This window comes from Aplidium turbinatum, chromosome 6, assembly GCF_918807975.1.
Source record: "Aplidium turbinatum chromosome 6, kaAplTurb1.1, whole genome shotgun sequence".
Classification (NCBI taxonomy): domain Eukaryota; kingdom Metazoa; phylum Chordata; class Ascidiacea; order Aplousobranchia; family Polyclinidae; genus Aplidium; species Aplidium turbinatum.
Window position 1 is genome coordinate 15,018,166 of NC_137477.1, and position 72,089 is coordinate 15,090,254.

Here is a 72,089-nt window from a genome sequence, read left to right on the forward strand (position 1 = left end):
CTTGATGCTTATGGCCTTTGAACATTCTGTATCGAAATGTATCGATTTAGACTTGTTTGTGAGACGGTTTGCATTTAAACATCTGCGACTGCAATAGACTAGCTCACGGGTGTAGGCGGAATGTATGTTTATAGGCGGAATGTAATCATATATATCAAAATCCTCGGCACTAACTTCTTCGAGCCAGTTAAAGTTTTTGCTCATAACAAGTACCGCTATTTATACAAGTCAACAATTGCTATGTTATGTTGGTCATTGTAATATGGTTGCCGTGATTTAACTAGCGGATAAAATAAGAGACCAGTGTTAGTCTTAACACTAATCTAATATATTGCAATTTTTGTGGATACCGGTATTTGAGAGGTTAAAATTCCAAAATCATTTAATTTTTTTCGCCTCCCCCCCCTAACAAAAAGTTGGCCCTCCTTGCTCTGCGGTCTGGCTACGGCCCTGCGACTGGTAAAACGTAGGTGTTGAAAATTTTTGATTTCAGTTTGATTGAGAATCTATTAGATGCTAAAATCTTTTTGTTCTTTTCAAATGCTGCCCAGCCTAAGCCAATTCGGTGTTGCACTGCAGTCTATCCATCGTTGGTCACGGATAGTCGGTGGCCAAGATACATATATGAATTCAGGTACTTGTTCTATTTGTTTTCCGTAGAGTGAGTTGTTAGTTTTGTCGGTTGTCATACATTTTGTCTTGGACACATTTATTTGAAGGCCGAATTTAGCAGCATTTTTTGACAGGGCATCTAGGTATTCCTGCATTTTCATTTTAAAATGGCCATATCGTCTGCGTAGCTTAAGTTGGATATTACATGACCGCCGATGGTGAATTCAGTTGTACACTCATCATCTATTTCTGAGATTATTGCAGCAGCTACCATGCAAAACAAGATAGCAGACAAGACATCTTGCTTAACACCTTTTATAATATCTATTTCGAAGTAGGATATTGCAAATATTCTCTCAGTTTTTCAAGCGCACAAAAATTCCCACCCTACAGTAGGCCTTACACCTTACTGTTAAAAACACACATTTTCTACGTCGCTGGTTAGATTAAAATAGGGATTAATAAAGTTTGATTGAGCAAGAAAATTTGCATGGATCCACCACTGCCTACATCTCCAAAGTGTTTCAGTTAAAATCGGTGCACCCCACTCGCGCTGCATTGTGATAAACTTACGGACCAAAACCGCACGAGGATTGACTTCACTACACCTTGTTTTGTTTATGCACTGAAATTATCGAAACATGTCAAGATGAGTGACGCTTTGTGTCGGATATATCATGCACTTGCCTCATCATTTCTGCAAGTCCAATGCATGCCGGCTACTTTGCCTTCCAAGTGCTTTATGCAATGCCTTTGGCGCTCTTATTTCTTAATATTAACAATTTTATCTCACGCAAATATACACCGCAATAACAATAGACCGATACTACATTATTGCAACACTCGTACAAATAGAGATTATTTTAATTGTTATTTTTACATCCGCTATTGCACAAGGCCAACAATGCCCCAAGTAAACAAAAGTTATTGAAAAAATTACGCTGTTTTTCATCAATTTAAAATGCGTTATAAGCTTAGACGTAAAATAGCGTAACTTGTTCATCACATCAAGTACTATAACATTAGTGGTGCTGTTCAACATAACACAAAAGCAGCACTGGCAGAATATGTAGTGCCAGTCGCCATGGGGAAAACGATGATATGAATAAGTAAAATCGAAAATACACGCGACAAGTACTGCACAAGTCGTTAAAAAGTGAAAAGCCACAAAGTGCCAAAGCATGAAATATTGAAAAACTTGTGTACGAACGAAGTATCACAGAATACAGCTTCAAATGTGCTCAATGAAACATAATTCGGCAAATAGTCTTGGAAAGTGAATTAGCTTATCACTGAAAGGCAATAATAATTTGTTTCATCATCAACAGCATAGACCGCAAAGTGACCTGGTAAAGTTTCGACAACATAACCAACTGATCTCTACTTGGCGGTCAGCACAAATGTGAACAAGCATCACACAGCTGTCTATCGCCATGATACGGTGCTTTGCAGTGAAAGTGTTGGGAGATAAGCGGTACTATATAAGCAAGAGCCTCAAGTAAACTCTCCCTTATTCCCTTTGAAGGTTTTGACGATGCAAATTTGTCGGTAGATTTAAGTTTCCATAGGGTGATTGAGGCTAAGGTGAATATTTCTTGATGTGAAGCACTTGGTCACACTGACGTTTGTTTCACACAAACGAATGGAATTATTGCTCGTTGAAATATAATGTACTTGGTTTGCAACAGAAAATAAAAAATAAACGAGCAATAAACAATGTGATGATTCAACCCTGTAGAGAAGTTAAGTTCAAAAGACGTCAAATAACAACGTGTTCATTCATTCTGTTTTAATAACTCTCTCTAAAAAATTTTAGCAGAGCACGACTAACAAAATCTGTCAATTACACATCAGTTCAACGTGAAAAAAACAGACTTTGTTAGCTGCATAGAGAGCGAGCTCAATGCAAAAATCATTAATTCCCTCACTCCTTCTTGCACCAAGTTCCAGCTACATGCTAGGCTCCATGTTACAATGTTACGCGATCTGGCGAGGGCAAAACAACGCGAACATAGCAGCTTGCTTGCTTAATCACAAGTACGGTTAATGGTCATCATAAAACGATATCTCAAAATTAGGTGAATTTGCGCGAGAAAGGCAATAAAAAGATTTCATGAAACAAACTTTCAAGTCAAACAACCATCGTTCGTTATAAATTGTTCTCGATTACTTTCTTCCTCGCCATTGGGTGAGGAAGGGGGCGTGGTTCCAACAACATCCAACGGCGACGATTCGTCGCTGATTGACAGGTCAGTTGGGCTTTTCTCCATACAATTTAAAGTCTTCGCAGATGCCATGCCACCATCGTTTGCCGGCAGGGTGGCGCGAGACTTAGAAGAATCCTCGTCTCGATGTGGCTGCAATCGCTGCACTGGAACTGCAAAATAAATATAAACCTTTTGTTTCTCCTTAAAAAAATAAATAAACCCTGAAAATTCCAATGGCAATTGCTCTCTTCTTTTAAGCGAGGAGCAAAGGTGCTTTGTGCAAATAGTTGCATTAAAAATATCTACTTTCTTCTATCACTCACAAGTTTGTCATGATACTGACCTGCATTTTGACTTTTAACGCTGAGAGACGCCATGGCTGTGACAGTTTCATTCTCGCGTGATGCACTGATCCACTCAGCGTGGGAGATTCTGGCTAAGCTGCCGTCCAACTCACTCCAATAACGTCCTATACATAGAAGACAGCAGATTCTGAGCTAAGAAAATTTCCTTTGCGTATGTGCGGCGATCATCCGATGAACTGACGATCGATTGTTGAGTTGGCTTAGCTTTTAAAAAATGGTCGTTCTGCTGACACAATGCGTGGTGATCAGATTTCCATACTTTGAAGTTAACCAGCTAGAGAAGATATGTGTCATATTACATTATATTGTAAGGTTGGAATACCTTATCATGGTAAGATATAAACTAGGTATACATTCATTGATAACAACTAAAACAATCAAGCGAATTAAATGCTGAGCGCATATAGTTTATGCTAACAAAAACAATTCAAAAAAAAGATAGCTGAACTGGAGTTACTCGATGCCTAATCATCCCAAAACTTAAAACTGTGATCATTCACCTTGAATAGCAACCACTGTGTTTATGGTCGCCACTGTCCTGGAACACGGCTTTGCTGTCAGGGCAACGTCAGACAACTTGGATGACTCATTCTCTCCCAGCAAGGTTCGAACGCAGGCCTCCGTGCAGTCACACAAGGGAGTGAGTTCAAAACCCCCTTCCAACACCATGACCACCTTCCCACCTGCAAGCTGGCCTAACCAACGGGTCAGATATCCGAAGCCTAAGAAAAACATTTAAAGTCAATTGATGTTGAAAAAACTGTCCATCAAAAAGTAAACAGCTCCCAAATCTAACATGGCAACTGACATTTGCAATTCAAGTGAAAGACACCTACACTGAAACAATGTAATTGCTACGTAATCATTAAGTCTATGTTAAATAAACATTAGTCAGCGTTTCTTGAACGATGAGACCGCCTCAAATACACGAGTCTGATTCTCAATGTAATCAGAGATAGCGTTTCTACCCAGTGGTGGAAACAGAACAGCCCTTTGGATCTGGAGTAGCCTGTAACCAACGAAGCTTATTCGAAAAATATATTTTGACAATAGTTTTTCCAAAATTTGCAAAAACTTTAAAACCAAATCGATTACAAGTTACAACAGTAACCGGATAAAGTCATGGCCACTATACAGACTATAAGAATCGGGACATCAGTTGAAGAAGGTAATGAACATCATAAAGAAAAACAGTTTTGAAACGTTTGGCATATTGCTAATTCTAACTTGGTAATTCGACATTTCGACAATCTTCTCAACAAAGTTGATCTGAGGCAAAAGTTGGCAAAGCACGAGATGAAACTGATCGACCTGATAATATTTTGTGCAGTGGCACCATGACCTTTGAGGTAATTTAAGCCAGGTTTCCTTTCGCATCGTTCTTTGATCAATACAACGAACTTTTGTTTAGAAAAAAAAACGTAAAATTAAAAAAGCAAACAATCAGTTAGTTATTCGCAAAGAATTGTTAGCTTTAAAAACATAGTTCAACCAATACTTGCATTGCGGAGAGACAGAATAGCCACCAAGAGCAGTGGAGTGACCGGTCGCAGCAGAGAATCCGGACGAAATGAGCACAAGGTCGGGGTTGAAACGGAGCGCCATCGGCATTACTAGAGTACGAAACACCGCCAAGTAATCGGCGTCTCCCGGGGGCGGATCAACACCACCGCTAAAGCCAATGTTAACATTGAAGCCACCTCCGAGGCCTGAACCAACCTGAAAAATCCAACACAAAGAGATTACCAAACGATGTATTGTATATAATGCATATGCTACGTTCGTGGTGATAATTTGTTTTTTTTTTCATGCCACAGCAAAGTTGCAAGTCAAACTATGTTTAAATTCGTATGTTTACTTTGCCGTTCTATACGTGTTTGTGCTAGCAGCAAAAAATAAAATTGAATTGAACTGGGCTTTCGGGTGAAGTAAAAATTGCAAGCTAAATTCCGAATTAATGTATCGTAGGCCAGTTTGTCTCTATTCCCAAAGTTGACTTAAATTTGAAATATTTTTCTTGTTTAAATCCAAAACATAGAACCTTCTTACAATAATATTCCACGTGCATACCTCGTCCAAGGCCCCAGTGCCGGGGAAGAAGTTGCCGTCATCGTATCTGTGGATGGAGATGACAAGCACGGATGGATCGTCGTAGAAGATGTCCTGTGTCCCGTTGCAGTGGTGGATGTCCCAGTCCACGATGAGAACCTTCATGGCCAATCCTAAGCTCTGCATTTTACGAGTCGCAACGGCAACCGAGTTGAAGTAGCAGAAAGCCCTGGTGAAGCAGCAGATTTGGTGACTAATGAGTAATGGTAGCAGAAGATGTAGCGATAAACGGGTTTCAATTTTTTCTAATATGACATGAAAACATGATAAAATGTTAACAGAAGTTATTTATGTTAAAAAGTAACTTATTTTTAGATGTTTTAAGATAAAACAGAAGATATCTACAAAACACAGTGATTCTTAACTTTGTAATGTAACGATAGTGGTTGTTAGCCCCGGAAGGCACTTGGACATTTTCAATGGAGTTGGGATATCTTGTTGACGTTTTTTAGTTTCAAATGTTTTCGTTTTTGCTGACTCGTTAACATCTGTGTAGACGGCTTTATAACATGTTTAGTTTCAAATCTCCCATTTAAATTATTGCACTTCATGTCATTAACTTGTTGTTCGATCAACGCTGTGCTTCGAAAATGAAAACCTCCTCAATCCTCATCCTTGCTGTTGGTTTGATGGTCACCAATAGAACGTGGTTGTGTCATGGCAAGACAATCATCGTTTTGCTGTTTTAAAGGGTGTTTGGCTAAATTTATGTAGCTTATTTTCAATTACTTTACTGATATAGATTTGCACAATGTTCGATATCATTTGATGCAAATGTAATTGAATGATGTTAAAATTATTGTCAGCAGAAACGACATGAAAAGATGATGGGACACAGCGACCGAGCAGAAACAATCACAACATGACTTGACCTTTTTACGAAAGTATACTTTAGAGTTTTTGCTCCTTGGCTCAAATTATATTCTTATTTTAAATCATTTCACTTTCAACACAAACATAAACGACTTTACAAATTTTGTGAATCATTGCAACTTAGAATGCCACAAATTATCTTGAGAATGCTGAATTGAACCAGGTAGTAAAGGGTTGCTTCAACGGTGTAGAAGTTGAATAAACGAAAAAGGAATTGATTTGTTGGCTTTGGTTTGCCAATAGAGCATGTTTGCAGAAATAGGTTTGTTAGCCGATGTGATTTCATTGAACAACCAGAAAGTTAAAATAGAAACAAATTTACATTGCAAGATTCTTCTGTGCGTGGTGTCCGGGTGGCCTGACCAATGCGAATCCATTCCTGAGCTGGTGTTGAGCCACTAATACACAGAGGTCGACTGTGCAACCGACCGCCATGCGAGCTGCAACAATATCAGTTATTGGATTACTATCAGGATTAACTTTTGCAAATTTGAATTCGTTGTTTTTAACCCCATACCCAAATATCAACGAACAGGGCCGCACAAGCAACTAACCTGCGTTGATAGTGTCCAGCTCGTTCCATACTGTGTCCACGTCAATGCCGTTGTCCACACCGACTCCGCCGCACGGAAGGACAATGAACTTGCTGCTCAAGTCTAAGAAAAATACGACGGTCACCAATTAACTGCTAGCATAAGCATTAAGCAACTCAATGGTACGTGGTGAGCAGGTAAAGATAAGGTTGTTGTCTGCTTAGTGTCTACTTGGAATTTTGGGATTCATGTCGTCTACCTCCACATGGTGAATCCTGGTAACTGGAAACTTTCTCAGGCTAATGACGACAACCAGAAGGAAAATTCACACGAACGACGACGACGAGTGCCTAGTAAGACAACGTACAACAGAAAACAAGGCAATTTTGAGATGCAACAGGTAAAATGTCGACAAAGTCGGATTTACCCAACTCCTTCCTTGCCAGGGAGGTAGTTCCATATCTGAGCGTGTGCTCTTGTGTGTGCACAAGCTGAAGCTCATCCGTTGTCGCTTTGCGAGCGTCAATGAGTTGGCACGGAGCTTCATCACCATCACGGGTGGCAACCAACCCACAGTCTGTCAATCGTTTCCATATGGCGCGCAACCTCCCGGCATGTTCGATGTGGTCATCTCCACAAGCACAGCCGTGCTTTAGCATCACTGAGTTGTAGGCTATCCCTGTGGTGTGACGGTATTTCTGCAAAGTTATCAGGTGGTTCAAACACAAATGCGTTGTTTCCACATCACGTGACGTAAACTTTACTGCCTGTGATGGGCTAATAACTAAGGCTTTAATAATTGTGCAACACTGTGCTTCTGATCACGGGATCACCAATAATCGGTATCCTCTTTTAAATGTTACTGGATCTAATACTCGGCCACCCCCACTAATGGGGAACAAACCGACGATGGATTATGATGATGATGATCTAAAATGTTACCCCCACAGGATGTTTTATAACAGGTGACATGTAAATAAACAGGGTAGGCCCTGGTCGCTTGGATAATATCAACATTACATCCCATTTCACACCATGTGTTTTGAAGTGTCTCCAGCGTTGCAGATTCTATCGCTGGGAAGCCAGTTGCTTTTAAGCGATTAGAAAGAAGTTGTTTGTTACAGAAACCTGTCGAATAGTGAGTTTCTTCATAAAGGCAGGCGAACTTTTTGTACGTTGCAAAGGTTTATGCATCAAAGGCTGCACGTCATAGCTGGATCGGTTGCAATTGGATGGCTTCAATGAGGATTTTGCCAATCGCACGAATCCGCCTTCCGTAGGCTGAAATAGAGCACATGTAACTGAAGTTTTGCACAAGCTCATAAAATAGCGGGTGCTTTAGAGGTGAGTGGTTTGCATTTGAGCTCACCCAGCGAAACACCTACCGATGCCACTTGTGCACAACGGAGCCACAAGCATTTTTTCCTGGGTCAGTAGTTCACAAACTTTAAAGTGGAGACTGGAGAGCAATTCAGGGAGTGGGAGGCAATTATAGTGTTTACATTTTAATGATCTCATCTTTAAACATATCAATTATTTCCATTGTAATTTTGCGTCATATAGTGTCAACTTGCCTTTTTTATCCTTGACAAATATCAAATAATAACTGTTATTAAATGCATGGGGAAATCTTTTAGTGTTTTTATTTAACACTTTGAGTGCGCCAGACAACGATAACATAAAAACTCACCAAATCGCTGGCAGTTGGCGCTGTTGGCAGTGACCGCTCCACGATCATGGCTTGTGGTGAGTTGCGACGATACGAGTCGAGTTTTTGATCAAACAGTCGCGCTGCTTTCTCCATAGACGAGTACAACCCAATGGGGACGTTACCGGTGAAGCTGACAACATGGAAGTACACGTTAGAACTAGAATATCGAATCTTAGAAAAGCAATTTTAGATCAAGAAATTGCAGGATTAAAGGCATACTAAATGAAATTTTCAAACGGGAATTAAGCATTAAAATGCGTAAACTGAACATTCAAGAATACATTTCAAAAAAAATTACCGAAAAAAATTTGTTTTCAATGGCGCTGGCAAAGCCCAAAGTCCAATGTTTCATTTATTTTCAAAATGACCAAAAAGTGCAAACACAGCTCGAGAATACGTCACAAAAGACAGCAATAACAAAAGCCACAGTTACAACATCTGATGTTTTAACATCAGATCTGAGGTTTTGAGCAAACTGTCTGATGTTTTGACGTTGAAATCTGATGTTTTGATGTACATACATACATAGCCTACATTTAAATCGCCGGCAGTAACAACTGTTGCGTGATTAGCTGATTGCTCGTCTTTTATTACGTAGACTGTACTGTCGCACGCTTCGCTGCTCAGGCCCATTCTGGTTTTGAAAGCTCTGACAAAAGTACGCGCGGAATGCTGATCAGACCGCAATGGGGCAAAATTTTATTGAAAATCGTTTTATGGTAGCAAGTTAAACACAAAGAACGTGGAAAATCGCCAAGTCAGGTTTTTCCTTTAGTACCCCTTTAATGTGATAGCCTTGTTGCATACCAGTTGCGAGTATTCGGGTTCGACCACACTTCGCAGCTCTTTAACATCTGCTTACTTTAAGTTAAAACAATTCCACAATAATTACAATGAAAATACAAACCGAGAATATATCTCTTTGCTTTCTAATTCATTTTCAGGGTGAACAGGCAATGGAGGAGGGTGATCGAGATACTTCCCCACGAATTTCTGATCCTTCTGTTGTTTCAAGCTCCTGTTGTGTTTCCTCTACAAACACAAACCAATGTTTTTCATATCCGGCCTCACACATCTTTATTACTTGTCGCATTCATACAATGCGCGAGTGTTAGCAAAATTATTCCATTCAATGTATCGCTATCGTCGCAATAAGTACTAGAAAGTTTCAAAAATACGTATAGTACAGCAGAAAATTTCGTTTTTGAAACCATTTAATCGTAGTTTCCAGCTTCACTGCAAATACTAAAATTCAAAGAAAAAACTCCTAAAGTATGCCTTAAATATGAACAGTCCAGAAGACTTATTGGAGGTTCCATATTTTTACCTCTGAAGTTTTTCGAGCAACATTTGAATAAGTGCAATTGAAATTAAATAATCCATTGCTTTGACGAAGAATGCAGCACATACAAAGAAGAGTCTGGTACTGAATCTAATTTCTGCTTGGCACTGAGCAATGGAATGGATTCGGGTAATAATGTACTCAGTTGCGCCTCTATACGGCTGCATTGACACTGTCTGCTTTGTAAAGCGCTGTAGAGCAACGCATTCTGCGATGGATACAGCGCTATATAAAAACTAACATTATTATTATTATAACTGATTGCGTCAAGATTGATATTATAACAACATAAATACTACGGCTGCGTGACCAAGTGCTCACAACACGAGACGCTCGAAAGCATCTCAGTCCGACATCAACCAAGGTTGCCGAGTTATAGACGCAAAGATTATAACATTGTGTAAAACAAATTTTTGCTTTGTTATAAAAAATTTAACATGTCCACTTGCTCTGTGCCCAGCTGCCTTAAAAAGTGCCATTATTCCAACGAGGCAAATGAGGGGTATATTTTTAAGTTACTAGGTAGAACCAACCATTGTTGTGGCTCAAAGGAATTCTGACACAATAGTTTGTAAAACCCCCATGACGCACATGTGCCGACATCAGTAATTCAAAATGGTGTAAATATGGACTAACTAACGGACGAGCTTATGATGTAAACAACCACGTTCTACAATCGTGATATGCACATAGAAATTATTATCCTTTGTGAAAGCCAACCACTAAAAAAGCATGCTTAACGTTATCTTCAATCTAATACTATTTCAACGATAAACTGCGGCTGTCCTAATTTGCTTTTGAGAGAAAACAATTCACAACATATATCTGTCAATAAAATATAATGAAGTGCAAATGCCGGTTGCACTCCAACAATGTACTCACCTGTAGAATGCGCTGCTGTAACTGTGACGTGGCCGTTGTTGGGGCAGACTGGGTACGAATGAGAGCCTTGTGGGGCCGAGAGAGCTGGGATGATCTTATGGGACCATGGCTAGGGGAAGGTACTTCTTTTTCTGTTAGAAATGCAATACTGATAATAAAACCTGCTTTATAATCAGTTGCTGACAAAGTTTAACGATTGCAGTCCCAAAGAACATCGGTTCGTTGCAAACCGAAAATTCACGAACAAACGCATTAGCGCTAATTTAAACCAAGCGTTCATCAAAGACAAGAATTTTAAGAACTAGATTTGCAGCAATTCAAAGAGCTTGCTCGAAAACCTTAGCAAAGAAAGGGCTCAAGAAAAGTCTGAAATGTTTATCTTGTACGGGTCAGGTGATTGTCCACTTTGTCAGCATATGAGGTAAACAATTAAACATATCAACAATTCAGTTCATCCAACAAAAATACAAGAGCAGCAACTTCGTAAAAAAGAGGTGGATATCATCTTTAAACTCACCGTGTAGAACGGGGTTGTGTGGATGGTTAGGTAGAGGAAAGCTTTCCGCAGCCAAGGGATATTCGACTTTGATTTCTTTCGGGTGATCTAGAACCAAAAGGGAAACTATAAAGCACCTCTCCCTTAGACTCCCCAGCTTTGCCCCGCGACCTAAGCTGGTGGATTTCCCTTCCGGGTGTATCGCCAACCCATAATCATGCTGCTCCGCGGGGCGTGGCAGGCCAGTTCTTTAAAGTCTCCGACCTAGCTATGTTTATTGTGTTCTTCTCGCCGTGTCAATTATTTTGTACTCGTGCGCTGTTGATCAAAATAAAACCGTGACGCAACAATTCATCGAAACGACAGTTTATCTAACGAAAATTCATCGAAACGATAGTTCATCGACCGACTGTTTATCGAAACGACAGTTTATCGAACGACGAAGCACATATGCAATGGAATACTCAGGGGTTAGGGTTAGGGGAAAGAGGTTAGGGGTTAGGGTTTCGATTAACTGTCGTTCGACAAATTGTCGTTCGGTGAACAGTCGTTTCGATAAACAGTCGTTCAATTAATTGTCGTTCGATAAACTATTGTAGTACCAAATAAAACAGTTCACCACCAATATTAAGTATGCCGGTACGTTTGCAATTCTACCTTTAAGTGATGGGGTGTATTCCTTTCTTGAAAAATCTATCAGCTGACCAGGAAATGAAGACGTTCGTGAAACGATTCTGTTCATGTCAGCTTCGTTTGGAGCAAAGGTACCTTGGTTCTGTGAAAAATAATTTTACGCGCCATTTCTTGCGCCCTGCTATCAGATAGCGCATTTTAAATATGCCATTACTTGCATAATAAATATAGAATATTTCAGTGTAAAAAAAGAACACTCGTCATTGGTTCTACCAAAGAGCACTTTTCCATCGTTCTTTTTCAAAAGAACTTTTCCATCGTTCTAGCAAAGCATAAAACTGCTGGTCGATGCCTTAAAATGCAAGAAAGCAGAACGGGTATACCAGAGGAAACATACAAGGAATATGGGCTACATAGATAGGACAATTCTTGAAGACAGAATGACAAGAGCCCATTTTTAAAGAATGTTAAAATGAATTCATTATATACTTGCAAGAAATCTACCCTATTCAAAAATTAATACTGTGGTACTTGTCAGCAAATAAAAGAGAGATCCTAGGGTCAGTCCATGTCAATTTAACCAAAAAAAGCATATTTTAAACCAGTGATTCTCAACGTGGTCCAGCTGGAATTTCTGTTGGTCCACAGAGAGTTCTATAAATCCTTGATAAAACGTTCTTCAAAATTGTATCATTTACTACAGTAAATTATGTAAGGACTGCATACAGGTGTAAGAAAATTATGTAGCATGTATGATTGCATATCATTGTGACGTCATAATCATGTTTACTTCGTGATTTTTTATCGATTTTTCTGGAAATGCTAGATAAGCATAAGCTCAGCAGTTTTTGAACTTATTTTACTAGTTGACGAGTAGGCTATTGAACTGTTCAAAGCATAAGTGAAGTGCTGGCAGGCCTAATCAATAAATCATATATTGCTGTAATTGTTGTGGTGTCGGTGCACGAAGATTGCACTTCTTCATGGTACAAAGTTTCTTTAGGAAGAGTAGAGCTATTCGCTGTTTCACTGAATGTTAATTAAATTATTTTATAACTGTCACATGTTATATTTTTCAGACGATAAATTGAGTACTGTACAGTATTCTGCAGCGCTTTCAAATTAACAAAATGTCAGAAACTCCTGTTGCTAAGAAAGCAAAACTGAGACACTACCAGACTTCACCATTCTATCGAAACAATATGTGCATGATGTTTTGTTACAATAAAATTTGAAATTAAAATTATTTCAAGTAGTTAAGGTTGAGTGTGCAAATTAACAGGGTTTGCTTAATTAGTTAATTACATGTTATTTTTATTGAGGACTTTGAACATGCCCTTGAGTTTTCTGACCTATGTGCAATACAGTTTCGACTAGTGGCGTTCATGAGGGGTCAACATAGCAAAGTGGTCCATTGGATTTTTTTTAAATTGTGCTCCATGGGCCAAAAAAGGTTGAGAATCACTGTTTTGAACACCACCATCTCCAATTGACTTTTAAAAACTTGTCACAAATGATGCTTGCAAATAAAAACTATCAAAATTTAAGTTTTACCTCAATCAACCAACACTCTACAACAAGATATGGCACTTTGGCCTTTTTGACAAACTTTGCAAATTCGTTGAATTTAAACACCAAATATCTCAGCAACCGCTGGACCAATGTCAACACATGAGCCACCGTTAAATACAAAAATTATATATTACCCACTTGAATTTTGTAAACATCAAAGGTAATCCCTAAGTTATATTTGAATCTTGCAAAATGTCATTGTGAACTCACGTCAATTTCATGGTCAAAGTGTAGGTCAGTGGTTCTCAACCGGAGGTCCGCAAAGCTATTTCAGGGGGTCCGTGAAAGTTTCTGAGTTTGCAGCAAGATTGATAAATTACGAAATTTAAAAATTGGTTTGGTTGTGCTTTATTTGTATATTACCGTGATTTTCAAACTGTACTTCCCAACGAACTTGTGCGATGTCCTTTGAAAGTTCAAAGGTTTGGTTTCTGAACTAAAAAAATATCATATAAATGAATTAACTTTTTAATAAGGCTTTGTTCAACTTAATTCTTTTGAGACAGTAGTCTATTGATCAATGCTTAACTTAGAAATATGCAAACGTTAGTCAGCAGTCTATCACCACTCACAAATTTGCAATGACAAAGATTATAACGAATTAATATTGATGAGAAATGATAAAAAGGAGAAATTGTTTGTAAAGGTCGCAAAATTCTATTGATTTTTGATAAAATTTATTGAAAAACATCAAATCAACATATAAATTACTGATTTTTGATGCTGTTTGCCAACATAAAGCTCAAAACATAACTTCGTTAATGTCACCAGTTGTCATAAGTGCCTTGCGAGTTCAGCAAATTTTTCTAAGTGTGTCGCTTCGAAGCTTATGAAACATTTGATTCCATTATAGGAGAAGCAGAATTTCAGAGAACCAAAATATCAGATAATTTTTTTAAGGGTCCACGACTGCTTTGAAGGTACCAAAAGGGGTCCACCAAAACAAAAAGGTTGAGAACCACTGGTGTAGGTCATTGCCACAACATAGGGTCAAATTTCACTGGTAACCACAAAAACAATTTACAGAAAAAACTTAATTATTTTTATCAAAGAAAGCAAAGTTCAATCAGAACTCCATTTTTTGATGTGTCGATGGCTCTCTTTGATTTACACCATATTTGTGAAGGCATTTTGCTCTCCAGAGCAATAGAGCTAGTCGCCAAAATTGCCAGACTTTTCAGGTGAAGAGACAACACGGTTACTTTATAGAAAAATGTGCGCTTTCTCCATCAACATATTTGAATTTCTTTGGTTTCAGTTTATGGAGCACTTCTGAGACAAAGACAGTCCACAAAGTGCTCTGAAGTTTAGATCAGAGTAATCTACGGCTTAGAACACTCTTCACACGCAGGGCAATCAAGCATTCCGCTTGAACTGGGCTTTAGTGACCTACCGAGCGCTTTTTAAGCATTCCCATGGAAATATTAGGAAGAGATGGTGATGTGTACAAGTCTCCAACGCTCAAATTCCCAGTAGCTTTGCGCAAACCGCTCTCGTCAAAGTCGTCCTGAAAAAAAAACTAGTATATATATATATAAACAAATTGGATGTGTAAAAAGAATATAAGCCTAATAAGTGGCTATTGGATGATGAGTTTCATAAGATGCGTTGGCAAGCAGCACAATTGTGGTAGAAGTAGCATTATACAAAGCATAAACAAAAATATTCATGATAGGCCCTGATAGACAATATCTAGCAACTGTTAAAGAGAGAACATGCGCTGCAAAATCTAAGATTTTTAATAATTAAAATGTATTCTCAATCACCGGTATCCAAACCAACAATCTTCAGCACTCAATAAGATGTATTTTCCTTCGTATAAGCCTCTAGGATTGATGGTCTCACTCTAATCTAACCTTTTACCACAACTAGATTAGCGATGTTTTTCGAACTACGTACACTGAAAAGGCTGTTAGTGAGCAGCCATTCTTTAGTTTCATCATTCAAGACAAACAGGCCTTCCATTTCATGGGTGGAGGATGGTGCAAATGTTTGTGATACAGTTTGAGGACTTGTGGTCTGTTTTTCAGAACCACCATATCTCACACCTCATTGATGCCTGGTTGAGCGGAAAACTGTAAGCTGCTTTCAAGCTTACCAATTGCTTATGTTTTACAACAGAATGACAAAATAAAAAATAGTATGTTTTACAGATGCCCAGTTAGCTTGATAAGAAATAAAGCCGTGGCCATCAGTTTGAAAGTTACTTTGACAAATTGCACAGTATCTCTACCAGTCGCAGTCTCTACCGAAGCACTATGCACAATATCTGAAAATAATCGACGTTACTTGTTTGTTGCTGGATGTTGAGGCATCGTGGTTGACAGGCGAACTTGAAGTGGAGTTTGGCAAGTTGTTGCTTCTGGCTTCTGCAACTGAAAACTAAGATCCTCAGTTAACGTAAAAAAATATTAAAATCCCGTTATGTTGTCAGAAAACTCATTGAGATTGAAGCTTCCAAAAAACGTGAAGGAAGGTATATTGCTGAGTTCTTTATTAGATAAGATTAAATGTAATTAATATGCAATTTTGAACATAAAGACTTTGACTAATTGATCAAGCAAATTTCCATGACTTTTTTTTTGGAAAATTCTGAGTTTTTTAGACTGTCAAGAGTCAAGACGCTTTGCACACAAACACCTATTTGTGAAAGATGCTAAGAATAACTTCGTCACCCTTAAAACTAAACGTCTATAACGTTGTTGTTCTGAGAGCAATTTCTTATGCTCGTGATAGTTTTACCTTCCAAAAAAAAAGAAGGCAGTTTAATCACGGCCACCACTGTCTTTAATAAAAGGTCCACGACATTTAGGCGTAATCACTGAGGCCTGTATCATCGTTGTTGTAAAACCTCAAAAAATATGCAAAACCGTCCGACTTAAGCTGTAGACGAGAATTTCTTGGTAGGAAAATAATCTTTTTCCAATAAAAATTTAGTTATTAATGTTGTGATTAATGAAGGCTATAGGCTATTGTCTCAAATTTGCTGAAAATATTTCTGTGTGAAATTAGACAAAATTTAACCAATAAAATCAGTGTATACAAACAATCTAAATGTTAAATCATTTGGTTTCGGCTAGGTAGCATCAACGCAGCATACCACTTTCGGAATTGAGCTTTTTCTTGATTCGGTTTGCTATGTCAAGTTTGATGTCCTGTCGTCGTGGCAATAGTGGGGAGGAACGTTGATCCAACAGCAACTTCTGCTTCAAACGAGAACGAACTTTCAGATTCGGTTCGGACGCTGCACAAAAACAAAGATCAGATCGTGGGAAACTGGTACAGTACGACATTCGAGCAGAAACATCAGGGAAAATGTTGAAAGAATGTATTTTAAACGGTTGTAACCTAAATTCATACGAACCAAAACTAAACATCTTTGCAAAATGCTGTTCTGGAATTTGATACAAAGTGACATGGACATTGGACATATGTATGCCTTTTGACACAATGCATAATGCTGTTTAAGGAAAATCCCAAATGATGTTTTTCATTTGGTATTACCATTTCGTTCTTTCAACAACCTCCAACCATAGTAACCCACTTTCGTATACTTTCGTTTTAGCAGCATTCATTACACATGGGTAAACAACCCCTGATCTCATTACTTAGTTGTCGGTTGATAAGTGAAAAAATTGTAGGTACTGCCTGCTTTCGTGTTTCCAGTTTAGCATCTCTGCAATGTTAACAGGCGTGACACGTGTAACGCAAAGCTTTTTGATTTTTAAATATATATAATTCAGAAACCTGGACATTTACCAAACCAATTAATAAAAGAAGAAATGGATTTGAAATGTGGGCATTCCGAAAAATGCAGAGGATTTCCTGGACTGACTGAAAAAGCAACCAAATTGTTTTAAATCAAGTCAAACAAACAAAGAATGTACTAAAAACTATCAAAGAAAATCAACTTCAATTTTTGGGACACGTGCTGCGAAAAGGAGAGTTAGAACATCTCTCTCTCTCTCTCACACAGGCAAAATTGAAGGGAAGCGTGCCAAGGCAGACAAAGATTAACCTACTTAAACCAACAAACCGACAAAACTAACACCAACATTCACCTAATACACAAAGCAAACAACAGAGAATCTTGGAAACTTTTCATGCAAGAGGCAATCAGCCAATCAATGCTTGGAATCAAGCGCGACAATAAAAGAAGAGCAACAAGTGAAACAATACAAAGCCAGCATCTTGGTTATGGTAAATGTGATGATTCTGAAAGCAAGTATAGATTCTAGGCCAACTGAAACTAGACAAGTAGATGTAACTGCATTTTCAAAATTAAAAGGTGTACAAAGTATGCTCTGTTGACCGTGAGTGGTGTATGCGTTATTTCGATGCTTAGGATCTTACAGCATTACAAGTTGTAGAAGGGAAAGGTTTAATTAATTCAGTTTAAAAAGTTACAGAAATAGAGCTCAACATGGAAATGCGGTGCCCAAAGAAGTGTTGCCATATCGTGTAACAGTGAAATAAAAGTTGTCTGAAAAAGCATTAAATTCATTAAATTACAAAAGTGTTGCATTCAGACTTACAGGAACATGTCAAGTAAAATTAACTTGAAAAGGTTAAAGGTTAGCATTATATAATGCTATGTTATGCTAATTACTCATATCCAATTGATTAACTCAATTTCAAAAACCAATAACGGGCTTTCCACTTTAATTCCTAGCAATCAATGATATCTCTAATCTACGAACTATACAATTTGATTAAATGTGTACACCTAACATATCTGCACAAACACAGTATATATATTGTGTGCAATGAGCATGTATATAAATTTAGAAAAATATTGCCCATTGTGGTATATATAAATTTAAAAAATATTGCCCGTTGTTTGATTTGAGTTTGTTTGATTAAATACGGTAACAGATTGTTTTTCTCCAGACCCCATTGCAAGGTATATATGTTTAAATTTAGTTGCGATAGGTTGTTTTGAAACAAGCTTCTGTCTACAAATTACAGTTAAGTTTTTCAACTATAGTCCAAGGATATTAGTTTATTTTCGGATTAGCATTAACATTTGCTAGCATCAACTTTAGCAAAGAGAAATGCACACTTGCACAGTGCCAAAATCATGATTGTAACTTGGCCCATTAAGATTAACTTTACGATGGAATAGGTGGAAGTGATGTTGAGAAATTCATACCTTGACAAACAAAATACTCTGCTGGAATCGTTCCTATTGTATGGCTGCTTGCTGAAGAAAGTTGTAAAAATAAGTGACTTTTTAAACTGAAAGCATCACATCCAAAAAGGATCGACACAGTTTGTATAGTAGGATTAGGTAATTTATTAAATAAAAGCTGCTTGCATTGATCCATAACAATTCCAACAAACCTGTCTTTCTGAGGGGGAAATCGCCGCATTTATATTGAGAGTTAATGGAAGGCTGCCCATGACGGTCATCAATCTCGTCAACCAATGGGTTCCAACGAAATGTCCCGACCCTTAATAAATTTCCTTAGTTCTTAAACAAAACATACTTAGCGGTGGAAAGTGGTCAATCTTAAGTGTCTAAGTTTGAACAATGAACACTCTATGAGTTTTGTTACAACTCTTATTCTGGAGGTTTTACTAAACACACGTTATTTTGGTTATATATGATACTCAAGAAAATATTTATATTGATACTTGCAAAGTATTTTCAATTTACACTCCAGGATCTATGTTTGTGGTACTCTGAGATGCCAGGAGCTACTCAGTTGAATTGAAGTTCTAGCAAAAAATCAACAAAGTAGAGAGATACCAGTCAAAAAACGAAGTTCCTTCATTTATGACTCTGGTAATATGCAACCATATTGACAAAAAAAATGTTTTCTATTGTGTGAAGACGTGTAAGGGGCATCAAACAAAAATTCGGCATATGAGACAACTAAAACAATCAGCCCCTGTTTGTAGACTACCGTATAAGAGGGAATGGCCCGTTTTGGTGAGTCCGATTCGGTGAGTCCGAGGGATTTTTTCAATTTTCTTTTAAATTATTGGGTACCGCAGCCTAATTATCATTGCCGTTTTAGGGTTAGGGGGTTGGGGTTAGGGGTTAGAGGTTAGGAACTCACCGAATCAGACTCACCGAATCAGACTCACCGAATCGGACTCACCGAATAGTTGCAGACCCGTATAAGATGCATCACGCTCAGAATACCAAATAAAAAACGACACATGTAGGCTACTTGATTCATTTCTAGTCATTAACTCATTAAGAAGTACAATAGTAAATTACATCATAATCATTTCACTTCACTGTAAAAACTCAGCCGTTATTTGGGATTAAGATGTTATTACATAAAAAATATAAACAAAAACATGATTAGAATAACTGCAGCCCCAAACACATCGACATACCTTCCCATTGACTGGCTTAAGTCCATCTTTTCTTTCTGACGTCCAATCACAAAATTTTGTAGCCGTTTCTTGACAGCATTTGATGCCACTGCACCTGTAATCATGATCATAACGAGCTTAGCTTTTGCTAAGAATATGAAACACATTTACAAATTGAATTGTGTATACATTTAACAATCAATTTTCACACGTGTGTGAGACGTGTGTGAGACTTGACCATTTCTTGTGTCTGTTGAAAAGGTTACGCTGTTCATAAATATCGTTTACTTTACAAGGCTAGTACAGTATAGCGTATGACAACATCAAATCTCTAGCTGATGATTGTCATATATTTTATATATATTATAATTAACTTTGTCCATTTTTTAACGGTTAGTGTCCAAATCTTCCATGGCCTGCCTTTTTTCTTTATCTTTTCTTCTATAATCTTTATATGCTAATGCATTTTGTTGTGTCAGTTTTGTGTCAGCGAAATTCCAATTCTTTTGACTACTTGTAACATTTTAGTTAAACTTGGAAAACGTTTTATCATTAGCGACTTTTTGCCCTATTAAAATTCTAATCATTTGATTGATGTCCAGAGCTCAAAACTTCAATTCGATTATTCATTGACTGTAATATATAATATTAACAATAAAATGTTAATGCAACTGGGCATGCCTGCTCTTTTACACATGCCCACACATTTTTTGTTGAATTTTCTAGAAAAAAATACATTGATGTTGCAGGAGTGTAACAGCTCCCTCCCCTGTGTTGTTGAAGTAACAAGGTATGAGATTAAATGTGGGATGCCAGACTTATAATTAAAAATATCTCTAAACAGCGCAACCTCAACAACAGATACAAGAATTGACACTCAAGTTAAAGGATTACAACACCACGACATGCGGATAAGTCATTATGGCTTCACAACATTCGGGTATGGGTCTGCTACTATTCGGCGAGTCCGATTCGGTGTCCAATTCGGTCAGTACCCTTTTTGGCGAGAGCCCTTTTCGGCGAGTTCCCTATTCGGCGATTTTTTTAATTTTTTTTTTAATTATCGGGTACCGTAGCTTAATATTATCATTGCCGCTTTTACATCGTTTTAACGACGCTAAACATTAAAATAAGACCCTAACCCCAACCTCTAACCCTAACCCTAAAATGGCAATGATAATTAGCTAAGGCTACAGTACCCGATAATTTAAAAAAAAAATTCAAAAAATCGCCGAATAGGGAACTCGCCGAAAAGGGCTCTTGCCGAATAGGGCACTCGCCGAATCGGACTAGCCGAATTGGACTCGCCGAATCGGACTCACTGAAATGGGCCATTCCGTTCGAGTATGGCATACAAATTACATCATTCATATTGAATTCATACAAACTGAGTTATAAACACTTGCTCACAAATCTTGCAGTTGATCTCACATGCAGAGAATGCTAAATAAGATTATGTTTCTCCTATAGTAGTATAGTATGCACAATAATTGTATGAATGAAAAAATTGTGCATTTGCCTTTCACTAGGTAATTGCCTAGTTATAAAAAAGTATATATGAGGAATTGGAGATATTCATTTGCCATCGATTTGCTTTAGTGTTTTGTGTTCAAGGCAATGTAACAAAATAATTTGAATAACTTAACAAGAGTAACGTCGAAAGAGATTAAATACACAAACTTCTTACTTTCTTTTTTCTTGTCCTTGCTATGAACTTCATTTGAAAGGTTATCGGTCTCATGAAGTGCCTGCAAATCCATTGATCGCTGTTCACGTTGTTTCATTAACACCAACTGAGAAAGAAAAATTCATAATTTGTCAAAAACAATATCATATATGGTAATACACAACAAAATACATGGAAGACGAATGATGAAACTGAGCAAGCAACAACTGAAGCAAGCCGAAGATCGGCATATCACATTGTCACAAAATCAATTTAACAAGCGATAACCAAGCAAGTTCGAACTGAGCAAGTAAATCTCATTAGCTGAATTTTTTTTCACTGAGACTGTAATTGAGACTCTTTTGCTGATAACGTATTATGATTAATTAACCTCTATTATAAGCTAATTCCTTGGAATAAACACATGCTGTTGTGGGATTTTAAAAATCTCCAAAAAAGGCTGTCTCCGAATTGGAATCTCCAAATAGTAACAGACTAACTAAGTTACCGGTACTATAATTGTTTGGCCAGCGCTCAAGTAGTTAAAAGCTGAAGTTAGCAATACCAACCAGGTTGCTGGTTGCTTATATGAAAGAAAAAAATTGTATCATATATGTATATTATAACTGCAGACAGGATGCCACTGTTTCGACCTTAAAGTCTCATCAGTGCAGTAAATCGTACACTAGACACTTGTAGACAGGAACGCCTTATTATTAACTTATATAAGCAGGGTTGCCATACCGTCCTTGTTTCTAAAATTTGTCCTTATTTTGAAGGGCCAGGTCTTAGGAAACTTAAATGTCCTTATATCTAAGTGTCACAATCAATGTGTGAGGTCTCGCGATGGGCTGCTTTGTATCTTGATAGAGCGTGCTGTTTTTGTTGTAAAATTCTTATGCTATAGGTTATCATCGGTTATTGTCCTTTAGTAACCTTTGATTGCGAGATCTCTATTATGTAATGTATTTCCAGAAAATTCATTCAGAACAAACCTGGAATGTTCTTTTGTTTTCATAATTGCCAAATGTCGTTTCTCATGATGTCATAAGGATGTTTACTAGTGGATCTGTGATTGCGAAATCTTTATTATGTGGCGTGTTTTCTGGATCCTTCCGCCCTACGTGACAATCTATAAGCTTTTTCTTGTTTACGTTTAATGCAGCTTGACGGAACAATGGGTCTTTATGATGTAACATTACATACCCTTCTCGAAGTTACTAGACCGAACAACCTTCTATAAATAGTGGTGTAAATTGATGGATTATTAATTATGAGTTGATAATGAGAGTTGTGTTATGAGTTGTGGATTGGTAATAGGTGCAGAGATTATTGTTGATTGAGAGTTGAAATAATTGAATACAGGTAAATGAGAATTGATGCTGATATAAATTGTGTTCGAAATTAGAGTTATTTGAGAAGCCGTTCGTTAAAGGGATAGGCTACTAAAGGAAAAACCTGACTTGGCAATTTTCCACGTTCTTTGTGTTTAACTTGCTACCATAAAACAATTTTCAACAAAATTTTGCCCCATTGCGGTCTGATCAGCATTCCGCGCGTACTTTTGACAGAGCTTTCAAAACCAGAATAGGCCTGAGCAGCGAAGCGTGCGACTGTACAGTCTACGTCACAAAAGACGAGCAATCAGCTGATCACGCAACAGTTGTTACTGCGGGCGATTTAACTGTAGGCTATGTATGTATGTACATCAAAACATCAGATTTCAACATCAAAACATCAGACAGTTTGCTCAAAACCTCAGATCTGATGTTAAAACATCAGATGTGGTAACGTGGCTTTTGTTATTGCTGTCTTTTGTGACGTATTCTCGAGCAGTGTTTACACTTTTTGGTCATTTTGAAAATAAATGAAACATTGGACTTTGGGCCTTGCCAGCGCCATTAAAAACAAATTTTTTTTCGGTAATCTTTTTTGAAATGTATTCTTGAATGTTCAGTTTACGCATTTTAATGCTTAATTCCCGTTTGAAAATTTCATTTAGTATGCCTTTAAAGTCCTTCAAGAATTTTCATTATCGTTTCACCAGTAGAACTTATTCGACATTTAATTGACTGCTTTTTGGTTATACCCATTAAACTACGTCATTGAACCTTTTTAAGTCTTTTTCCTGGTAAGAGATAGAAAGAAATTGTAACATTCTGGGGGCTCGTCCGAGAACAACCGAATTGAACCGAAAAATATATTAACCGAAAGAACAATATATCAACAACAAGCTGTCAAAATGGCGGATACCGTCAAAAATGAGATGATCGAAAACTTACGGAGCATGGCTGAACGAATGGGGCTGAGTGGCAATGAGAAGTCTCAGTTTGTGATGGAAGAGTATCACAAGATAATGGACCAAAAAACTCAGCAAGAAGCTGACGAAAGAGAAGAAAGAAGAGCTGCTCGTGAAATAAGGAAAGCAGAACTTGAAGCTGAAGAGAACTGAGCACAACGTGAAGCTGAAGAGAAGAAAGCAGAGCGTGAAGCTGAAGAGAAGCGAGCACAACTTGAAGCTGAAGAGAAGCGGGCACAACGAAAAGCAGAAGCTGAAGAGAAGCGGCACAATGCAAAGCAGAAGCTGAAGAGAAACGGGCGCAGCGGGAAGCAGAAGCTGAAGAAAGCGCGCAATATGAACTGGAAAAGTTAAGGCTTGATTTAGAAAGACAAAAACTGGACATTGGTGAGCGATCTAATTCTACTAACGATAATGTTCGAGATGTTATTGTGGCGCAAGTTAGATGTCCAGATTTGCCATCATTTGTTGAGGAAAAAGATGATTTAGATAGTTATTTGTTAAGATTTGAACGATATGCTACAATAGCCAAATTGGAGAAGACAGTGTGGGCTACTCAATTAAGCATGTTGTTGTCGTGGCAAGCCCTTGATGTATATTCAAGACTTTCACAAAAAGATGCGATGGACTACGACAGATTGAAGTTAGCTTTGTTAAAGCGATACAATTTTACCGAGCATGGATACCGTCAAAGATTCCGTGAGGCAAAGCCTGAACGACACGAAAACCCAGGTCAATTTATTGAACGTCTAAGAAACCTTTTGTTAAAATGGTTTGAACTTTCGGGGGCCAAACAATCATTGGACGGATTGGCAAACCTTATACAGCTACCGCAAAATGACTTCGGACCTTCCTAAATTTTCAAAAAAAACAAGCATTTTGTATACAATGAAATTTTTTAATAAAAACCATCGACTTTTCTTAATAATTTGTCATATTGCATTATTATAACCTTCTTCACATTTTTCACAATCTTCGCATTGTTAGTCACAATCCTTATTGTTAGTGGTATAATCTGATGTAAAACGCACAGCTACCAACCTGGCGTAAATTTTGGTAAAAAGGTCCGAAGTCATTTTGCGGTAGCTGTAGTTAAGGAACAATTCACAGATTCGTGTTCAAAAGATCTGTCTGTTTATTTAATGGAGAGAACTCCAAAGACTCTAGAAGACATAGCCAGTGTGGCGGAACGGTATTTAGTTGCCCATGATGAGAAGTTGTCGACCGAAGAGATGTTGTCATTTGAAAACGACAAGGAGCAAACAAATAATTTTAAAGGAGGTGCGGTTCCAAGAGAAGTACGTTGTTTTAATTGTAATGGCTTAGGTCATAAGGCTGTTAACTGCAGGAGGAAGACTAACAGAAATCATCAAGAATCGAGGAAGTGGTGGAAGAAACAATCGTACTGAAGATTGGTAGCCACTTCAAAAGCTAAACTGGTAGAACGAAGAGGCTCAAGCATATCTGTATGGAGCTTGATAGCAACTACTCGACTCTACCAACACACACACCGACTCGATAGACCACACTTGATGCTGTACTAAAGCGAATGATCGATCTCTGGACCACTCAAAGCGTATTTTCTTTCGCTTCTTGCTCTTCAATAAACCACTGTTTCTCCTGCAAAAGTCAACTGCATTATTTCCAGAACTGGCAGAGATAATTGAATCTTTCAAGATCAAAATATTGCAACGCCAGTGTTCAGGGTTTTTCGGAGCAACAACAGATGAACTACTAAGAACAGTTGATGAAGATCATGCTAAGGTTCTCAAAGCGAGCTTCCAGGAGTTCTACACCAATTACTTTGGAATATATCAACAAGTGGTATCGATTTGAGTAGCTAGTAGCATCCAACGCACATCAACTGGACCCTACTGAAAGATCAAGCCATCGAGTACGAGGAAGTCAAGGAGTTGGCGAAGCAAGTTGATCCACCAATGGCAGTGAAAGATGAGCTGTTCGATGAGGTCTGGGCTTTTAACGCTCTGCTCAAGAAGATTCCAGATGATGTGTTCAGCAAGGATGAACCTGGGGCCAAGTGGATGAAGATCTTCACCGGAAACAACTCTTTTCCCCTGCTCTACATGCTGGTTAACATCATTTTCTCCTTTCCGATCAGCAATGCGTTTGTGGAAAGAGTGTTCTCTCTTGTTACGGCGCAGTGGACCAAGGAAAGGAACAAACTTAGTGAAATGACAGTCAAATACCAGCTACAAGTAAAGATAAACCTATACCTGAGCTGCAGTGAGATCCATGAAGCAATTTCTAATAACAAGGAGTTGCTGGATCAGATTGTTTCTGGCAAAAAGTATGGAATGTGACATGACACGGCTCGTATAAATACAAAGTATGTCCAAAAACATTTTTAAATGCTACCGGTAATCTAATTTTTCAGTTGTCCTTACTTTTGGGTCCATGTCGTTGGCAACCCTGTATATAAGTAATGCAGCGTGGTGATTTTTCCATTTGTGGTACGCAAGGAACAACATTTGGGTACTTTTACCCATCTTGCCAAAGTGCTCAAACTGCTGAAGCGGTGAGCTATATGAAGCTATATGTGAGAATATGCGCAATTGCGCATACAGCATGTACTTTACATTAAAAAGCATGCCTTATCAAGGGATTCAAGGGAGCAAGTCTTTTAGGCGCAGACAGTCAGGCGCCGGTCAAATAAGCGCGCACACTGTGGCATCAGGATATTTAGGTGCGGAACACTGTGGCGCCCGTTCATTTAGGGGGTCTGCTACTATTCGGCGAGTCCGATTCGACGAGTCCGATTCGGCAAGTTCCCTATTCGGCGAGAGCCCTTTTCGGCGAGAGCTCTTTTCGGCGAGTGCCCTATTCGGCAAGGTTTTGAAATTTTTGAAAGGAAATTATCGGGTACCGTAGCCTAATTATAATTGCCGTTTTTACATCGTTTTAACGTCGCTAAACGTTGAAATCGTGCAGAAAGGAATAAAAAGAAAATGTTTGAACTATTAAATTAAAATTCGTCATGTCAGTTCAGTTGTTTTTATTTCTGACCATCATATGAAAAACAATACACGTCAACATAGCAAAGGTAGAAGCGACAAAACGCGAACGTTAAAACGTGCTTGAATTCGTCATGTCAGTTCAGTTGTTTTTCTTTCTGATCATGATATCAAAAACAATACGTCAACATAGCAAAGGTGTAGAAAAAGGTAGAAGCGACAAAACGCGAACGTTAAAACGTGCTTGTGACCGAAGTAAGTTATTAAGTTGAAAGAAATTTGGCACGGTCGCAACACTTTCAGAAAAATTTAAGATATGAAGGAAAAATAAAACAAAGAAAAATAAAACAAAAAAAATAAAATAGATCATGTTTATGTCTATAAGTTAGTACTTTTGAATAGTTAAAATGATTAGTTTGGATCAACAAATGTGTGGCCTACAGCTTGGATTGAAAGGAAATTATCGGGTACCGTAGCCTAGTTATCCCAACCAGCAAAAAATTGTTCCAAGAACACAGTTTATTTTTACATTGTAGTAACAGAATGAAAAGACTAAACAAATGTGTGGCCTATCGCGTTAACGTCGCTAAACGTTGAAATCATGTAGAAAAGGGAGCTTTTGCTGACTAGGATACTTTGAAACTGAGAAACTTTCACAGAAGCCCTACGATTTGTTCCAAGAACCCATGTAGCATAACATTTCATTTGTACATTGATTCAACGTCTGAATACATTATCTTAAAAATGCAACGTATCGTAGGGCTTCTGTGAATGTTTCTCAGTTTCAACGTATCCTAGTCAGCAAAAGCACCCTTTTCTACACGATTTCAACGTTTAGCGACGTTAAAACGAAAGGCCACACATTTGGTTAGCCTTTTCATTCTGTTACTACAATGTAAAAATGAACTGTTAGGCTAACTGGGTTCTTGGAACAAATTTTTGCTGGTCGGTATAACTAGGCTACGGTAGCCTACCCGATAATTTCCTTTCAATCTAAGCTGTAGGAGTGTAGGTCACACATTTGTTGATCCAAACTAATCATTTTAACCATAGGCGCCTAAGCCGTGGGGGCCAGGCCCCCACGCATATTTCTGCGTGGAAGCAACTTTTTATGCGGCATTGATACATAAAACAATAGATGAACTAGCGATCGGCAGCAGGAAAACATTTTTAAATACAAACCGCAACAGCTTCGCAGTAAATAATCACTAGAACGAGTAGCGATGCTACAATCCCACCCCAGACAAAAAAATCTGTCATTTTTACGTTGATTTAACGTCTGCAGACGTTGAATCAATGTAAAAATGACTGATATTGCTGCTTGTGACATAGCAAAAATCTACCATTTTGCGTCGATTCAATGTCATCAGATGTTGAATGCACCCAAAAACAACATAATTTGCTACGTTGACGCAGCGTGCGTTTAACTTAATGCGCTTGCAAACAGCCTCCTGTCGCTTTCGAAAGTCGAAACCTCTGCAGAGAATTGTCGCGGCAGTGAATCGGTTGCTGTGAAAATGAACTTGAAGTCTCGGCCCGAGGTTACCACTAACCAACGTAACAAGGGCTGGTACTAACCGCACTGCCCACAGTCGCACAAGCGGCATAATCAACACAACAACGGACTCGCGCAAACTGCATGGCGCACACACGTCCGTTGCCATGGAAACCCGATCAAAGGCGGGGAATATGCGCATCTTTTGTTTCATCTGCAACACGAAAACAGGCGTGTTACAGCGAATTGAAACTTGAAAGCTGGTCAGCCATAAGTTGCGAAATTTTAGTGAAAAGGGAGCAATGTCAAGTCGAAAACTTAATCAAACGTCTCTCTGTAACTATTTTTCAAGGGCTGTTTACGGATGTCAGCAACTTTTAAATTTATTAAAGGTGACGTGCTGTTGAATTGATGTAAACATGAATGATTTTGCTTTCAACAGGTATATTTTCAAGCATATGATCAAGTTAGTATTTTCATTCCATTTACAGTATACCTTTTAGTAAACCTTTTCATCTCTTGTTTCATGCTAATAAATCTAGTTCGTTGCTAAACTTTATGTTGCGCCTAGCTTAAAGAGTCGCAGTCCATTAACCGCTAGCCAACGCAGACGCATAGCACGTGTTTTGGTCGAGCTTTGTTTATAATAATTAACGGTAGGTCGAACGTAGCGATAACTCCGAGTGTGGCAATAAAAGCAATCCTAGTGTGACGACATAATTACGTCATCCATCTGCATGACATTTCGCAGAATTTACGTTGCTGCTGATGAAACACGCTTTCGCCCCCACGGCCAAAAAAATAGTTAGGCGCCTATGATTTTAACTATTCAAAAGTACTAACTTATAGACATAAACATTATTTTTTTTGTAACATTTTCTTTGTTTTCTTTTTCCTTCATATCTTAAATTTTTTTGAAGGTGATGCAACCTTGCTAAATTTCTTTCAACTCAATAACTTACTTCGGTCACAAGCACGTTTTAACGTTCGCGTTTTGTCGCTTCTACCTTTTTCTACACCTTTGCTATGTTGACGTGAATTGTCGCTTCTACCTTTGCTATGTTGACGTGTATTGTTTTTCATATGATGGTCAGAAATAAAAACAACTGAACTGACATGACGAATTTTAATTTAATAGTTCAAAAATTTTATTTTTATTCCTTTCTGCACGATTTCAACGTTTAGCGACGTTAAAACGATGTAAAAACGGCAATTGCAATTAGGCTACGGTACCCGATAATTTCCTTTTAAAAATTTCAAAAACTCGCCGAATAGGGCACTCGCCGAAAAGAGCTCTCGCCGAATAGGGAACTCGCCGAATCGGACTAGTCGAATCGGACTCGCCGAAACGGGCCATTCCGTCATTTAGGTGCTATTTCTAGTAAAGTCTGCAGATTGTATCAGCTTGGCAGGTGGGGCAATGCTTTTCACACAAAATGTTATATTGAACAGAAAGATATGTTGTTTTGTTAATGAGCATGCATTTATTTGTTATTAGTCATGGCTTAAGTGTGTGAAGCTACTTTATCTGGAAATGTTGTTTACACAAAATGTTATATTGAACAGAAAAATATGTCATGGCTTCCGTGAGTGAAGCTGCTTAAACCGGCAATGCTTTTCACACAAAATGTTATATTGAACAGAAAAATATATTGTTTTTAATGCGCGTATTCGGCATTTATTTGTTGTTACTGTTAGTCCAGGTTTGCGTAGGCCGTAGGCGAAAGCTTTATCAATAAATTATTCAAGTTTCCGAACATGACTGAGTTCACTATTAGTTGCAGTATATAAGTCAAATAATAACTACCAGTACACAAAACATAATAAACCTGACTAGGTTTTGCCAAAGCTGAGCTGATACAATCTGCAGACTTTACTAGGAATAGCACCTAAATGAACGGGCGCCACAGTGCTCCGCACCTAAATATCCAGACGCCACAATGTGCACGCCTATTTGAATGGCGCCTAACTGTCTGCGCCTAAAAGTTATCAATTCTTGCTTGCAAGCTCAATTCTTGAGTTGTGTCCAAGTTAATTGTAGAAAAACTAAATCAATGCACTTTAAAGTTTTTGGCACAACTAGGAAACATGGAAGTTTTCATTGAATGCCATATCACAGGCGTGGCCAACTCGCGACTTTTTTCCCAGTTTTATGCAGGCTAAGGTGGAATTCATTTGACAAATACAAATCTTGTACGGTGTTATGAATTGCCCTAAAACTTGCCTGAGTTCATTTGTATTCGTTGATTGAGACGTTTGTTTTACTCGCTCTGTATGGTGCCTGTGTTTCTTTTGCGTTGACTAATCAATTTGTTACAAACCCGATCAGTTGTGTTGTACAAGTGTTTAGTTCCCAGACAGATGCCTAATTCTATTCTTAGTTATGTGCTTTATTTTCAGTAACTCTTTGTGTTTTTAGATGCTTCACTTCCAAGTTAATTAAAGCTTTCAATAGAGTAAAGGTTCATCACATATATATGGTTTGTAACAACATTTGGTTTGGGTTAGATTAACATTTATAAAAGAGATGCAGTAGCAGAGTCAAGATTGCCTAGTTTCTTTTGACTGATTTTTTGTCAATGTATTTCAGTGATAGTTTTTCGATCAAATGTGAGTGCAAAGATGATAAAAGCGAGTGGAAAGGGAATATCAGTAGAGTGAAAACAAAGTATTGTTGTGCCATTATTCAATGAAAGGATGACATGAGAGGCTGAGGTGCATATAAAAAGCTAAACCTGCTAGAACATGAAAAAAAAATGTACAAATTCAACATACTACAACGAACTACAGACGAAATCGGTTAATAGTATACTGCTTAAACGTATCAATCGTTTATTTGAATCAAAACCTGAAATCCCAAACCAAATCCAATCTGATGTTAAGTAAAAACATCGGTTAAGCACATATAGTCAATTAGGGTAATGCGCAGCGCAGGAGAAACAGCAATAATGCGCAGCGATGCGCTTTATAAGAAACAAACAAAGAAATTCGATATTTAAAAGTTGGCTATTTACAGCTAAACTACCCAGCTGTTCAGTGGAAACCAAGTCAAAAAAAGGATTGGACGGTATTCAGCCTAAAATCTTTGTTTTCATACTTCACCCATTTTCTCTTCGTTTTCACTTTGAAGGTCGGATTTCTAATTTCGCTGCTGCAAAGAAGAGAGCGCTTGTATCGAAACGGCTCCAACGTGTAGTGATCATGCACACACAAGCCTTTATTGAAACTAAAAGATGATAGAGAAGTAATTTTGTTTCTTTAAAAAAATGGAAAACTACGCATTTGGCCACAACAACGAGTCACGCGCCGAATGCGTGGTAGCCACGTGATGCTTTGAAATTAAGAGCCAGACGGTGATACAAAATGGCGGCTCGGTCTATTTACTACGCTGAAGAGATCGGAAGATCAAAACACTGGCCACTGTCCGTAGTTACTTTTAATAATGTCTTTTTAGACATTATTTTTAAACAAACATAAAAGAGTCAAAATGTCTTTTTAGACATTATTTTTAAACAAATAATAAAAGAATCAAAAGTCATGTAAATTTTTAAACTTTGTGTGGAGCTACATGTACTTGAGAGGTTACTGTTATTTCTTTATTCCTTATCGGTCTATTGTCTAAGAATCTCGGCTTGGACAGTTACAGCACAGAATTAAAAGTTTACCAGTGTTAAACTTTTAGACAACAACAATTACAGCAAAAATTATTCGTAAATCAACCGGAAACAGTGATGCCGGCGGCTCCACGGGGGTGCAGCTTAATGCGAAGTATAACGATACAATTCGCTATCCCAGTCTAGAGGATAAAAATGTGAAAGAAAACAAAAAACACTTTAGTATGGTATTCAGCGTTAAGATAAACTACGGAAGGTATAACTTCATATTTTCCAGGCTATCCAAATCTTCCTACAATATCACTTTGTTTGTGTTACGTTCACTGTTCGCACCCTTATTACATCATTGTTTTCTAGATCCAAAATCGGAAGTCGATGTCTAAGCAAGTTAAAGTCATAGCAAAGAAAAAAATTATTTCCTTTGTTTCGAGAATTTAAAGAGAATGTCCCCACTGATTGATAACCCCTGTTGATAATTTGTGCCATAAACAGCGTTTTTAGGGAACTGACCTCATCTGACCGAGTTGTTTTGTAGCTAAACCAGCTACGTAATGCCCAGTGTGTTGTTATTTGTGAACGCCGCTTCGTTTAGTCGTTTATTTGTGCGTCAGCAAAATCTTACATTTTGTGGACTCTGTGTTTCTTGACGTTGAATCAACGTAGTTAGAAGTTTGCGCCGGCAAAGGCAGCTTGTACCTTTTTGAATATGACGCTATCATTTGATTCATTTCTCTTCTCTTTTCGCACTATAAATGACTTCTGTTCTTGGCGAAATTCATAATTTTAATGTTACATTAGTTAACTACAGTACATGAGCGTACCAGTTCTGTCAAGAATCGATTTAGTAGTTTTAAGGATCGCCCCACAAAATTTCGGTGAGTATATGTTGCTATTTCATTATTGTTTTTTAATTATTGATCAACAGAGCACATCTTCGAGAAATTATTTAATAATTCGGTTCTTCTGACGAAACATTAATCTGTGGATTTGTTTGCCGTTTTGTAGATTCCTTTGATTTTTATTGATCATAGATTCTTTTAATTTGAACGTGCTTATAACGTAATTCTAAGCGCAATTATTTCATGTTAGTAGCCAAGGTCTTTTCGTTTACAGAAAGACCGTGATCAACGAATTGTTTTTATGAGTCATCCTTTGTTACCGATACCTGAACAATGAGCTGGACGGAGGAAGAAATGGTCATGGCCTTGAACGATGTTCTTGCAGGAGACCGAAGTATTCGTGGAGCGGCAGAGGCATATGGTATTCCTGAGAGCACAATTCGACTACGCAAAAATAGATTGCAGGACTTTCCTAAGCTTGAAAAAGGAAGGCGGCCCGAGCTGAGTTCGGAAATCGAGAAAAGTTTGGCAGATTGTCTCGCAGTTTTGTGTGAAAACGGCTATAGTCCACGTCAAAGCGACTTGCTTGACGTTGTTCAGGAATATGTTCAGAGAAACAACCTTAAAACTTGTTTTTCCAATGGCAGACCAGGAAGAGATTGGCTTATGAACTTTTTAAAACATAACAAACTCTCGATGAAAAAGGCTAATCTGATTAGCCAAGCCCGAAAATCTGCTACTGCAAATCCATTTGTAATTTTTGACTTTTATCAACTGCTTTCAAAGGTTGTTGAAGAAAAGAGTTTGATTGCAGACCAGATCTGGAACTGCGATGAAACTTCTTTTCCCCATGACCCAAGTCGATGCAGTGTCGTTGGCCCAAAAGGAAAAACTGCCTACCACATCACTAAGGGCGCAGGTCGACAAAACACGACAGTGCTAGCCTGTTGCAACGCAGCTGGGAAAGCACTGCCGCCCCTAGTAATTTTCCAAGGGAAAAATTTGCAATCAACGTGGAAAGGCACACAAGCACTTCCGGGGACACTGTATAGTGTCAGTGCGAATGGGTGGATGGAAACTGAAATTTTTCTCCAATGGCTAGAGCAATTTGCAAAGTCTGTTACGAAAAGACCCTTGCTGCTGATTATGGACGGTCATCTAAGCCACGTGTCTCTGCAAGTTATCAGAAAAGCTATCGACAAAGACATAACACTGCTGAAATTGCCGCCCCATGCAACTGATGTGCTCCAGCCATTGGATGTGAGCTGTTTCTCTCCATTGAAGAGAAAGTGGAACGAGGTTTTTTCAGCATGGGCTGAAATGTTGGGGGATGGAAAGTCAATGAGAAAGTCAACCTTTGTCAACAAATTATGTTCCATTTGGTGTGATTGCCTTTCAAACGAAAATGTTGTCAGCAGCTTCGACTCAACAGGTATTTATCCTGTTGACCGATCACGATACCCGCTGGAGAGAATAGACAAGCGGCTACTGAAAAGGTACCAAAATTGGGTTGCTGTAAACAAACCTGAAGAAATAATGTGGGAGCTGGCGCTTGCTAAAGCTACTCCAAAAAAGCTTACAAATGCCATGCCATCGCCTATCCCTGTTGAAGCATTGGAAGCGCAGCCAAGCACTTCGTATGTAACTGGAAAATGCAGCTGTGCTAATTGCATTGAATTAGGTAAATAAATATCGACGTAATACATATTTCTGTTCAATAAAATAATATTACAACTATTTTTATTAACACCAGAAAATATTAATCACAGGATACCCTTACTTGTAAAATGGAAATATGCCTAGAAATAATCAATTTTTTTTATAGGTGAAAAACCACCAGGCGACCCTGGTCTGGGCTACGAATGGAGGCCTGCGTGGAGCAGATTCAAAGTTTCGTCTTTGCAGACATCAACACCAAAATCAGCACAGACGAGCTTTGAAGAGATTCTTCTGGACAAAATTAAAGGGCCCCAAGATCGAACCCCAAAAAAACGAAGAAAGGTGAACCTAAGGGCACGCGTCATCACCGAAGAAGCATATTCTCAGGAAATTGAGAGGCAGGAAAACCAGGCAAAAAAAACCAGGCGTGTCTGCACTAGTTTATTTGAAGAAGTTGATAAAGAAGCCGAAGTACACGAAAAAGAAGTTGTGGCGGATGCATCTGATGACACCCAAGTCTGCTTAAAGTCATTTTGGCGTTCAATATCTCCTCCAGTCAAAGAGGATGAGATAAAGATGTGTTGGTTTGGATGCGTCTATACTGTATATCTGAAAAAAAGCCCATTCTATACATTGGACGGGCACTGCGTCGATTTCTAGCGGAAGAGGACGGTCCTGTTTCGAGTCTAGAGATCGATTGTTGTCTGAAACCACGCAGTGGGGTAGAAGGCGTCTTTGAAAGCATACCCGAGCATTTAGAACGTGACATTGACATTTTCCCGGCTTGCAATGTCATTGCAAAAGCAGAAGTGGATGTTCTTCGTGGTGACAGATGGAAGGTGAAAAACTTCATGGAAATAAAGAACACTTTCGCGATCGTGAAATCTCAAGACCGTGACCAAATTTTCGCCAGTTTCCAGAAAGAATTTTCGACCTGATAATGTTGTATTTAATTTTGATGCCAATTAAACCTCATTTGTCATTGTTACTTGGTGTGGTGATTCAGCGTAAATTTTTGGAGAATTAAAAAGCTTATACGGTAGTGCACTCAAAGATTTATAACACTGATAAGTTTCTCTTCCCCGATTTTGCCTGGTGGTACACTGCAAGGGCACGAAGCTATTATAATGCAGGCTAACTGCGCATTCGATTGCGCGGTACGCTTTAGCGTAACGAGCAGTGCGCATTCGTAATTACGCGATTATTGCGCAACCGATGCCGAAAATTCGCTCGAGAACAAACGAAAGGCGCACTTGACCTACTTCTTAGTACAATTGATCTACAAGTAGCAAGGCACTTAAAAAGTTAAAACTGGCTTGTCTAAGGTGTAATTTGACCAAATGAGAGCAAAGTTTGTTTAAAATGGCTGCGCATTACCCCAATTGACTATACCGCTTAAAAGAATAAGTCGGATAAAAGCATCAGGATTTGCTTCTAGTTTGCATACTTCATTCATTTAATCGTATAATTATACTCGTTAGCGAAAAGAGAATGTCTCTTTTTTGCTTTGCATTATTGTCTGCAATGTTCAAAGGCGAAATGAAGCAAAGGTGAGACAGACGCATGCGCTCAAAACAAAGACAAGTGTCTGTAATCCCAGGCCATAATCTTATGTGCTAGACATCGCACTACAAAGAACCTTGAATTTTCGCACAGCTGGGTTTCATTAAAACAGAAGAGCACACAAAAGGAATAATCACACTAAAGAAGTTTAAATGCTTTTGACGTCATCCGTCGGCGACTGGCCTTCCAAGGAATGGACATGGACAAATTATTTCGGCTTAAGAGGGAAGTGTTGGAAAGCATGCCCAAAAGTTTTTACCAGAAACCTTTGGAGAATTTTTTTTTAAATTGCTGAAAAAAAAGTAGCCTACTTTTGTGAAATGCACTGCATAATTTCATTTGTGCAGTTTCGTTCAGTTGAAGAACATTGCAAATTAATTATTTTACCAGACAGCGCAAAAGACTTGAAAAAAAAACTTTGCGATTTCAAAACAATGAGTGTGAGCCGTGTTTTTCTACCATACCACTATTTTTGTAGGCCACGTTCCATACTCAAAACCATAGGCGCCGACTTTTATTTTTGCAAGGGGTGGCGGTAGCACGATATGGCAACCTAAAAACTATCAAACTGCATGTTTTTGTTTGATTTTTACTAAGCGTGTTTCGTAGATGCAATTGTCTTTTCACACCTGATTGGTAGCTCGACAATTTACAAAGCAACTTTAAAACAAAGCACAGGAGGTATGTCGTGAATTTTATTATTACGTTGCTGGTCTGACACTTAACATTTGGCAAAAGTATTTTTGCGAACAGCAGCTCTGTCAATCCAACTGCTAATCAACTGGTCAAGTTGTAACCGTGAAGCTTCAGCTTGATAAACATTTAAAATTAGAACGTGGTTCAATCGCTGTTGCGTCATGGTAGATCGCAAGTAGGTTTTTATGTGCCTGAGTGCACTAAATGATCACCCTGCATCGCAGGTGGTGGAAGGCAACGATGAGTATATTTTCACAACGCAGACCACGTTTGGAAGCATTAATGAAATTGTTTCATTGCTTGCAAATAGATCAAGCAGTTGCGACATAGTTGAAACAAAAATCTGTTTGCTGTTGAAAACTTTCCAGCTGTTGCAATTCCAGACGCAGAAGCGTTGGGTTTATGTCTTCTTTATTTTCTATGATGTAATAAGCAACTCCTATGTCAGACCAATAAATTCTCGCCTCAGACTTTTACAGGACGACTTTTCGTAATTTTTTTCTATGATGTAACAAGCAACTCCTACAGTATGTCAGACCAATAAATTTCCGCCTCACAGTTTGTTACGCATTGACACGCAATATTATTGCATGAAGTAGATAACAAAGTAGAAATTAAAGCATGAAGTAGATGACAGTACACTACAATTGAAATCGAAAAATAATTCAAAATGCAAAATCTTGAGTAATTGAAAAAGGTTGCTTTCATTATTGGGAATTGGCAGGGGGTGTAGCTTTCCTCGAATATAATCATATAAACGTGTAAATTTGCAGAACGTTAAAACTGCTACTTTACTAAGTGCACTATTTAAATAAAACTCAAAAAGTTTCGAAAATTGCATTTTTCTAATGAAATTTGAAAATAGATATTCATTTAGGGAGTGGAGCTATCAATCATCTAGATAAGTTTATTTCCAAGTATTTTATAGCTGTCATGATTTATAGCGATATTATGAGCAGTTTAAAAATTTTCAAAAAAGATTTTTGAGGGAGGCAATATAAAGATCGTATTTTATTGATTAATAAATCCCATTGTAAACCTAACGTAACAATGACTTATGACAAGTAACAAATAAAACGATCGCAACAACAACAAGGAAAAAACTTGCAGCCACGTGTTGCGTAATCTTCACGTAGCTTGCTTGATGTTTCGCTAGTATCATGCTTGTGACAAAACAATCATTTTGTTCGCAATACTGTATTGGTTCATCTCTTGCTTCACGTTGACTTGAAGCGAAAACCAATGATCGAAAAAAGATTTAAACTTCCGTTCAAATTACATTTATTTGCAGTAAGTAATGTAAACGGGGTGGCTGCCACCCCGCCATAACGGTTACGGAGTGGCGTGACCACCCCGTAACCCCGTAAGTCGGCGCCAGTGCTCAAAACTACACAGCTGGTACGAGCTAAAAATAGCACGCTTGAATCAGAAACGTCAAAGTTCACGTTGTGACGTCACATAGATTGGTGAGATTAAAAGAAGTCCGATTGCCGCAGTTTGCAGAAAAATGCTTTGATCATACCTGCTCAGCCAAGTCAGCAAAGCTGGTCTTTTTTACATTGTTTCAACGTCTGCAGATGATAAATCAATGTAAAAAGGACCAGTTTTGCTGGCTGGAACATACAACATAGTGTTATGTAACACAGAACTAGTAAACTCTTTAAAGTTTAACCAGAATTGTAAACAGTTGTAGGAAGTATCAGTTGTAATGTGCGTTGCAGCCTAGTCAGCACAGACATCTTCCCAACAATTACGCCCATTCACAATAAACCTTTTTTTTAGTAAATTGGTTAAACAAATCAATCGTATAATCGTATCAATACGTCTGGCAAATAGGTGATTCGATTAACTGATTTTGTCTGTATTAAGAATGAACAATTTTAACAAAGAAGTCTTTATTACACAAAAAGGCAAAGTGCAGCTGTTATTTCCGCAGCACGTGGTGGGCCGGATGAAATCAGTTTGCGGGCCGGTTCCGGTCGCGGGCCGTAGTTTATTGAACCCTGCACTAGAGATAGATAGGGAAACTATGCTTCATCCGTTTGTCCTTTCTTCAGTGGATGAGACCTGGCATTTGTCCATATAGAATAATATGATATAGGGCCTATAGGCATGTGCTAAGGAGGAAGGAAAGCAATCGCTTTGAAAGTGGATGGGAAGAGAAATGGGGCATCCAAAAAGAACGGTTGAAGAATAAAGCTGACAATGTCAGACCGCACCCACTAGTGGAAAAAAAATAAATTTGCATGATGCTAATACAAAATCACAATTGAAACATACAGCTTGGAAAGATACATTTATTCTCAGCACCATTAGTATATTTCACAAACTTTGAGATGTTCCTGTAGTTGCAACTGGTGGTGTTCCTGCAGTTGCAACTGATGATGCTGCTGCATTGAGCTGTTCTGATACTGGAACTGGGCCATAAGCACCTGCAACACATACCGATACATTGAAATAACTGATGACAACTGTAACGCAACTTTAAAATCATATTCAAACTATTGCGATTATCACAATGAATAGTTCACAGCTGAGAAGAATGGCAGCAACCCTTTGTATTTAAAAAAAAGGGGAAGGTGATATGACCTAGTAAGTAGTTACCTTAATTCTGAAGCATTTTAAAAACTTACCATCTTGAAATTTCAGAAACATGGTAAAACATACTTCAGACCTGTAAACTCCTTTATTTTCTTGGTAACCAAAGATGGCCTACCAGCGGAATGGCCCATTTCGGAGAAATCCCGATTCGGAGACAGCTTTTTTCGGAGAAAGCTCTTTTCGGAGATTTTTTGAAAATCCCACGACGCCTTCTGTTTATTTACAGAATTTTGTATTTTATTCCACAATATCGTTTTCATTTGCACATATGTGTCTAAATGCCACTTGTACTATAAGACTACTTTTCTTTCTCCTGATGGAAACATGACAGCTTGTCTTCCGACTATTTATGTCAAGTACCATGATATGTTCTTCAGCTCTCTTCAAGGTGATCAACTGATCATTCATTTGATTCATTATCATCCATTTCTCTATTGTAAGCTAATTCCTTTCAATATACATTATGCTGCTGTCATTTCACTGAATTTTACTGTAATTTTACTGGTTGTTCTCCGAAAAAGGCTGTCTCCGAATACCGATTTCTCCGAATCGGATTCTCCGAATAGTAGCATACCCGCCTACCAGAGTTACTTCCCAGCTGACGAATTCTCATGATAGGCAACTAAAATACAATATTCGCTATTACAGCAAAATGTACTTTCACGCCAGAAACTTAACATGTATTCAAATAAGCATTAAGACAGTTAACTTAATATCATGTTTTTGGATTCACTCAGGTGAAAACAATGCAAACAAGACAGTAAAAAATATTTACAGTTGTGTTTAAATGCACTGAACTTCCAACGTAGGTGCAAACCTAGTCCTCAACTTTCCACAAGTTGGTCAACCCTCTAAGCTCCTAGTAATTAAATGGCCTCCAAAACTAACAAGCCTGTATGCCATGTTTGGTCGCGGGTTTCTGCAAGACAACATTTCTCCACTCCATTGGTCACGTTAGTATTTTAAACTTTTTCTACAAACAAGGCAAAGTCTCCCACACACCGACAAGAAATATTGCTGATAAAAGTTTCACAATAAGTCTGAGAGTCGACCTATAAAAATTTGAGGACTGACTCCATTACCTACTTGAGAAGCAGTGCATTTTATAACTGAAAATATGTTTCATGGCCTTGTTGACACTATTCTTACCCAAATGAACGAAAAAACACGATAACAATTAACAGATTTTTAAAAACACGGACTTTTTACTTGTGCTGCTGAGCCCCAGAATTTGGTCGCTGGGAAGTAGGGTTGTAAACAGGTGGAAAGTTTCCGAGAATTTTGAAAACTTTCCTGGAAACTTTCCGGAAATTTTGAACGACCCGGGAATATTGGGAATTCTCATTTGGCATTTATTATGTTTAAAACATTTGTTAAATATTTCATCAATTAGAAAAAATATCATAAACCTATCTTAAGCATTTCTTATTTTCTTCAATTTATTATAAACACTAACTTGGTGTTAATTAAGAATGAGGCTTATGCACACACTTTTTCAATATTTCAAAAAATACTGATTATATTTGGGAACACTCACACCAAGGTCCGCAATAGGCTCGCAAATAAAAGGGTGAAAAAACTAGTATCAGTCAGGTCAAAGTTGGCATTGTTTGAGCCCTGTGAAGACAAGTCAACTCAAATTGAAGTTTACTCTGAAGTCGATGATGCTGCCAGAACAGTCATTAGTGCATCATCTGAAGAAGCCGAGCAGGAGGAGATGCTAACCAGCAGCAGCTAGAACAACCACATTGTAACTGACTCAGTATTGTTTTTCTTTGTAAAAAAAACAGATTGGTGATGATTTATTTTTGAAGTTATTAAACTAAACCATGGGTTTGTATGTTCTTAAGTATTTTAGTTTGGCTATACATAGTACTTTTATTCTAAACAGTATAAGGCCATTATTTTCTTGTTTCAACATCAAATTAAGATTGTTTTGAAAGTTTCCGAAAATTCCCGAATATTCCCCAAAATTCCCGTTAATTCCCAAAATTTCCATGGAAAGTTTTGGCTCTGAAAATTCCCGGGAATGTTGCATTGTTGCAACCCTACTGGGAAGAAACTCTGATAGGCCATGCGAGGCCTGGGTTGATTAGGGACGGTACATTACAGGACGCGCAACTCCGTTGTTCCTTCAACATTAGAAGGGTCAATTGCCAATTTGACATTTTTTTTACGCTTTACTGCAGGCTTGCTTTCAACTAAAAACCTTAAATTACTTTAAAACCAACTTAACTCTTCTTATATAACCCATAAAAAGTAAAATATTTTGTAAATTAGAAAAAAACGTAACCCTTCTAGTGTTGCGGATAAGCCAAAAGCGGATGAAAACGTAACCCTTCTAGTGTTGCGGATAAGCCTAGTGTTGCGGATAAGCCAAAAGTTTCGCATCCCTATGATCTACAATCCCTAGGGTTGATGCTCAGTCTTTTTGTGAAACTTTTATTAGCAATATTCAATGTGAGTATTTCAATATTCAATGGGGAGGAAGACAAGCACCTTCACGTGGTCCCCCCCGTCAGTAACATACGAAATTATACAAAATACGTATGCGAAACGAAGCTTGTCAAACAAGAGCTAATGAGACTGTTCAGCGCAGGGTGGGTAGGAAAATGCCCTTTTCAGGGCACGGCAGTGCTCGCACTGTCGAAAAGTACCGACGACCCACCGTACTGCAGCTGAACACCGAGGGCATCACGGCCAGCAAGCTCAACATCATCGAGCACCTGGCCACCAAGCATCAAGCCCTCATCATCCTCCTCCAGGAGACTCACTGTACATCTGTGGATAAGTTGGTAATAACCAACTTCACACTCGCAGGCGCAACCTGCAGCAGGAAACACGGCCTCGCCACGTTTGTCCATGACCGGCTGAGCTGGTCCTTGGTTGACCAATCCCAAGCTCAATCGGAGATCGAGTGGCTTTGTGTAGATGTAGCAGGCTACAACATCGTCAATGTCTACAAGCCCCCACCTTCGCGGATAACATCAACAGCCATCCCAGTGTTCCCCCACCCCAGCCTCTATGCTGGCGATTTTAACTGCCACCACACTGACTGGGGATACAACTCCATCAACAACGACGGAGATAGTCTGGCCGCTTGGGCAACCAACAACAACCTCGCCCTCTTACACGATCCTAAGGGCGCACCGAGCTTCCACTCCGGTCGTTGGAACACTGGCACGAACCCAGACCTGGCTTTCGCAAGTGATGACCCCGATGATCGCCAGCCGGACAGACGTGTGTTAGAGAAGTTCCCAAGGTCTCAACACCGACCCTCGCTAATCACGGCCCCCTTGCTTGCCACACCTATTCCGAGCAAGCCTGTCAAGCGATGGAACTTCAGAAAGGCCGACTGGGAATACTACAGCTTCCTCACAAACGAAGCTACGCAGTACCTCCCATCCCCACACACCATCAAAGTGGATGAAGCCTACCAGGACTTCTGTGATGCAATCATATCTGCGGCAAAAGACTCCATCCCGCGAGGTCGACGGAAAAACTACATACCTTGCTGGGATGTGGAGTGCGACAGGCTTTACCGCGACTTCCTCCGTTCCCCCCAGGGTACCGCCACCACCAACTCAGCAACAGCCCTGCTGGCAAGATTGGATTCAAAGAGGAAGAAGCGCTGGACAGAAGCCATAGACTCAATCGACTTCACGCACTCCAGCCGCACAGCTTGGAGTACACTCAACAACCTCACTGGCAGATCACGTGCCTCTCGTCGCCAATGCCCCATTTCAGCAAATGCCATCGCCTCACAACTTGTGAAAAATGGAGTGCACAGAACGAGAGACCGTGAATCAGACAAGTCCGTCCTCAAGGAAATGACGGACCTCTGGAAGGTCCCAACACCTGTCGAGGGCAACATCTCTGGTGAGTTTACCCCAGAAGAATTTGCCTCCGCCCTCCAGCACCTAAAGCCAGGCAAATCCCCGGGCCTTGACCACCTATGCCCGGAACTAATACTCCAAGCTGCCCCCTCTATGAGGTCCTGGTTAAAAGAATTCCTTTCCTGCTGCTTGCGTCACCTGCGCATCCCAAGAATCTGGAGAAGAGCCCTAGTGGTTGCAGTCCCAAAGCCGAAGAAGCCCCCAGGGGATCCGAAGAGCTACCGCCCCATCTCTCTGCTCTGTATCCCCTTCAAGATACTCGAAAGACTTATCTACGCCCGTGTCGAACCGATAATAGACCCTCAGCTCCCTCGGGAACAAGCCGGCTTTCGCCACGGAAGATCAACTGTAGACCAGGTCACCCTGATGACCCAAGACATCGAGGACAGCTTCTCGGCAAAAAAGAAGGCTGGCGCCGTGTTTGTCGATCTCACGGCTGCCTACGACACTGTATGGCACAGCGGCCTTACCTGCAAACTACTCCGTCTCCTTCCTGACAGGCACATGGTCCATATGATTATGGAACTTGTGCAAAACCGCAGCTTTACCCTTTCCACCGGTAGCGGCCGACGAAGTAGACTACGTCGACTCAGGAACGGCGTCCCACAGGGCTCTGTCCTGGCTCCCCTCCTCTTTAACACTTACATCTATGACCTGCCTGACACCATCTCCAGGAAGTATGCTTATGCAGACGATCTGGCTCTCCTGCATCCAGCCGGAGATTGGCAGTCAATGGAGAGGAACCTAAGCCAGGACATGTCAACTATATCAACATATCTCCAGAAATGGAAGCTACAGCTCAGCAAGGCAAAGACAGTGTCGGCGGCCTTCCACCTAAACAACAAGGAAGCAAAACGTGAGATCAACATTACCACCGATGACGAACACCTCCCCTACTGCGCCGAACCCACCTACCTCGGCGTAACCCTGGACAGGTCACTCACGTACCGACGACACCTGGAGTCACTGCGCAAAAAACTATCTGCGCGCGTTGCACTTTTGAGGCGGCTGGCGGGTTCCGGCTGGGGAGCTGATGCGAAAACCCTTCGCACAGCTACCTTGGCCCTTGTCCATTCTACCGCTGAGTACTGCGCACCAGTGTGGTGCCGCAGCTCTCACACCCGCCACATTGACACCGCCATCAATGACGCACTACGCACTGTGACTGGATGCCTGCGTCCCACTCCAACGGACTGCCTTCCCATCCTTGCAGGCATCCAACCTGCTGAGCTTCGCCGTAAAGGAGCCATGATTTCCCTTGCTCGTCGCGCACTGGACCCCGACCACCTCCTCCACAGTACATTCCAGCGCCTACCTGGAGGACAGCAGCGACTGAAATCAAGACGCCCATTTGTGCCCGCCGCACGACAGCTTCTGAACAACGTTGAAGATCTTGGAATAAGTGCGGCACACTGGACGAACTACACATGGAACATGGAGTGGCAAAACAACACCTCCCGACTCCGTGATTTCCTACCCGACGTCGATCCCCACCCTCCGGGAATGTCCCTCGCAAGACTTGCGTGGGTCCGGCTTAACCGCCTACGAACCGGCGTCGGTCGCTTTCGTTCAGACATGTGCAAATGGGGCCTGGCTCCCTCACCGGGATGCGAGTGTGGCGCCACAGACCAGACAGTAGATCATGTCGTCCATGACTGCCCAATCCATCAACCACCACATGGAGCGCTTGGACTGAAGGCCCTGGATGACGAAACTGTCGAGTGGCTGATGACATCATGCCCAAACATATAGTCCAGAAGAACAGCTCATACGACGAAGAATGTGAGTGAAAAGAAAAAAGTTTGACATGCAAATGCAAGTGGAAAAAAAGTTTGAAAGGAATGCGAGTTGAGAAAAACAGTTTCAAATGGAATGAAGTGTAACAATGTTGGCTTGCGGAAGTCGGCGACCCAAACACAGCCTACCACGAGGTAGTTTCAGAAGCCACTTAAAGAAATGGATGGCTACCATGAGCTTAAGAGGCCTAGTACTTTGACTAATTCTGGGGTAAACTATGGCACTGATTGGTCGAACAAAAAGCATTTGTTTCAAGTTTTATGGTACCGGTAATACAAATATTTTGAAATCAAGAGCACACAGTGGACAACAGGTTTGTTTTTGTATCAACATCTAGCCATAAAATTTTAGGAGCTGGTGTACTATGATAAATTGATGAAAAAAATTAATGTTTACTTATTTCAAAGTTAGTATGAAATTTAATATCTACTTTTCCTCCATCAGCAGACAAAATGGGCAAAAACTTTTCCATGCACAATGCACGCATTCACCTACTGAACTACAATCAATATTAATAATCAGCACAACCTACAGACATTGACATCACAAAGCCGAAACACTACAGGGTGCCACACTAAGAGTTTGAGATCACCAAACATCATAACCTATATGGTGTGACAAAGATTTGCCTTTAACCCTTTCAGTCTTTCAGTAACCCTACAAAACGCTTAATTATGATGCAGCATACACTGACTGACACAGCAGCGCCAAGCAAGCATCCTACAACTTGAGCAGTGAAATTGTTGAAAAGTTGAATCAATGAATCAGTTTGTAATTTCAAACATTTAGAGCGTAACATGTTTTTTTGTTTGGATATAAACACTTGTTTGTATTCCGTTGTACTGTATTTTTGGTTTGCGTTATTTAGGAACATGTATTAGTGCACAATAAAAAATGGGCTGTGGCTATATTTACACTCTATGGTGTAATAATAGCCTCAATAGTGTTGCCAGATAAGGAATTCTGCCCTAATTTGAGAAAAGTTTAAAGCTGTTGAAAACAAAAACTTGTATTTTGAAAATTTTTTTTAGTCCTGGGAAGATCAAAACCCTTATCTTTTTCCTAACTCTAACCCTTACCTTAACCCTTCCTAACTTTAATCCTAACTCTGGCAACACCTGATAGTGGAAAAATAGCCACTTCCTAAAAAATGTCTGCCGGCCAGGTGTTACAACGTTGGAGTTTTGCTAGTGAACGTTTGTCTGTTCTAGATTTTCTAAGATAACACTACAACGTTTTTCAAGAAACTTGATATTGTAGCTAGTCACAAAGTGCAAATTTTGGTTTGTACAAGTCAGTTGAAAGGAAACATTTTCATCATAAAAATGACTTAATTTAATAAAAAATGACCAAATTTATTTTTTCGGCTATTCCTTTAGGCCAGGGGTCACCAACTGGCGGCCCGCATGCAGCCCGCCACGCTGTATCGCTGCGGCCCGCGGAAGGCAGTAGCATAGAAGTATACCCAAAAATACTTTTCTTGAGGAGCTCAAGAGCACGAAGGCAACAAATACTTTCCGGGAAGCATATTTTCGCTTTGCATATGATTCCATCGACCGAACAATCAGATTATAGTTCTAGATGGGGGTTGCTTAAAGTTATTCCAATGCGATGTCCAGCCACATTGTCCCAGTGGCTGATTAAAACGTCTGTTTTCGAATTTCGAAATTGTCTGTGAACATAAGGTTGCTCATTTTAAGTTTGCAAATGTCATGTAAACACTAGTGTGCGTTTCACCGTTATTGTGTTTCACGAGCAGTGTTCTCTTTATGCAAGTTTTTGGTGCAAAATAGGTCGGTGTGCCAACTCAATTTATAATAAATTGTCAAAATATTATATATAAATTTAAAGACCTTTTCTGATAGTATTATGAAAATATTTAGCTTAGTACTGCAAATGTTTTTTTTTTTAATATGGAACGCTTCACGATCTTGCGTGTCATCCTTGCGCAGGGGCCATGCTAATCTTCTCTGTGTCGTTACAATTTTAGCATATGTACTGCCGAAGCAAGTACTGCAAAATGTTGTTCATCAGCAAATTCTTGCCACGCTGATAAGCACCGAAAGTGGCAGTTGTCAAAGAAAGACGGTTTTATAGACTCTCACAAAAAGGATGAAAAACAAACTCATTGCTTTTTTAGAGGGAAGACTGCTCATGAATTACGATAGAATTACGATTTTTCGGTGATTTCCACAAACGTTTGTTTCATGGTGCCTGGTTTCTTTTTTCCTGTTATTGGAGCCTATTTTTCGCTGATCTGTTTGCAGGTCACTATTGTTGCCTGTATTGCGATGTGTCAAACATTTCCTTGTTTGCTGAAATTGTTAATTGCAAGATATCTTTTGTGAAGCGACGTGACAACACCACTCTTGCTTGGCGATGAATATTCTGATGAAACCGCTCGCCTCGCTATAAGTGCGCAAAACAAGTGGCCTCAATTATTAGGCATTGTTAAAGAAGTCAAAAGTGTTGTAGCCTAAGCCTCAAGTAAAAGGAGCTTGGCCTGGCAGTAGCGTTGTTCGATTAATTGTGTTGCTGCGGTATTCTAACATAAATATGAACAACATGTAACGCTGGATACTGGGTACGAAATGCGTTCTTCTCTAGCATAAGAGTCAACCTACCTAACATTTTATTAGTGCGGCCCGCCACAGCTCTCCTTAGTGCCAAAGTGGCCCGCATGCAAAAAAGGTTGGTGACCCCTGCTTTAGGCCATTTCTTTCAGGCCTATAAAAAATATTGTAAAAGAAATGCTAAAGGATCATACAGTATCACAGCAAATACTGGTCTAATTTAAACATTTGAGAAACTGTTTAACTTGCTCAAACAAAATAATAACTGAAAGAAAGCACAACAAGTCAAGTATTTGAGGTAAAATTAATTGTTTAAAAAAGTGCCCAAGAAAATTACACAAGATGGTTATAAGCAAATTCTTTGTAAACAATTCTTCGTAAAGCAATTCTTCGTAAGCAATTCTTCGTAAAACAATTGTTCGTAAACAGTTGTTGGTGAAATGAAATCCGTAAAAGAATTTTTCGTAAAGCATTTCTTCGTATATATACATCAAATCTTCATTGCATGCACGAATAAATGCTTTGGGAAGAATTGTTTTACAAAGAATTAAGTTTACGAAGAATTGTTTTACGAAAAATTGCTTACGAAGAATTGCTTTACGAAGAATTGTTTACAAAGAAAACGTCGGACACCACACAAGATGGACAGAAGCACAACATAAGGTAGTGGCACAAACAAAGCAAAAATATGAGAAACACAACACGTAACAATTTTATCAAAGACGGTTAATAGATACCAAGCTCCGTCAGAAAATAACTACCTGACGAGCCCTGGGTTGAAAGATTTGATAATTAATACCTCGTGAATCGTGATTCATGAATCTTGGTGTCAAATTCGAACAGACACTTACACACAATTCCGAAAGACTCCATTGAGGCTTTATAATTTGGGAGTTTCTAATAAGATCTTTAATTGCACTATTTTAACATTAAATTTTACAACAATAAATCTGGACAAACTTGTGGCAAAAAGTTTGGATCCCTTACCAATATATGTAATTGCTAGAAAGTTCTTGAAATCAGGTTCCTCAACCAGAAACATAGTGGATACCGAATTCAAAAACCCTCTCAGAACCTTATTGAAAAACCAAGTCGGATCATGATTAGCACCATGAAGATAATTTATTGATTTCATTATTAAAACAGTCATGGTTTGAGCAAATGTCTCGAGCTCGCGAGATAAAGTTATGGTAAATGTTAGGGTTAGAAAATAGTAAAGGTAAACTAGTAAAGACATAAACAACTTGAATGCTGTTTACACACTTCACCAGAGATATGTTTTAGTCGATTCCAATCTTTGACATAATATTCATACCATAGCATTTATGACCAAGGTGGAAACTTGTACACCAGCTCCAAAGGTTATAATGTATGTCAAAAGTAAGAATGCAATGGACTGGTATGAAGAACAATAATGTTGATGTGGAATTTGTTTAACACATATGAAGTGTAGCCTACAGAATGCCATAAATTGTGTCAATTAGGTTTTTTCTACACAGTACAGTCATACTTTTGACTGTTAAGCACCTTGACATTAGTCAGTCCTCGAAATTAGCGGCGGCACACGGCAATTGCCGTAGTAAATGCCGCCGCAAACGTCATAATGGCCATTATGCTATGGCAATAAAAATGCCGTCGCAAAATGAGCATTTAATTCGGACAAAATTTGTTCAAAATTTCTTCCTGTTTGATTTACTCGCAGCGGGAGTTTAATCAGCAGAAACATCGCACTAAGACCTCACCTCGGACTATTTTACTTGCTGTGAACACTCACACAGTCTTCAAAATTAGCATATTTTTACTTCGCAAAAACGTTGACGAGGCCAAACGGCAAGTTGAAATTGCCTCGGCAATTGCTGTGAACGTTTATTACAAAAAAATTGCACCAAAACATGTAAAACAAGAAGAGAAAAAAATAACAGGGTTGATCGGTTTAAACCGCCCGGTTAAAACCTGGCTTAAACCGGGCAGTATTGACCACCTATCACTGGTCAAAACTCCTTTAGTGTATTAATCAAGTTGCTTTTCAATTGAATTAAAAATATTACCTTCCATGTTTAGTAATGATGTTCAACTATATTTTGTTTTGATCAACAATAACCTAAATGCTGGATTTGGAACGAAAAATATTCAATTTTTCTGTTTTTTTTTGATATGTCAATCAGTTGGTTATTTTAATGATTGAGAAAATTCAAATTCTAAAAATAAGTTTCTGATGAACCAAAAAAATGCTTCCAGGTAGAACGATTCAAACAATTTGCACAGCCAACTGAAGTACAGGAATTTATTCCAACAAAAATTCAAATTCTAAAAATAAGTTTCTGATAAACCAAAAAATGCTTGGTAGAACGATGAACAATTTGCACAGCCAACTAAACTACAAGAATTTATTCCAACAAATTTTGCCTGCCTGACAGGCCGGTATTGGCGGCCATTAATGAAAGTTGAGGTGGCCATGGCCGCCAGCTATTTCGAGGCCTGCATATCAAAATGGTCATTACTCACAACTGCTTTTATATTTCCTAAATAGCCCATAGCCCAGGTAGCCGACCATTCACTACATAAAAATCTTTTCTGGGTTTTGACTTTTGACCGGTTTAAACCTAGTTTTCACCGGTTACAACCAGGTTTAAACCGCTTAGTGGTCAAAACCAGTTTTGACCACTTAGAGATCAACCCTGAAAAATAATCAAATAGTCTATCATGACCGCACTGTTTGATTTGTTGTGATGTAATAATGCCAAAAGTAGCGATAAAGCGAGCAACAAGATACGCACGCTGTTACGGTGACTGATGTTAAATAAGACATTGGGGGGGGAAAGTAAGTTAATTTTAGGTTGAATTAACGCTCGAGTCAGCACAAATCGATTTAATTTTCCCGGCGGGTTATATCGCGCAACAACAATGCCCAATAAGAAATTTACGTTTGTTTTACATTAATTCGACATCTAGCAACGTTGAATTATCATGAAATAACGTTAATTGCTCAATCAGGTACCGGAAACAAATCAATAGCTCCTTGCGAGAAGATTGCCTCGATTTACATATACACTCACATAATTTCGGCACAATTGGGATACTGCGAGCAACACAAGGTCTGTTGGATAAAAAACTAGTCAGAATCGGAATTATTGGATGCTGTATCGGAGGATGAGGTTGTTGCGTCGTCACTGGAATACTGGAAGACGCAAAGCTGCTCGTTTATGAACGCGCGATGCCATATGATCAAAATCATTACTTTTCTTTACTGCCAAAGAACCATTTATCCAATTTTGTACCACTTTTTATATTCGCAACGACACCGGTAAAAAAATAAGCATTTGATGAAAGAATAACTTTTGCGTAACAATTAAGCCAGTATTTGCAAGGTTGCAAACTTTTTACAGTTCACAAGAGCATTGTCAGCGCATAAAATAGCTTGCCTGATGCTCTGGGCTACAGCCGTGTGACACACGATGAAGAAGAAGCGCATACAATTTCGTTTGATTAAAGCATACGGCAATTGCCGCCGCAATCCAAGGTTTGTTGATTTGGCGACGGCAATATTTTTGCTGTCGTAGATGGAAGCTAATTTCGAGGGCTGTTAGTACCTGTTTCTCCATTTCATGCTGCTGGCGCATTTTCTCCAACTTTTTCTCATAATGGCTATTTTCCATGTTATCCATGCAGGAGAAATAAGTTGTTGAATTAAACAAGGTATTTGCAGCTATATCACATTTTCCTTGTCTTTAAGTATATGCTTACAGAAAAGTGTCAACTTAATATATAGGTAGCCTGCCCTACAACAACAATAATAAGGACATGGCTATATTTTTGACACTTTTCACCATAAGAGTTACCCGGTAGTAAGGTAATACCCGGTAATACCTTATTACCCGGTAATAAGAGTTACCCAAATTGAAAAAAAATTTAAGGCCAATTAAAAGTAAAAACTTGTGATTTGGAAAATTCTAAATAGTCTTTGACAGAGAGCAAATCTAACCTAGAAAGTTTTTCACATTTAAAAATTTCTCCAAATTTGGAACAATTTTTTATCTGGATACACTGGCACAAATCAAAGCTCTTTTTGTTTGTCGTATCCAGGCTTACACCTGGTGGTTGAAGATTTAGATTAAGTGGACGGGAAGACAAGGAAGCCAATCTTCCTGTCCACCTCCAGGCATGCCTTTAACTGTCCTGCCAAAGATACAGGCGCATGCTCTTGAGCGGTGTCGAACTGGCGCCCTTTCGAAAGCTTCTTAATTGCACAGCATGGCGAAAAGCATTTTAGATTTAGCCACTTCCTAGTAATATTTACATTAAAAGAACACAGTGGCTATTCTTACCATATATTGTGAAAATAGCCTCAATAGTTAAATGCATCTGTTCAATCAAGTATGATGTATTTTTTCTCGCTTTCTATTCTCTCAACAACAAAAAGCTGCTTTGACAAACTCTTATTAACAAACTTTAGCCTGAATGTCCCATTGTCCATGGTTTATCGCAGTGTTAGCTTGTTGTGTTGATTTGTTGGTTTGACATCGCCCAGCAGTGTTATTTTAGACAATTATTGATAATAGTCCTTTTTTGTTGTTTCCAGCTGTAACAGTATGAATAATTAAGTTTATTTGTTAGGATTTTTTTTAATTTTGCTGGATTTAGAGAATTTCTGTTGGTTTAAATATAGGCTACGTACTCAAAATGACTGATTTTTTACACTCTATTTTTACTGTCAACGAGTACGGTAAGTTTGGTGGCTGCAAAAATTAACAATACTTATTTCAGGAAAATAGTTTTACCACATATATATTTTATAAGAGTTTTAGTTTTGCCATTTTGTTAATGCAGCCATCTTTAGCCTACTGCACTTGGCGCTATGGTTGCGCAAAACATACGGAGCCTACCGTACATAACAACACACCTGAGTGTATAATTGAGGTCATCGTCTTGCTTGAGTAAACAGGGAAATATACCCTCAGAGGTTATATTCACAATACATGGTAAATATAGCCTCTGCCTTGAAAAAAGTTGTTAAATATCTAAAAAAAAATGTTATTATCATTCATACTTTCGGTACCAACCACCACATCCTCAATGTCTGCAAATGTAGTAGTGTAAAGCTAGTCGTCAAGTTTTTATAACTCAACCCTCAGCCTGTTGCCTGTGTTTAATAATATTTCTCCAAACCAACTCTATGGAGGCAGTCCAAAAGTTACTGCTATTATATGCTGTTTCAAAATCTGTTTGACACGGAATGGCCCGATTCGGTGAGTCCGATTCGGTGAGTTCCCATTTCGGTGAGAGCCTTTTTCGGTGAGAGCCCTATTCGGTGAGTTTTTTTTTTAAATTATTGCACGCCGTAGCCTAATTATCATTGCCGTTATAGGGGTTAGGGAATAGGGGTTAGGGGATAGGGGTTTGGGTTTTTTTGGGGGTTTTGGGTTTTTTGGGAGTTTTGGGGGTTTAGGCTACGCTTTAATTAGGCTACGGTACCCGATAATTTTCAAAAAAAAATTCAAAAAAATCACCGAATAGGGCTCTCACCGAAAAAGGCTCTCACCGAAAAAGGCTCTCACCGAATCGGACTCACCGAATCGGACTCACCGAATAGTAGCAGACCCTGTTTGACAAACCTTGCATATGGGCAGAAATAAATGCAGTTAAAACTTTTTTGCATATCGCTAAACTAGACTATATTATAATATAGAGTAAACTATAAAACTATGGCTGATAGACTTATTATAACTGCTAAAAAGAAAATGCCGCCGATACTGATATTGTCCCCTTATACATCGGGTTGCGCAATTATTTACGCCGCCCAAAAAAGCTTCATATGCGACCGTCTGTTGCATTTCAGCTTGAGCGTTAATGCTCATGTGTAAACATGAGTAAATTCATTTGTTTACAAACAGACAAAATCAAGGCAGTGGCTATTGGACCGGCACCGGTCTTTTAATCTAAAACACTATTTGCCAAACATGATTGATCATATTTCAATTCACCGATCATATTTGACTTTCTAAATATCTTGGAGTAACTATTGACCAACAACTTTCGTTTAAACCCCACATCGATGATTTAAAATTAAAACTTGCTCGGTCCGTCAGCATTTTGTCTAAATTAAAACCTTTTATTCCTCCGAAAACCAGACTTCAAATATATACATCACTCGCTTGTGCATCTCCATTTACAATACGCAATAACAATAAGGGCCTATGGGGGTTCCACTTTTAAGACATACCGTATGTCAACAAACTCCAAGCCTTCCAAACAAAGCAATAAAAATTGTTGTGGGAGGTAGATGGTCGGATCACGTGACTCCATATTTCAAACGACTAAATTTTCGTAAAATAAAAAAAATATTCAGATAATATGAAACCAAGGAACTTTCAGAAATAATTAATTAAACTACCATTTAACGCTTTATAGGCAGAGAAAACTTTTTCTGAAACCGTAGAAAATTTTCATTATCAGATCACCGCTTCAATGCGTGATGGAAATCTACAGATAAATCTGCATCAAGCATTGCAGAGTGCAAAAAACAGTGTTGCAGAACGCATTTTCGTATTGTATTTCGTAATCATATTGAATTGATATTAATAATACCGTCTATTAATTTTCAGTGCTTATCTAAGTACTGTAAATTAGTATACTTCGGTAGATGTTCATTGTGATGGCTTTTTTGCTTTGAACATTAAGTTTGTTTTAACAAAAAAAACCTTAAGCGAGTAATGTCGGTCTGGAATTGCATGCGGGAAGTGATTTTCTGATGTCTCTGGATTTATTAATATTCAATTGAATACTGAGAATATGTCCTTATAATGTTTGTAATGTATTGTATTGAGTTTAAATTTAACCGTTGTTATTGCGTTCATAAACGTAGTTGCACTGATGAGAATTTAATATTCGAAAACGCTTTTAGTGTTGCCCCTGGCTGGAAGTTCTGCACAAGATAAATGTACAAAAAAGTTATGCAATATGCATGCCATAAGTTGGTGAACTGAGCAACAAAACACTAAGGGTCGAATGCAGAAAGGTAGCTCAAAATAAACCTAACTTAACGCCAAGCTTTTCTCCGGCAAGCGGAGTTTCAGTCAAGCTCGGTTTAAAACTTGAGCGCGCTGCAGAAACTAATTTGCAAGGTCGCTTGGCCAAGCCACCCTTTGAGCTCCGCTTCATAATAAAAGTGGTTTTAAGCGACGTTTTTGACGCAAAGTGTGACGTCACTCGACTTGCAATGGTGATTTTTGAAACCTACCCGACAAATAAAGTAATTGTAAGTTTAGAAGTTGTTCGTGTAATTAGGGATGCTTTATTAATGACATCATAATACCTTTTGTTACATCACAATTGAATTTGAAACGCAGTTTCCAGTTGGTGGTAGCAAGTTAGTAGCTTGTTGTAAGACAAAGCATGTTGACAGCAACTAGCAAACATGTAGTAGACAACAATTTGTAGGCTACAAATAGCCTGGGGCGCCGCAAGCGGGGGACAGGGGGAAAATGCACCCCTGCCCTCAATTTTTGTGTGGATGGGGGGCAATGGTGCCCTTTTAAGGTCATGTAAGCTACTGCACATTTTGTAATATAGCAATTTCTGCTATTTCCTTTCAACCTAATTACAATTTTTTTATTTTTGCCGCAACATAATATTCACGACACAAAATTCTGTATCACTGTAGGTTACATCATTATAACATAGCATGATGCCCTTCCGTTCCACTGTTCTTTGTATATGATCCTTGACACTTGTATCATTACTCAGTCTTCGAAATTAGCATATTTTTACTTCAAAAAAACGTTACCGAGGCCAAACGGCAAAAGTTGAAATTGCCTCGGCAATTGCTGTGAACGTTTATTACAAAAAAATTGTAGGCTACAACAACATGTAAAACGAGAAGCAAAAAATATAATAGAGTAGTCTATCAAGACCGCATTGTTTGATTTGTTGTGATGTAATAATACCAAGAGTAGCGATCAACACGATACACACGCTGTTACGATAATTCATGTTAAATAACTCACAGGGGGAAGTATGTTAATTTTGGGTTGATTCAACGTTCGAGTCAGCACAAATCGATTTAATTTTTCCGACCGGTTGTATTGCGTAACAACAATGCCCAATAAGAAATGACGACGACGACGTAATTTCTTAAGACGCTTGAAGACGCAAAACTTCCCGTTCATGAACGCGCGATGTCATATGATCGGAAGCATTACTTTTCTTTACTGCCGAAGTACCACATATCCAATTTTGAACTACTTTTTTAACTGGGCCAGGTAGCTTTTCTAATTCCGATTTGTTTCCGTCATAAAATTCTTTACAAATTTTGCAAAATACTACACTAACATTTCCTTCTGTCCCCTCTGTTTCATAACCTATAGCAGGTAAATTCCACTTTTTAACTGTATCTTCACTTCCTTTACCATGATTTATACTGGCAATGACACTGGTAAAGAACAAGCATTCGATGAAAGAATAACTTATTGCGTAACAATTAAGCCAGTATTTATAAGGTTGCAAACTTTTTTTATAGTTCACATGAACATTGAACATTGTCAGCGCATAAAATTGCACCTGTTGTTGTTACGCAACCAGACATCTATCACAAACCGCAATTAACAAAGCTCACTCTAAACCAGGGGTCACCAACTGGCGGGCCGCATGCGGCCCGCCACGCTTTTATATGCGGCCCGTGGAAGGCATCAGCGTACAAGTATAACCAAAAATACTTTTCTTGAGAAGTTAAAGAGCATGAAGGCAAAAAATACTGTCCGGGAAGCATATTTTCGCTTTGCATAGGATTACATCAACCGACCAATCAGATTGTAGTTCTAAGTGGGGGTTGCTTAAAGTTATTCCAATGCGATGTCCAGCCACACTGTCCCAGTGGTTGATTAAAACGCGTACAGAGTGGAATTATTATGCTTCCGGGCAGTTGAAAAATATTTAAATTAGTATTGCAAAAATGTTGTTAATCAACAATTCTTGCCATGTTGATAAGCACCGCAAGTGACAGTTGTCTAATCAAAGAAAGACGGTTTTGTCGACTCTCCCAAAAAGGATGAAAAACCAACTCATTGCTTTTTTAGAGGGACCGCTGTTCATGAGTTAGCCTACGATAGAAACGTTTTTTCAGTGATTTCCACAAGCGTTTGTTTCATGGTGCCTGGTTTCTTTCTCCCTGTTATTGGAGCCTATTTTCGCTGATATGTTTGCAGGTCACTATTGTTGCCTGTATTGCGGTGTGTCAAACATTTCCTTGTTTACTGAAACTGCTAATTGCAAGATATCTTTTGTGAAGCGACGTGACAACACCAATCTTGCTTGGCGATGAATATTCGCTCGCCTCGCTATAAGTGTGCAAAACAAGTGGCCTCGTTTATCAGGCATTGTTAAAGAAGTCAAAAGTGTTGTAAAAGGAGCTTGGCCTGGCAGTAGTGTTGTTCGACTAATTTTGTTGCTGCGGTATTCTAAGATAAATATTAACAACATGTAATGCTGGATACTGGGTACAAAATCCGTTCTTTTCTAGCAGAACAGTCAACCTACCTAAAATTTTATTAGTGCGGCCCGCCACAGCTCTCCTTAGTGCCAAAGTGGCCCGCATGCAAAAAAGGTTGGTGACCCCTGCTCTAAACTAAAGGTTAACGCGTTAACCTATTACTTACATTGTATTCGACGTCTGTTGATGTTGTGTGGTTCGTTGTGAAAGCGGCGCAATCGTTTCTGATACATCTGGACGAGATAACGGAAGGCGAAGCGCGATAAGGAGTAAATGCTTACAATAGGTTGACGTCTACTGGCGATAAATCAATGCAAATAGGGGGATATTTCTATAAGCGCCGGCGAAGTAGAAAGTAACCCAAATAAAAACATTAAGCAATAGTAAGATTGAATCAACCTTCTAGTCTGGTGTGGTCTGAGAAAATTAGGGTTATTTTTGAATCTTGTGGTGCTTACAAGCGCTCGTGTGGCCTCGGCATTTTTATTGCCGAGGCTAATGTGCCATTCATGCATCTGCCTCGGCAATCACCTCGGCAATTGCCGATTGCCGAGGCTAATTTCGAAGACTGATTACTCGATAATGAACTGAAAGATGAGCATTATCGCTATATGTTGTTTTAAAACTTAAAAAAAAGGGCCTTTCAGCAAAAAAAGTGCCCTTTTTTTATAATCCTGCCCCCCCAGTGAAAACTTGTATCGGCGCTCCTGCAAGTAGCAGTTGTTTTTTAACAACTTTGTAACTGAAAAATCGCAGTGAACCAAAAATATCTGGAGGTTTGTCAAGGGGCTAAATAGGGACATTCCACCTGTAACTCAAATAAATCTGGTCAGAATTTTCTCTTTAACCTGGTCGTATGAAATGCTGCTAGTAAGCTTCAGCATTTCCAGAAAGGCCTACAGTGTTCTACAGACGGAGAATGCACATTTTAGCAAGCTTCAAAAAGTGCCCTGCACGCTGGACTGATTACACAACTTCACCGCAATCCTTTGAAATCCAGTTTGCAAAAATGCTTAAGTCAAGATCCGCCGCTGTTAAGTCGCCTTTTTTGGCGACTTAAATTGGTGGCTCAAAACCTGGAATGAAACGAGTTTTAAGCTAGGCTTAAAGTAAGAATAGTTTCTGCAGCACAAAACTCGACTCAAGCCACTGTCTAAGCACGGTTTGCTTAAAACTAGTTTTGAGCTACCTTTCTGCATTCAACCCTAGGGACAGTAGAATATCGGGATGCGCAACTACATCCGCTTTTGGCTTATCCGCAACACTAGAAGGGTTACGATTTTTTCTGATTTACAAAATAATGTACATTTTATAGGTTATATAAGAAGAATGGAGTTGGTTTTAAAGTAATTTAAGGTTTTTAGTTGAAAACAAGCGAGCAACAAAGCGTGAAAAAAATGTCAAATTGGCAATTGACCCTTCTAATGTTGGCGGAACAACGGAGTTGCGCGTCCCGGTATCTACCGTCCCTAATTCAACCCTAACAGATTGATTTTGCCTCAACCCATTGTCATGCATTTTGTGTCCATTACTGTAATGCTATGGATAATTGGATGCACGAATTACAGGCAGCATTTTTGCAAAACTTCATATGGTAATTGTTTGCTTTTATATATTTGCTTCAGTGTACTAACAACAGTGCCTTTAGCAGCATTACAGTATGAATTTGTTTTTCTTTGCCTTTTTTCTAAAAAAAAAAAAACAACAATAAATTTCCAACTTCTTTAAGCATTTTTGCTGAAAAAGGGGTCTGATGTCATTTTTTAGCCCATAGATGATTTTAGACTGCAGAAATGAGTTTCCAAGACTTGGTTTAGTGGGGATAGACACCAAAACCATTAGACTGCGCCCACTAGAAAAGAAATTATACAGTAGTCAATTTAAGGAATTTTGGCTCGGCGGCCACTAAAGAGCTCTTGGATAGGGGTCAAACGTCGTCAAAAAATGTTTTTTCAAATACCAATGCAAAAGATAGCCCAAACTGCAACTTTTGGCAGATGCACTAAGCTCAACCCAAAAATTCGTTTTTTTTATCCACCCTACTATCGAGGCGGACTGCTTTCTAAGCGATGGGTTATTTCAATCAAATTTATTATTCCAACACAGCAGTGATTTTGGTACAAAGTTTTGCTTTAAGTTTAACTTTCATCTTGTCTTTGTTGAGCCAGCTGCAACCATTACTGTAAATCTAGTAACCCTTGTTTGGTGACTTCTGGTCTGACAGTAACTGGTAGAGTTAAAGTTACATGTTACGTGGTCAAGTTACCGTAATGTCCAGACCGCAGTAACTCTTAAAAACCGTTACACCGGTATCTAAATAACAGTAAATTTCAACAGCATTCTGTAGGTACCGTATATGATGCTTTTGTATATTCTGTATATGCCCAAACTTTTAACTCTATTCAATCATATTCATAGCAGGGTTACCAGATACTCAAGCTATAGTAAGGCCAAATTCATTATAAAATAAGGCCAAAAAAGGCCAAATTTTTTATTTACTTCTATTAAGGCTAAATAAACGCTAACAACTTAATTAAAATATTTTTTTGTAAATGCCATTTAACGATCAAGCATAACAGAAAATAATTTAACACTGTCAGAGCATAATGTTCATTTGGATAATCTGTTTAATAAACAATTACTGTAGTAGCAGAAAAACTAGAATCCATTATCACTTTAATTCATCATCAGTATGCCTTACTTACTGTATACTTACTCATTTTCAATACTTGGAGAATAGGCTATACCTTAACCTTTCAAAAAAATGATTAAAATACAACTGTTTCTGATAAAATTGGTTCTTTCTATTAATTCTTATTAATATTACCCTATAATCAGCAGGTCTATGAAGATTTTAGATGGTTTACAGAACCAATTGCTTACACATTACTATGCTGTTGGTAGCCTACTATGTACTGACTGCTGACTAAGCTAAGAGACTTCACTAATTAGGCTACTTGGCAATAGTGCCGAAACCCGGTTCAACTCAATAGAACCACCCTGTCCACAGCTAACACATTCTCTACGCTCTATGTCTCTACTTAGTAATTAAAACGGATATAGTTTAGGCTTTATGTGATGATAAGTGATACTTTTATTTGCAATTTATTTAAAATAATACTTTCTAAACCGGTCAAAATTTGCATCCATAAAAAGGGCCAAGTAAAGCCAGATTTTCTGGCCTTATTTGCATCAATTTTTTTAAGCCAACTGCAATTTAGAAAGATCAGATTTTTGGAATTTGGCCTAAAAAAAGGCCATCTGGCAACTTTGTTCATAGATCTAAATTTTAGTCAATGTCGCTGATCAGAGTTTCCGCATCTTTATTTTCAGTTTTGTCGGAAAAGGTTTCGAATATTATTTATCAGAATTTGTTTGAATAATGAAAAGTTTGCGTATTTATCATGACAATTATACTTTTTAGCACTAATTGGAACGCTTATCTGATGAAAATGAAAGTAAAAGCAACAAAAAACAGGTTGATTTATTGCTTTACTGACGTTTCGCGCACCACAGCAATGCATCTTCAGAGCTTTTCTATCACTTTCATCAGATGAACGTTGCAACGAGTTCTAGAAACGAGAATTTGTTTGATTTGTTTTGAATCTTTATCCTTCGACTGACAAAGCCTTGATAGGTTATTTCTGGTTGTTTAGCTTACTTTTAGAGGCTTTTTGAGGCAGGACGGGTTGCAGAGATTGGCACTAGTGAAGCTTCCGATTTAAACCTTAAATTTTTCTGAAGGTGTTGCGACCGTGCCAAATTTTTTTCAACTCAATAACTTACTTCGATCACAAGCACGTTTTAACGTTCGCGTTTTGTCGCTTCTACCTTTTTCTTGACCTTTGCTATGTTGACGTGTATTGTTTTGATATGATGGTCAGAAATAAAAAAACAACTGAACTGAACTGTTGCCAGGGAATTATTCCATCCATTAGGTGCCGGTGAACTGGTAAGCAGTAGCGCTCTACTTTTGTAGCGGCGCTATTAACGGCGCTACTTTTTTTGCTAAAAGTAGTGGTAGCGGCGCTTCTTTTTAGTTGGAGTAGCAGCTGCAGTGGTGGCGCTATTTTTTTTCCAAAGTAGCCGTAGCGGGAGAGGCGCTATTTTTTTTTCAGTCGCACACTCGTTACCCGCTACTTTTTTAACTTAAAGTGAAAAAATACTCGTTTTTGGCAACACTGGCGTGGTCAAACACTCAAGCAGCTATATAATGGGGTAGCCACTTTAACAAGTCGAAATTCTGCCACTGAAATTGACTACAATGCAACCGCCAACCAATCAGAACGTGTTATAAGAGGCTACCGTCCAATTGTGACCCTTCTAGCACTCATCCAGAGAGTTAATGCTTGTTTTGAACTTTATTTGGTAATTACAGAAGAAAAAGAGCAATAGCAGTGGTGAGAATCGAACACGCGTCAATGAAATGACTACTTTCTAGCCCTAACCCTAACCCCTAAGCCAACCAGGTGACAAAAAATCCATCACTTAATTTGCTTTCTATGATCTTCTTTTCGCCATTTTTGACGTCACTTAAACCGTAGCTTATGATTGGTTGGCGGTTTCATTCTAGTCAATTTCAGTGGCAGAATTTCGACTTGTTAAAGTGGCTACCATATAATGGGTTTGGTTGCAAAGTTCTGGTCCTTTGGAAATCTCGTTTTCTGGTGTGGAGCTGCGATCCTGCGATCATGGTATGAAATCAGGGTCAGGGCAATACACAGGGCGAGTCCAAAGCGTATTACGAAGTCTTGCTTCCAACCATTACAATTTGCGCGAAGAAGTTGACGAAGATCAGTGATCGTGTGACCTGTGAGGAGTTGAGAGTGAAAGTCCTTAAAAGGGTGAAGAAACGATTCAACAAATGCTTCAACGACATGAAATGCGTTATAGCATCATGTCTTCATCCCTCCTTCCAGACGTCGTGGCTACAATTTCTGCACTACGTTTCCATGGATGATGCTGATGCACTGCGTGAAAAAGTCAAGAAAGATGTAATTCGACTCAGGAGCGCCGGAAGCGGGGGGGCAGGGGAGCGGATGCTCCCCCTGCCCTCAATTTTTCTGTGAATACGAGGGCAAGGGGGCAATGGTGCCCTTTTAAGATCATGTAAGCTACTGCACATTCTGCAATACGATATATCAATTTCAGCTTTTAGCTTAATTATAACAGGTCTCGAAATTCATTTTTGTTGATGGCGGACAAACGTGTCCGGTCTGAGCAGCTATCTCGGTGGACAAATTAAGTCTCACGGTGGACACACCAGTTTTAGCGTCGATTGCCATGCTTAATCACTTTGTCTTGATAATTCTTCGCCATTTGAGAACTATAGCTACGGCTTAGAAGGCTTTTTAAAATTTCATCGAAGTCACTCTGTAAAGCTTTCATCAGACCAACGACGTGCGCTTGAAGAGTCAAAGCGCCGTGTAGCTGCTTACGCCGCATAGCTGATTAACTTTCACCGAACGAGGTCGTGTGGCTTCTTACGTCACTATGCTCTGGGCACGAGTCGGAAACTTGTACACTATCGCAACTAGGCTATTTTCTGCTGTGCAAAGTTTCATTAGGCTTATTTCTTTAGGTTTATTTTTGCGTGTCATGTGAGCGAAAGTGAATCTTCCTTGGGCGTTTTCTTTCTTACTATAATACGGTACCAAAACTTAACAAATGTTGCTGCATCTTGCTGTAATATAGCCTACACGTACAGCATAATCTAATTTTGTAACCAACCTTGCCTTATCAATATTACTTGGAGATCAAAGCCACACATTGTAACGTAAAACTTGAACTAAGTTAGTAAGTTGCGCTTGATTAGTGTAGAAGTACCAGTATTCCCATCAATTCCGAAGAATTCACCTTTAAACCAAAGAACTGTACGATAATTGCCTCTACCCAGTGATCGATTTCGAGTAATGGGGAGTACCAAATTTAAGTCATACAGTAAGTAGAGTAGACAACCGGAAACAGACATTGCCGTCGGCTGCAGCGTGGGTCAGGTGTACGTCGGAAGGCGTACACCGATGCATAGCGCTCAAGTTTGCTTTCCTGCAATGCAGGATAAAGATAAAACAAACAAACAAACAAAACCTTTGTTACGCTGATTCAATGTCATCAATCGTTGAAGCAACGTAAAAATCGAAAGTTTTCCTTCTTGAATGGAAGCTAAAGGATACAGTATTCAAATTTTCTAAATGCGCGGAATATTACATTCTCGCAACAATTGTTCGTGCTATGCAATGACGATTTGTATCGCTAGTTCCAATGTTATTTCTCGGCGGACAAATATAACCGATCTAGATCAGTGGTTCTCAAGCGCCGGTCCGCGGACCGATGCCGGTCCGCAGAAGATCTTACTTTCTGCAAAGATTATTTTAATGGGGAGTTATTAGCATATTGTAAAATTGTGATCGCACTCGTGCACAGCTGGAAAACTGACAAATCTCCACATAAGATTGTTTGATAATAAAGGTGAAATTTTTGATGACCTAATTCTGTGCCGTTACTAATGTTTGTGTGACAAATTGCTAGTAGTTTTCAAAAAGTTTTGAAACACAGAAATACATAACCAAATGGGGAATTTTGTCCTTGATTTTGAAAAATTTCAAAGTCGTTGGAGACGAAAATATGGAATTAGATAAATTTGAAGTTCCGGGATAAAATCAGGCCTGCAATGGAAATTTGCCAGAACCGGAGTTTGAGAAAGCAAAGATCTTGTTTTTCAAAGATTATGCGGAAAATAGCGCTTCGGAATGGAATGAAGACAAGCCGATTTGCTGTGGAAAATACTGGTGAAATGGAGTTGTGAAAAAAGTAAAAAGAGGTGCTGAGCATTGTGAGTCAACACTTGAAAGAGTTGGCTAACAATTTTGATGATTATTTTGCGTACGGTAACATGAAGATCCTCGACATGGAAACTTTTGGATAAACAATCCGTGCATCGATGATGTCAACACTAGGGCAGGTCGATTTTATACTTTTTTTGGAATATTAAAGTGAATAATGTACCGGTAGTTAGATTTAGTTGAAAAACTTACTTCTGTGAAATATCAGCCATATCGGATGAGAAATGGCTTGCCGAAATTGATTTGAATTTTTTTCGATTTTTGAAAGAAAATTGCATTACCGCTAGATGGCGCAAAACCAACTTTGAAAATGGCAGCTTATTTTTCGTTTAAACTGCTTTGACTCAATCCTTCGGGAACTTAAAATGAAAACTTTTATGTTCAGGCATACTCTTCGAAGTAAAAAATTAATAAAAATGAAACAAATATTCAGTATACGCGAGCTACAGTAAGTAAAAGTTGGTTAGCTGAGCTACAGCTCGGACTGCAATTCGTCGTAAGAGTGACGATAATGACCTTAAGACGGAAATGGCCGGCGCGTATTTCTACTGAGAGCTTTGGCAACAATTGTTTTGTGACGATTTTCGAAACCGTAGGAAACTTGCAAAGCTTCCGAAACCAGTTTTACGCATCTCTCCACACTTTGCGAATGTGAAGGTACATCAGAAATGTTCAGTTTCCGATCGTTGTCAACGAATGATTGAAGGTCCTAATTTGAAACTTGCTGTGTCAGTGGTGGGTTTGAGCTTTCAAGATCGCTGATATCCACTAGTTCTTGCCACTCGTTTGCATTCCAGTTGACTAATGGAATCTTTTTTGCTGCCCTGTGCTCGCTAGAAAAATACAAAAATAAGTTAGCGACTGCTAAAATTTTTACTATCGACGCCAAGAAAAAAACAGTTCAGATTTTGCTGCTGTCTGTAATTTTTCGCCGATAACTTTGGTTTTTGCTTTGGCTCGATCCAGTTTGGACTTATTCATAATAATGTGACGGAGATCAATTTCCGGTCTCAAAAGATGTTTTATGTAATAATGCATTGTCAAGCGATGATACAGTCACTCCTCACAAGCTCTAAACGCAAAAATGGAAATTTTTCACGGTGCTGTATTCGCAGGCCGGCACTCTTGCTTGTCCTAAAATAAAACATGATGACATTAAAAAAAAGTAACTTACGGTAATAATAAATCTGTGATACAAATCAAATGTTACCGGCCTAAATTATAAACATTCAAACATCAGGGATTTATGGCAAACAAAGGTAAAATAGTTTCAGTATAACCTATATATAAATTTTAAGGTTACTTATACTCTTTGTGCACTGAGCTTATTAAATAACATCAATATGATGCACGTGTGGATTTTTTCATTGTGGTACCAATCTATATGTAACCTATCACTTTCACTCGACTAAATAAATCGTGCTTACCTTGTCTGACGCCGAACTTGTCGTGCTTGTGCTACTTATCCATTCGGGTAATTCTGATGGTCCAGGTATGTCGCCTTCCTCCTCATGAAAGTCATGGGGAAGTTTTTGTAGCCGTTTTTCATTATTTTGTGTTTTTGAAACTGCTGATCGATCAACCAATAACATTTGAAAGATACCTTTAGGACCAATTTTTAGCATTTGATCCATGAGATAAGCTCTTTCTTCCAATGGAATTTTGGCATTTGCAGAGAATACACAGAGAATGTGCTCTTTCTTGCAATCCAAGAGCTTACAGTTGACTCGAGTATCCCTGCAGGCTGCATGCCACAACTTCCAGCGAACAAATACATGCCCAGATTAGCTTTTGCTCGGCCTTTTGCGTGTAGCCTATGCAGTTTATATTCTTAACCAATTTCAATAAATCTTTAATTTTTCTGTTGATGGCTTTGTCAGAAATCAAACTTAGGCGAGGATTTAGCTTACAGCCTGCCAGATAGGCTACTAATTAAATCCTCGCTGATGCGCAAAACAATACCCATAGCCGTAGGAGATGGGGGGGGCAGGGGGGGCGATCGCTCCCCCGCTGAAAAAAAAACGTCGCGAATTTGGGCAAAAATGTCAAGTTATTTGGGCAAATCAATCTTACCATTATGTTTCGAAGTCTCACCAGTTTATAGACTTTTTTCAATGATTATAATTTATGAGATGCATTGACATTTTTCAATGAATGTAAAATGCATTATCATCGATTTTGGAAACAATTGCATGTGGTATTGCAATCTGGGCATTTAAATGATAAGTTTCGATTCCAAAACTTCAAAAAGTAACTGTAAAAGAGCACACTTAGCACTGTACGCTTAGCACTGATTTTCACTAAAACATAGGCTGCATTAGTTAGATATATAAGATTTAAAAGCTTGCTGGGTACTGGTAACTTTATGAGGGTTTTTTGTTTTTTTCCACAATATCCTACTAGGCCTACTGTGATGTAGTTGTTTGCAAAAATCATTTGGGCAAAAATATCTAGGTATTTGAATAGGCTAAATTAATTCTTGGCTGTGGTTATACTTATACTATAATAGTGTGAATATAGCCGTAATAGTGTTGCCAGATAAGGAATTCTGCCCTAATTTGAGAAAATTAATCCTAACTCTGGCAACACCTTTCACAAGCAACCATGGCAACAAGTGTGTAAAAATAGCCACTTTGTTAATTCTTACCATGAGTTTTCAACATTTTACCAGTTTAGTAACTTTTTAGTGTTGCATTTTGTAGTAGGCCTACATTAACATTTTTCTTTAAATGTAAATGTAGCATCAACAATTTTGAAAACTTTTGTGTATGGTATAGAAATTTGGGCAGAATGTAACTTTCGATTCACTATCTGAAGAAAGTAAATGTAAAATAATGCATTTGGCGAGCTGAGGTAAGCTTATTACAGATATTCATTAGGATATATACACACTAGCTTTCATTTCTTCATTGGTAGAATTTTGAAACCCTACTGGATTCTCGTAACCTTATGAGGTTTTGTTTTTCGGATAAATTAATTTTATCATGAGTTATGCTATGCTCACAAAACTTAACTTAAATACTACAAAGATAGCTCATCATTTTTAGATATGGCCAAACAAGTTAAGCATTTGTTATAAACTTTAAAAATCAACAGTTGTGAGGCCACATATAGCTTACACCATTTTTGTGAACATTTGATCTCGGCAACGAACTACCGCATAGGCCTGCACAAAGTGAAAAAGTATATTAAATGAAAATAGTTTGTAAATTTTCCAGCATACGGTAGTTTTATGTAATTTGTGGGCTACGGTTTAACTGTTTTCTATAATTATGTAAAGAAGTTTTTTGTTTAAACTGCTGTTTGTCTTTGCTAGTCCTGGGGTTGATATGCTCAGCTATATACTATCTATGATACAGTATTAGAGCAACAACAATCAAATATAAAAACACATGTTATGTTGTTCATGTTTTGTCATCCAATTCATACAGTTGATGCATCAGGCAATGCAAATAGTGCTATTGGTAATGAGGTCTGTAATATTTTGTGGCAAGGATTAAGTTTGAAGTTACTACCTGGGAGTTGCTTTTCTTCAGTGCTTGCGATTTGAGTAGCTGCTTCATTATGAAGTAAGAATATCAGAATATCATTCTAATTATGTTCTGTAAGAACATTGAGTATATATGATTTCATTGTAATATGATTTTGATATCAATATTTGTGATATTACAAGTAATTTTGTTCAAAGGTGCAAGTTTGATGTGCATAGCATCATAAACTGTCAAATTCTTTTTAGGTTATAGTATTTGAAGTAGCATGGATATTGGATAAAGTAATGTTACTAGTTTGATAAGTAAATAGGTTGTTATTCTAGATTTTTTTTTAATGCAATTTACAAATACTGAGTCTTTGGACTATCTTTATATTGTGAAGATTGAGCTATTTTTTGTCTGGCCTTTTAGTGAAGTTAGACTGGAGATTTTCAAATAATCTGATGACAAGGATATTCATCAAATTGTTACCCGATTATTGCTGAAGTCAGTTTAAATTGTTGTTGAATCCAGCTTGGCTTAATATATATTTTTGTGCCACACAAGAGTGTTTCAATTTGATCGTTTATTTAATTGGGACACAGACAGGTCTATATGAATGCACGTTAAAGTTAAGTTAGCCTTGTTTTGCTGTTGTAGCCTACGTTATGTTGCCTGTGTTTTCGTACACGGCCAAGTTGATGCCTGTAGAGTTATTAAATGCACTACTGTACCTCAGAGATTGTGAGTAATTTTGTGCTTTTGAAATATACACGTAAAGATAAATTTGGGCAAACTTTGAAAAATTTGGGCAAATTTTGTTCGCCCCCCCAAAATGTTTTACTCTCCTACGGCTATGACAATACCCCAAATATTTCTTTTAATTTTAGCATTGTTGAGGTGGTAATAATATTGAATTAGTTGTTTATAAGTGCTAGGTTCCGTTTTGGCAAGCTCGCAAGGGCCTCCTCCATGATGCTGTTCACTTTGTCGTGTTAAACGCGGATTTTCTTTTGGCATGTTACGATAAGAGTTTGTAAACAAGAAAGTTTATCACATACTAGCTGAAATTCAATAAGATTTAAAAAAAACTTTATTTAGATCAACTGATTCACTGGCTTGTCAAATCATTGTGCAAAACGATCTATTATATTCATGTAAGAAGCACATCTCCAGTGCTGTAATGATAAGCTGATTAGGTTACGGTATTCAATCTAATGAATAGCCTAAGTACATAGAGACGCGCCAGGCTTATAACAAGCACTAAGCCTGCAGTCTATCACTGAATTAAGTGCTGAATTTCAATTCGAGCTAAACAACAACTTTTTCACTGTTCAGGTCTCCTATTCTTATAAAATTCCGCTAACTTACTGTGATTAGGTAGGCCTACATCACCTAAAAAGCATGGAGAAAGTCATCGCGCGTTTGCGGCTGTTATGACGACTTCCGCTAACGGCGCTACATATCCGCGCTTTTCAAAAAAAACGCGGGGAGCAACTTTTAAGAATTTAATCGTATTTCCGCAAGCGATCGTTGCACTTTACTTATTTTTTTTACTTGCAAAAGATGTTTTTCACTTATTGGCAACTACCGGTACTTTATTCCATATCAAATTTTAAAGTCGACCTGCCTTAGTCAACACATGCGACCTTAATCTACATGAAAAAGAAAGTCTGATTGAATTACAATATGTTGTGCTTCTACCTTGCAGTCCAGATCCGAAAAACATCATTGTCACACTTCTGGTTATGTCTTGCAAACGAATTCGTGCCTAACTTTCAAAACAATCGATTTGATGGTACCGTACTGTAATTGTTTCAACTAGCTATTTAGAAACGACAATTCTTTTTCATCTCTAGTTTTAACAAAGCAAAGAAATCGTCTGGATGCCGAAACAGAGTTACGTGCTTTAGAAACTTCTTTGGTATCTCGTTTTCCTTACATAGGCTACTGGCAGCGTAACAGTAGCAAATTTCCCACTGACATTGATTTCCTATGCAAATGGATTGACATTTTTCTGTTTGAGTTGATTTGATCGCCGTTTTATTCCAATTTTTGTCCTGAATACAAATCATATGCTAAAACCTTGCATATATGATACGCAACGACAACTTTGGTTAATAAAACATTACAAATAGGCTATTCATTCTATTCACTGCGATCTTTGGTTGCCGGTCCGCGAACATTTTTTAAAAAATTTGTCAGTCCCCCACTGTTAAAAGGTTGAGAAACACTGATCTAGATGGTACTTCCCGCGGACATCACATGCTATGACGGCGGACATGTCCGCCGTGAATTTCGAGGCCTGCTATAATCTTTCATTTCTGTCTCAAAATAATATTCACAACACGAAATTCTGTATCACAGTAGGTAATTAGCCTACATCATCATAACATAGCATGATGCCCTCTCGTGCCATTGTTTTTTGTATACCGGACACTTGTATCGTTACTCGATGATGACCTGATGGATGAGCATTATTGCTATATCTTATTTTAAAACTAAAAAAAATTGGCCTTTCAGCAATAAAAGTGCCCTTTTTTCATAATCCTGCCCCCCCAGTCAAAAACCGTTCCGGCGCTCCTGATTTGACTGTTGCGGGAGACATCAAGCCAGGTTGGTACCAAGAAGAGTGACACCAACACCAGTCACGACTTCGAGGATGAATTTTTTGGTGTGTTGGCGCATGACCTACTAGAACACGGCCAAATATGTTGCTATTTAAGGAAATTTCTAAGAGTCTGAATTGTTACAATCATAGATATATGACAAACCTGTCATCTTCCCATTTCCAGAAGTAAGTTAAATGAGCAATATTTGCATCTAGACATATGTTTGGCTTGTTTAGCCGGAGATTAGGTATGTACGTTGAGCACAGTTTTCACAATAATAGTGTAATATCTAAGACTTTCCAACTGCACTCTGGAGGTAGAATCGTTTGATGCAATTGCATGTTTCATTTAAAATATCAAGGATTTTTTGTGGATTCTATGTTGTAAGTTGTTCATTTGATGTGCCAATTTCAATTTTTGTTCGTTTTGTTTTTCGCCACGTTTAATGTTGCAAGTAAAATATGGCTTTTGGCGAAAAATCCTGCTATACAAAAAACCTAACGACTGTATGATAAGACTACCTCCAGGATGCAGTTTGAAAGTCTGGCATATTTTACGTTATTATTGCATAAATTGTGCTTAACATACATATCTAAATCTCCGGTAAAACAAGCCAAAAAGATGTCTAGATGCAAATATTGCTTATTTTACATACTTCTGGGAATGGGAAGATGACAGGTTTGTCATAGCTATGATTGCAACAATTCAGACTCTTAGAAATTTCCTCAAATAGCAACATATTTGGCCGTGTTCTAGTAGGCCGTGGTTGGCGCCATTCCGTGAATCGTCGGTGCAGATGGAAGCAGCAATTGTGGACGCCTTTTCTCGGACAGGACCAAGTCTTTGAGCTTTTCAAATACCGAGTAAAAACATCTGTTCATTAAATACAACACCCCCTTTCCTTCCGGTGCTGCGGTGGAGAAACTCTTCTCTATTGGAAACGATGTGCTTAAGCCAAAGCGGGCAGGACTTAGTGACGCTCATTTTAAAATGCTCGTGTTTTTGAAAGATGCGTAACAATAAATTTCCCTTAGACGTAACGACGTTAAAATGGCAGTGTAAATGAATGATAACATTCGTTTTCAAGGTCATTTTTGCGTCACTACCCAGCAAACATTGATTGCTGGGCCAGCGTTGGCTATATGCTGGGTATGTTGGCACAAGGTCGGCAATTTCGTCCAACATTTTGCCAACATTGCCAACAATACACCAACAATTTCAATACTTTTTATTAAGCGTTCAAAAAGGTCTCAAAGATTTTATTTCAGGTTGATTTGTTTTAAACTTGAAAAATACTAACACAAACCTCTTTTCTTGTGGTATTGCTTCAAAACACAATTGTGTGATTGGCTAACATCGGTCAGAAGCATTGCCAACGTTGTGCCAATTTTTAACAATTTGGACGTTTTCTTTTAAATTATGCAAATGTATGCCATCATTTTGCTACAATTTTACATTTTAATAATAGGCTATCAATGCTGTTATTATTTTCTGATAACGTACAAGTAGGCTATACTATGAATATTTAAGACCAGCGTTGGTCAGAAGAGTAGCCAACGCTTTGCCAACAAAGTAATTTCATTTCAGTTTGTTTATGCCAAACTGAGCAGAGGTCAAGAAAAAGGTAGGAGCAACAAAACGCGAACGCGATAATGTGCTTGATATCGAAACAGTTTAAAGTTTCCATTAACCTACACGTTTCCACAAAATAAACAATTGCAATGTCGGCTATATGCTGGATGTGAGGGCACAAGGTTGGCAATTATGTCCAACATGTTGCCAACAACTTCAATATTTTTGATTATATGCATACTAAAAGGTCTCAAAGATTTTATTTCAGGTTTATTTGATTTATTCTGTAAAAATACTAACACAAACTTCTTTTTATGTTAGCCTATATTGCTTCAAAACATAGCTGTGTGATTGGGCAATCTCGGTCAGAAGCATTGCCAGCGTTGTGCCAATTCATAACAATTTCGGTGTTTTCTTTAAAATTATGCAAATGTATACCATCATTTTGCTACAATTTTAAATTTTAATAATAGGCTATCAATGTTGCTATTGTTTTTATGATACCGTAGAAATATAGTCTGAATATTTAAGACCAGCGTTGGTCAGAAGGGTAGCCAACGCTTTGCCAACAAAGTAATTTCATTTCAGTTTGTTTATGCCAAACTGAGCAGAGATCTAGAAAATGGTAAGAGCAACAAAACCCCAACGCGATAACGTGCTTGATACCGAAACAGTTTAAAGTTTCCATTAGCCTACACGTTTCCACAAAATAAACAATTGCAATGTCGGCTATATGCTGGATGTGTTGGCACATGGTTGGTAATTTTGTCAACA

General features: G+C 38.6%; 1 protein-coding gene and 1 non-coding gene across 2 annotated transcripts; both read right to left on the reverse strand.

Moving 5' to 3' along the window:
* Positions 1 to 1,182: 1,182 nt before the first annotated feature.
* Positions 1,183 to 39,486, reverse strand: LOC145772438 (histone deacetylase 4-like). Its single transcript, XM_082584317.1, has 22 exons — positions 39,430 to 39,486; positions 38,799 to 38,900; positions 21,353 to 21,458; positions 19,687 to 19,780; positions 18,679 to 18,788; positions 16,436 to 16,579; positions 15,625 to 15,710; positions 14,729 to 14,842; positions 11,788 to 11,905; positions 11,152 to 11,238; positions 10,635 to 10,765; positions 9,318 to 9,442; positions 8,390 to 8,540; positions 7,828 to 7,980; positions 7,127 to 7,397; positions 6,721 to 6,822; positions 6,489 to 6,606; positions 5,255 to 5,462; positions 4,687 to 4,903; positions 3,685 to 3,906; positions 3,163 to 3,288; positions 1,183 to 2,989 (listed from the first exon to the last, which is right to left on the reverse strand). Exons 1-22 carry the CDS (start codon positions 39,484 to 39,486, stop codon positions 2,739 to 2,741), a joined length of 3,093 nt encoding a protein of 1,030 aa, XP_082440443.1. The 3' UTR covers positions 1,183 to 2,738.
* A 7,183-nt stretch (positions 39,487 to 46,669) lies between these two features.
* LOC145773044 (U6 spliceosomal RNA) lies at positions 46,670 to 46,776 on the reverse strand. Its single transcript, XR_014289464.1, has one exon. It is a non-coding gene; the product is annotated as a U6 spliceosomal RNA (small nuclear RNA).
* Between the last annotated feature and the right edge of the window lie 25,313 nt (positions 46,777 to 72,089).

What these genes read in the sequence shown, in the direction of transcription:
- LOC145772438 (XM_082584317.1), bottom strand. Translation starts at nt 39,486, where the DNA reads ATGAATCAAATGAATGATCAGTTGATCACCTTGAAGAGAGCTGAAGAA. An exon ending in GAGCTGAAGAACATATCATG is followed by an intron (nt 38,901 to 39,429) that starts GTACTTGACATA and finishes TATGTGTTGCAG; the next exon opens with GTGCTTATGGCCCAGTTCCA. An exon ending in AACTACAGGAACATCTCAAA is followed by an intron (nt 21,459 to 38,798) that starts GTTTGTGAAATA and finishes TTTCTTTCTCAG; the next exon opens with TTGGTGTTAATGAAACAACG.